Consider the following 60,948-nt stretch of genomic DNA (forward strand, 5'->3'; position numbering starts at 1 on the left):
GGCCTGGCCTGGCCTGGCCTGGCCTGGCCTGGCCTGGCCTGGCCTGGCCTGGCCTGGCCTGGCCTAACCTGGCCTGGCCTAACCTGGCCTAACCTGGCCTGGCCTGGCCTAACCTAACCTGGCCTTCCTTAACCTAACCTGGCCTGGCCTAACCTGGCCTAACCTGGCCTGGCCTAGCCTGGCCTGGCCTGGCCTAACCTGGCCTGGCCTGGCCTGGCCTGGCCTGGCCTGGCCTCAACCTGGCCTGGCCACAGCCAACCTGGCCTAACCTAACCTGGCCTGGCCTGACTGGCTGGCCTGGCCTGGCCTGGCCTGAGCCTGGCCTGGCCTGGCCTGGCCTGGCTGGCCTGGCCTGGCCTGAGCCTGGCTGGCCTGAGCCTGGCCTGGCCTGGCCTGGCCTGGCCTGGCCTGGCCTGGCCCCTGGCCTGGCCTGGCCTGGCTGGCCTGGCCTGGCCTGGCCTGGCCTGGCCTGGCCTGGCCTGGCCTGGCCTGGCTGGCCTGGCCTGGCCTGGCCTAACCTAACCTAACCTGAACAAGTTAGGTTAGGTTGGAACCAAACAGAACCAAATTAGAGTAAACCAGGATGAATTAGAATAATTTTTTTTTTTTGGCGGACAAAATTTTTCGCGCCAAGGCTAAAAATTTTCGTTTTTGCCGCCGGCCGAAGGCCATGTTTTATTGACCGTCGGTAATGCAGATTTCTGTTTTACCGACATAGTATCGGTCGGTAAAACAGGTTTTTCAATTTTATACGGGTCGGTAAAACAGATTAAAAAAAAAAAAAAATTTTTTTTTTAATGGACCAAAATTTCTCGCGCCAAAGGCTAAAATTTTCGTTTTGCCGCCGGCCGAAGGCCGGCGCTGAAAATTACCGACCGTCGGTAATGCAGATTTTGTTTTACCGACATGGTATCAGTCGGTAAAACAGGTTTTTCAATTTATACGGGTCGGTAAAACAGATTTTTAAAAAAAAAAAAAAATTTTTTTTTTTGGCGGACCAAAATTTCTCGCGCCAAAGGCTAAAAATTTTCGTTTTGCCGCCGGCCGAAGGCCGGCGCGAAATTTTACCGACCGTCGGTAATGCAGATTCCTGTTTTACCGACATGGTATCGAAAACAGGTTTCAATTTTATACGGGTCGGTAAAACAGATTTAAAAAAAAAAAAATTTTTTTTTTTGGCAAACAAATTTCTCGCGCCAAAGGCTAAAAATTCTCGTTTTGCTGCCGCCGGCCGAAGGCCGCGCGAAAATATTGACCGTCGGTAATGCAGATTTCTGTTTTACCGACATAGTATCGGTCGGTAAAACAGGTTTTTCAATTTTATACGGGTCGGTAAAACAGATTTTAAAAAAAAAAATTTTTTTTTTTGGCGGACAAAATTTCTCGCCAAAAGGCTAAAAATTCTCGTTTTGCCGCCGGCAAGGCCGGCGAAAATTTTACCGACCGTCGGTAATGCAGATTCCTGTTTTACCGACATGGTATCGGTCGGTAAAACAGGTTTTTCAATTTTATACGGGTCGGTAAAACAGATTTAAAAAAAAAAATTTTTTTTTTTTTTTGGCGGACCAAATTTCTCGCGCCAAAAGGCTAAAATTCTCGTTTTTGCCGCCGGCTAAGGCCGGCGCGAAAATTTTACCGACCGTCGGTAATGCAGATTCCTGTTTTACCGACATAGTATCGGTCGGTAAAACAGGTTTTTCAATTTTATACGGGTCGGTAAAACAGATTTAAAAAAAAATTTTTTTTTTTGCGGACAAATTTCTGCGCCAAAGGCTAAAAATTTCGTTTTGCCGCCGGCCGAGGCCGGCGCGAAAATTTTACCGACCGTCGGTAATGCAGATTCCTGTTTTACCGACATGGTATCGGTCGGTAAAACAGGTTTTTCAATTTATACGGGTCGGTAAACAGATTTAAAAAAAAAAAAATTTTTTTTTGGCGGACAAATTTCTCGCGCCAAAGGCTAAAAATTTTCGTTTTGCCGCCGGCCGAAGGCCGGCGCGAAAATACCGACCGTCGGTAATGCAGATTCCTGTTTTACCGACACGGTCGGTAAAACAGATTTTCAATTTTATACGGGTCGGTAAAACAGATTTTAAAAAAAAAAAAAAATTTTTTTTGGCGGACCAAAATTTCTCGCGCCAAAAGGCTAAAAATTTTCGTTTTTGCCGCCGGCCGAAAGCCGGCGCGAAAATTTTTTACCGACCGTCGGTAATGCAGATTTTTGTTTTACCGACATAGTATCGGTCGGTAAAACAGGTTTTTCAATTTTATACGGGTCGGTAAAACAGATTTAAAAAAAAAAAAAAAAATTTTTTTTTGGCGGACAAATTTCTCGCGCCAAAAGGCTAAAATTTTCGTTTTTGCCGCCGGCCGAGGCCGGCGCGAAAATTTTTACCGACCGTCGGTAATGCAGATTTTTGTTTTACCGACATAGTATCGGTCGGTAAAACAGATTTAAAAAAAAAAAAAAAATCTGCGCAGGTAGAAAGATGGGGGGAATCAATAGAAACATTTTTTGTTAATAAAATTTTGTTCTATCTCTTTCCCCCTGCGCGCACGAGGGCAAAAACCAAAAAAAAAAAAAAAATCTGCGCAGGTAGAAAGATGGGGGAATCAGTAGAAACATTTTTGTTAATAAAATTTTGTTCTATCTCTCCCCCTGCGCGCACGAGGGCAAAAACCAAAAAAAAAAAAATCTGCGCAGGTAGAAAGATGGAATCAGTAGAAACATTTTTGTTAATAAAATTTTGTTCTATCTCTCCCCCTGCGCGCACGAGCAAAAACCAAAAAACTGCGCAGGTAGAAAGATGGGGGAATCAGTAGAAACATTTTTGTTAATAAAATTTTGTTCTATCTCTCCCCCTGCGCGCACGAGGGCAAAAACCAAAAAAAAAAAAAAAATCTGCGCAGGTAGAAAGATGGAATCAATAGAAACATTTTTTGTTAATAAAATTTTGTTCTATCTCTCCCCCTGCGCGCACGAGGGCAAAAACCAAAAAAAAAAAATCTGCGCAGGTAGAAAGATGGGGGAATCAGTAGAAACATTTTTGTTAATAAAATTTTGTTCTATCTCTCCCCCTGCGCCACGAGGGCAAAAACCAAAAAAAAAAAAAATCTGCGCAGGTAGAAAGATGGGGGAATCAATAGAAACATTTTTGTTAATAAAATTTTGTTCTATCTCTCCCCCCTGCGCGCACGAGGGCAAAAACCAAAAAAAAAAAAAAATCTGCGCAGGTAGAAAGATGGGGGGAATCAGTAGAAACATTTTTTGTTAATAAAATTTTGTTCTATCTCTCCCCCTTTGCGCGCACGAGGGCAAAAACCAAAAAAAAAAAAAAAATCTGCGCAGGTAGAAAGATGGGGGAATCAGTAGAAACATTTTTGTTAATAAAATTTTGTTCTATCTCTCCCCCTGCGCGCACGAGGGCAAAAACCAAAAAAAAAAAAAATCTGCGCAGGTAGAAAGATGGAATCAATAGAAACATTTTTGTTAATAAAATTTTGTTCTATCTCTCCCCCTGCGCGCACGAGGGCAAAAAAAAAAAAAAAAAAAATCTGCGCAGGTAGAAAGATGGAATCAGTAGAAACATTTTTGTTAATAAAATTTTGTTCTATCTCTCCCCCTGCGCACCGACAAAAACCAAAAAAAAAAAAATCTGCGCAGGTAGAAAGATGGGAATCAATAGAAACATTTTTGTTAATAAAATTTTGTTCTATCTCTCCCTGCGCGCACAGGGCAAAAACCAAAAAAAAAAAAAATCTGCGCAGGTAGAAAGATGGGGAATCAATAGAAACATTTTTTGTTAATAAAATTTTGTTCTATCTCTCCCCCTGCGCGCACGAGGCAAAAACCAAAAAAAAAAAAATCTGCGCAGGTAGAAAGATGGGGAATCAATAGAAACATTTTTGTTAATAAAATTTTGTTCTATCTCTCCCCCTGCGCACGAGGACAAAAACCAAAAAAAAAAATCTGCGCAGGTAGAAAGAATCAGTAGAAACATTTTTGTTAATAAAATTTTGTTCTATCTCTCCCCCCTGCGCGCACGAGGGCAAAAACCAAAAAAAAAAAAAAAAATCTGCGCAGGTAGAAAGATGGGGGAATCAATAGAAACATTTTTGTTAATAAAATTTTGTTCTATCTCTCCCCCTGCGCTTACGAGGGCAAAAACCAAAAAAAAAAAAAAAATCTGCGCAGGTAGAAAGATGGGGGAATCAGTAGAAACATTTTTGTTAATAAAATTTTGTTCTATCTCTCCCCTGCGCGCACGAGGGCAAAAACCAAAAAAAAAAATCTGCGCAGGTAGAAAGATGGGGAATCAATAGAAACATTTTTGTTAATAAAATTTTGTTCTATCTCTCCCCCTGCGCGCAGGGCAAAAACCAAAAAAAAAAAATCTGCGCAGGTAGAAAGATGGGGTCAGTAGAAACATTTTTGTTAATAAAATTTTGTTCTATCTTTCCCCCTGCGCACGAGGCAAAAACCAAAAAAAAAAAAAAAATCTGCGCAGGTAGAAAGATGGGGGAATCAATAGAAACATTTTTTGTTAATAAAATTTTGTTCTATCTCTCCCCCCTGCGCGCACGAGCAAAAACCAAAAAAAAAAAAAATCTGCGCAGGTAGAAAGATGGGGGAATCAATAGAAACATTTTGTTAATAAAATTTTGTTCTATCTCTCCCCCTGCGCGCCGAGGGCAAAAACCAAAAAAAAAAAAAAAATCTGCGCAGGTAGAAAGATGGGGAATCAGTAGAAACATTTTTGTTAATAAAATTTTGTTCTATCTCTCCCCCTGCGCCACGAGAACAAAAACCAAAAAAAAAAACTTTGATCGTTAATATCTCGGTCCACAGGCGTCGTAGAGGTCTGATCGAAAGCTCGTTTTGAAGGGCTTGAAAGCCCGCGTCGAACAAAAAAAGCGCAATAGCCTAGCCCTTCTGGTTCGCGAGATATTTCACATTTTCCGAAAAACTTTGATCGTTAATATCTCGGTCCACAGGCGTCGTAGGGGTCTGATCGAAAGCTCGTTTTGAAGGGCTTGAAAGCCCGCGTCGAACAAAAAAGAGCGCAATAGCCTAGCTCTTCTGGTTCGCGAGATATTTCACATTTTCCGAAAAACTTTGATCGTTAATATCTCGGTCCACAGGCGTCGTAGGGGTCTGATCGAAAGCTCGTTTTGAAGGGCTTGAAAGCCCGCGTCGAACAAAAAAGAGCGCAATAGCCTAGCTCTTCTGGTTCGCGAGATATTTCACATTTTCCGAAAAACTTTGATCGTTAATATCTCGGTCCACAGGCGTCGTAGGGGTCTGATCGAAAGCTCGTTTTGAAGGGCTTGAAAGCCCGCGTCGAACAAAAAAGAGCGCAATAGCCTAGCTCTTCTGGTTCGCGAGATATTTCACATTTTCCGAAAAACTTTGATCGTTAATATCTCGGTCCACAGGCGTCGTAGGGGTCTGATCGAAAGCTCGTTTTGAAGGGCTTGAAAGCCCGCGTCGAACAAAAAAATCGCAATAGCCTAGCCTTTCTGGTTCGCGAGATATTTCACATTTTCGAAAAACTTTGATCGTTAATATCTCGGTCCACAGGCGTCGTAGGGGTTTGATCGAAAGCTCGTTTTGAAGGTCTTGAAAGCCCGCGTCGAACAAAAAAAAGCGCAATAGCCTAGCCCTTCTGGTTCGCGAGATATTTCACATTTTCCGAAAAACTTTGATCGTTAATATCTCGGTCCACAGGCGTCATAGGGGTCTGATCGAAAGCTCGTATTGGAGGGCTTGAAAGCCCGCGTCGAACAAAAAAAAGCGCAATAGCCTAGCTCTTCTGAGTCACGAGATATTTCAAATTTTCTAAAAGGAGGTAACACGGTCAGTTCGTGCCACTTCCTCGATTTTATATGCACCTGATATTTTTAGAATTTGTATCAGGTGCATATAAAATGAAGGTGGCTGATTATTCTTTTAGAAAATTTGAAATATTTCATTGAACTAGGCTTTTACGTCAATTTACAACAATTTAATGCTATTTATTAAGTATATTTACAATATTTTATTAATCGAGTCGTTTCATGAATGTCAGTATTAATGCTGTGTTCCTATTGGTTGAAAATAATCGAGTGACATTTTGCACGTGTTTTTGGCGTTATTTATAAGTTTTTATACTAAATCGTATTTTGCAAGTTAGTTTACAACAATTAATGCTATTTATTAATTATTTTTACAATATTTTATTAATTGAATCGTTTCATGAATGTCAGTACTAATGCTGTGTTCCTATTGGTTGAAATTGATCGAATGACATTTTACACTTTTTTCTTGCGTTATTAATAAATTTTTGTACTAAATTATATTTTGCACGTCAATTTACAACAATTAATGCTATTTATTAATTATTTTTACAATATTTTATTAATCGAATCGTTTTATGAATGTCAGTACTAATGCTGTGTTCCTATTGGTTGAAAATAATCGAGTGACATTTTGCACGTGTTTTTGGCGTTATTTATAAGTTTTTATACTAAATCGTATTTTGCAAGTTAGTTTACAACAATTAATGCTATTTATTAATTATTTTTACAATATTTTATTAATTGAATCGTTTCATGAATGTCAGTACTAATACTGTGTTCCTATTGGTTCAAATTAATCGAATGACATTTTACACTTCTTTTTTGCGTTATTTATAAGTTTCTAAACTGAATCGTATTTTGCACGTTAATTTACAACAATTTAATGATATTTATTAAGTAATTTTACAATAGTTTATTGTTTGAATCGATTCATGAATGTCAGTATTAATGCTGTGTTCCTATTGGTTGAAATTAATCGATTGACATTTTACGTTTGTTTTTTGCGTTATTTATAAGTTTTTATACTTAATCGTATTTTGCTCGTTAATTTACAGCAATTTAATGCTATTTATTAAGTATTTTTACATTATTTTATTAATCGAGTCGTTTCATGAATGCCAGTATTAATGCTGTGTCTCCATTGGTGAATATTTTACACAAAATATTTTATGCTTATTTTATTCGTTTGTGGAAGATCAACTTTTTCCTCGAGTGTCCGGTTGGATTTTTTAACAAATTTAAACCGTCTTTTTTATTCTCACAAAGTGCCAAGACTGTGCATCAACGGAAACTAATTTTTATAAAAGTTTTAAAAGTGACAGGTATGTGATATTGATTAAAGTTTAAAGTCAGAAAAACAAATATTTCTATTTGTTTTACAGGCTTTAAACTTTATAGGCAAAAGATACGTGACGGCAGCTAACCAACGAGATCATCCGAAGTTCCGGGGAAGCCGCAGAAGTCTCTCTGACCATTCCTGGTGCAAGAGAAAAATCCTCGTACCCAGTACTCCAGATAGCACTGACACTTTGCAGAGTGAATTCAGGTATGTCATGCATTAGAATTTAATTAAAATACTCTCCTCCATTGTGAGAGACCGATTTTAGATTGCCCGAGAGCCTCAGTTAATTAAAAAGTGAGAAAATAGTCAAAATATAACTTTAACCTCAAAGTGTCACTTATGAGATTTTTAGTTTTAATTTAAAAATACTTCTGCTTTATTTACAGGTTTGGCGCTTTGAATACGAAAGGTTCGCGACGAAAACTAACCAAAGAAATTGTCCGGAGACCCGGGGAAGCTGCAGAAGTCTCTCTGACCATTCCTGGTACAAGAGAAAATTCCTCGACTTACCCAGTACTCCAGATAGCACTAACACTTTGCAGAGTGAATTCAGGTATGTCATGCGTTAGAATTTAATTAGAGTACCCTCCTCTATCGTGAGGGACCGATTTTAGATTGCTCGAGAGCCTCAGTTAATTAAAAAGTGAGAAAATTGTCAAAATATAACTTTAACCTCAATGTGTCACTTATGAGATTTTTAGTTTTAATTTAAAAATACTTCTGCTTTATTTACAGGTTTGGCGCTTTGGGGACGAAAGGTTCGCGACGGAAACTAACCAAGGAAACCGTCCGGAGACCCGGGAAGCCGCAAAAGTCTCTCTGACCATTCCTGGTGCAAGAGAAAATTCCTCGACTTACCCAGTACTCCAGATAGCACTAACACTTTGCAGAGTGAATTCAGGTATGTCATGCGTTAGAATTTAATTAGAGCACCCTCCTCTATCGTGAGGGACCGATTTTAGATTGCTCGAGAGCCTCAGTTAATTAAAAAGTGAGAGAATTGTCAAAATATAACTTTAACCTCAATGTGTCACTTATGAGATTTTTAGTTTTAATTTAAAAATACTTCTGCTTTATTTACAGGTTTGGCGCTTTGGGGACGAAAGGTTCGCGACGGAAACTAACCAAGGAAACCGTCCGGAGACCCGGGAAGCCGCAAAAGTCTCTCTGACCATTCCTGGTGCAAGAGAAAATTCTCGACTTACCCAGTACTCCAGATAGCACTAACACTTTGCAGAGTGAATTCAGGTATGTCATGCGTTAGAATTTAATTAGAGCACCCTCCTCTATCGTGAGGGACCGATTTTAGATTGCTCGAGAGCCTCAGTTAATTAAAAAGTGAGAGAATTGTCAAAATATAACTTAAACCTCAATGTGTCACTTATGAGATTTTTAGTTTTAATTTAAAAATACTTCTGCTTTATTTACAGGTTTGGCGCTTTGGGGACGAAAGGTTCGCGACGGAAACTAACCAAGGAAACCGTCCGGAGACCCGGGAAGCCGCAAAGTCTCTCTGACCATTCCTGGTGCAAGAGCAAATTCCTCGACTTACCCAGTACTCCAGATAGCACTAACACTTTGCAGAGTGAATTCAGGTATGTCATGCGTTAGAATTTAATTAGAGTACCCTCCTTTATCGTGAGGGACCGATTTTAGATTGCTCGAGAGCCTCAGTTAATTAAAAAGTGAGAAAATTGTCAAAATATAACTTTAACCTCAATGTGTCACTTATGAGATTTTTAGTTTTAATTTAAAAATACTTCTGCTTTATTTACAGGTTTGGCGCTTTGGGGACGAAAGGTTCGCGACGGAAACTAACCAAGGAAACCGTCCGGAGACCCGGGAAGCCGCAAAAGTCTCTCTGACCATTCCTGGTGCAAGAGAAAATTCCTCGACTTACCCAGTACTCCAGATAGCACTAACACTTTGCAGAGTGAATTCAGGTATGTCATGCGTTAGAATTTAATTAGAGCACCCTCCTCTATCGTGAGGGACCGATTTTAGATTGCTCGAGAGCCTCAGTTAATTAAAAAGTGAGAAAATTGTCAAAATATAACTTTAACCTCAATGTGTCACTTATGAGATTTTTAGTTTTAATTTAAAAATACTTCTGCTTTATTTACAGGTTTGGCGCTTTGGGGACGAAAGGTTCGCGACGGAAACTAACCAAGGAAACCGTCCGGAGACCCGGGGAAGCCGCAAAAGTCTCTCTGACCATTCCTGGTGCAAGAGAAAATTCCTCGACTTACCCAGTACTCCAGATAGCACTAACACTTTGCAGAGTGAATTCAGGTATGTCATGCGTTAGAATTTAATTAGAGCACCCTCCTCTATCGTGAGGGACCGATTTTAGATTGTTCGAGAGCCTCACTTAATTAAAAAGTGAGAAAATAGTCATATTATAACTTTAACCTCAATGTGTCACTTATGAGATATTTAGTTTTAATTTAAAAATACTTGTGCTTTATTTACAGGTTTGGCGCTTTGGGGACGAAAGGTTTGCGACGGAAACTAACCAAGGAAACCGTCCGGAGACCCGGGGAAGCCGCAAAAGTCTTTGTGACCATTTTTGGTGCAAGAGAAAATTCCATTTGCAAATTAGTTTACAACAATTAATGCTATTTATTAATTATTTTTACAATATTTTATTAATCGAATCGTTTCATGAATGTCAGTACTAATGCTGTGTTTCTATTGGTTGAAATTGATCGAATGACATTTTACATTTTTTTTTTGCGTTATTTATAAATTTTTGTACTAAATTATATTTTGCACGTCAATTTACAACAATTTAATGATATTTATTTACTATTTTTACAATATTTTATTAATCGAATCGTTTCATGAATGTCAGTACTAATGCTGTGTTCCTATTGGTTGAAAATAATCGAGTGACATTTTGCACGTGTTTTTGGCGTTATTTATAAGTTTTTATACTAAATCGTATTTTGCAAGTTAGTTTACAACAATTAGTGCTATTTATTAATTATTTTTACAATATTTTATTAATCGAATCGTTTCATGAATGTCAGTACTAATGCTGTGTTTCTATTGGTTGAAAATAATCGAGTGACATTTTGCACGTGTTTTTGGCGTTATTTATAAATTTTTGTACTAAATTATATTTTGCACGTCAATTTACAACAATTAATGCTATTTATTAATTATTTTTACAATATTTTATTAATCGAATCGTTTTATGAATGTCAGTACTAATGCTGTGTTTCTATTGGTTGAAATTGATCGAATGACATTTTACATTTTTTTCTTGCGTTATTTATAAATTTTTGTACTAAATTATATTTTGCACGTCAATTTACAACAATTTAATGATATTTATTAATTATTTATACAATATTTTATTAATCAAATCGTTTCATGAATGTCAGTACTAATACTGTGTTCCTGTTGGTTCAAATTAATCGAATGACATTTTACATTTTTTTTCTGCGTTATTTATAAGTTTCTAAACTGAATCGTATTTTGCACGTTAATTTACAACAATTTAATGATATTTATTAGGTAATTTTACAATAGTTTATTGTTTGAATCGATTCATGAATGTCAGTATTAATGCTGTGTTCCTATTGGTTGAAATTAATTGATTGACATTTTACGTTTGTTTTTTGCGTTATTTATAAGTTTTTATACTTAATCGTATTTTGCTCATTAATTTACAACAATTTAATGCTATTTATTAAGTATTTTTACATTATTTTATTAATCGAGTCGTTTCATGAATGCCAGTATTAATGCTGTGTCTCCATTGGTGAATATTTTACGCAAAATATGTTATGCTTATTTTATTCGTTTGTGGAAGATCAACTGTTTTTTCGAGTGTCCGGTTGGATTTTTTAACAAATTTAAACCGTCTTTTTTATTCCCACAAAGTGCCAAGACTGTGCATCAACGGAAACTAATTTTTATAAAAGTTTTAAAAGTGACAGGTATGTGTTATTGATTAAAGTTTAAAGTCAGAAAAACAAATATTTCTATTTGTTTTACAGGCTTTAAACTTTATAGGCAAAAGATACGTGACGGCAGCTAACCAACGAGACCATCCGGAGTTTCGGGGAAGCCGCAGAAGTCTCTCTGACCATATCTGGTGCAAGAGAAAATTCCTCGACTTACCCAGTACTCCAGATAGCACTAACACTTTGCAGAGTGAATTCAGGTATGTCATGCGTTAGAATTTAATTAGAGTACCCTCCTCTATCGTGAGGGACCGATTTTAGATTGTTCGAGAGCCTCACTTAATTAAAAAGTGAGAAAATAGTCAAAATATAACTTTAACCTCAAAGTGTCACTTATGAGATTTTTAGTTTTAATTTAAAAATACTTCTGCTTTATTTACAGGTTTGGCGCTTTGGGGACGAAAGGTTCGCGACGGAAACTAACCAAGGAAACCGTCCGGAGATTCGGGGAAGCCGCAAAAGTCTCTCTGACCATTCCTGGTGCAAGAGAAAATTCCTCGACTTACCCAGTACCACAGATAGCACTAACACTTTGCAGAGTGAATTCAGGTATGTCATGCGTTAGAATTTAATTAGAGTACCCTCCTCTATCGTGAGGGACCGATTTTAGATTGCTCGAGAGCCTCAGTTAATTAAAAAGTGAGAAAATAGTCAAAATATAACTTTAACCTCAATGTGTCACTTATGAGATTTTCAGTTTTAATTTAAAAATACTTCTGCTTTATTTACAGGTTTGGCGCTTTGGGGACGAAAGGTTCGCGACGGAAATTAACTAAAGAAACCGTCCGGAGACTAGGGGAAGCCGCAGAAGTTTCTCTGACCATTCCTGGTGCAAGAGAAAAATCCTCGACTTACCCAGTACTCCAGATAGCACTAACACTTTGCAGAGTGAATTCAGGTATGTCATGCGTTAGAATTTAATTAGAGTACCCTCCTCTATCGTGAGGGACCGATTTTAGATTGCTCGAGAGCCTCAGTTAATTAAAAAGTGAGAAAATTGTCGAAAAAAACTTTAACATCAAAGTGTCACTTTTAAGATTTTTAGTTTTAATTTAAAAATACTTCTGCTTTATTTACAGGTTTGGCGCTTTGGGGACGAAAGGTTCGCGACGGAAACTAACCAAAGAAACCGTCCGGAGACTAGGGGAAGCCGCAGAAGTCTCTCTGACCATTCCTGGTGCAAGAGAAAAATTCTCGACTTACTCAGTACTTTAGATAGCACTAACACTTTGCAGAGTGAATTCAGGTATGTCATGCGTTAGAATTTAATTAGAGTACCCTCCTCTATCGTGAGGGACCGATTTTAGATTGCTTGAGAGCCTCAGTTAATTAAAAAGTGAGAAAATAGTCAAAATATAACTTTAACCTCAATGTGTCACTTATGAGATTTTCAGTTTTAATTTAAAAATACTTCTGCTTTATTTACAGGTTTGGCGCTTTGGGGACGAAAGGTTCGCGACGGAAATTAACCAAAGAAACCGTCCGGAGACTAGGGGAAGCCGCAGAAGTCTCTCTGACCATTCCTGGTGCAAGAGAAAAATTCTCGACTTACTCAGTACTTTAGATAGCACTAACACTTTGCAGAGTGAATTCAGGTATGTCATGCGTTAGAATTTAATTAGAGTACCCTCCTCTATCGTGAGGGACCGATTTTAGATTGCTTGAGAGCCTCAGTTAATTAAAAAGTGAGAAAATAGTCAAAATATAACTTTAACCTCAATGTGTCACTTATGAGATTTTCAGTTTTAATTTAAAAATACTTCTGCTTTATTTACAGGTTTGGCGCTTTGGGGACGAAAGGTTCGCGACGGAAATTAACCAAAGAAACCGTCCGGAGACTAGGGGAAGCCGCAAAAGTCTCTCTGACCATTCCTGGTGCAAGAGAAAATTCCTCGACTTACCCAGTACTCCAGATAGCACTAACACTTTGCAGAGTGAATTCAGGTATGTCATGCGTTAGAATTTAATTAGAGTACCCTCCTCTATCGTGAGGGACCGATTTTAGATTGCTCGAGAGCTTCAATTAATTAAAAAGTGAGAAAATAGTCAAAATATAACTTTAACCTCAATGTGTCACTTATGAGATTTTTAGTTTTAATTTAAAAATACTTCTGCTTTATTTACAGGTTTGGCGTTTTGGGGACGAAAGGTTCGCGACGGAAACTAACCAAGGAAACCGTCCGAAGACCCGGGGAAGCCGCAGAAGTCTCTCTGATCATTCCTGGTACAAGAGAAAATTCCTCGACTTACTCAGTACTCCAGATAGCACTAACACTTTGCAGAGTGAATTCAGGTATGTCATGCGTTAGAATTTAATTAGAGTACCCTCCTCTATCGTGAGGGACCGATTTTAGATTGCTCGAGAGCCTCAATTAATTAAAAAGTGAGAAAATAGTCAAAATATAACTTTAACCTCAATGTGTCACTTATGAGATTTTTAGTTTTAATTTAAAAATACTTCTGCTTTATTTACAGGTTTGGCGTTTTGGGGACGAAAGGTTCGCGACGGAAACTAACCAAGGAAACCGTCCGAAGACCCGGGGAAGCCGCAGAAGTCTCTCTGATCATTCCTGGTACAAGAGAAAATTCCTCGACTTACTCAGTACTCCAGATAGCACTAACACTTTGCAGAGTGAATTCAGGTATGTCATGCGTTAGAATTTAATTAGAGTACCCTCCTCTATCGTGAGGGACCGATTTTAGATTGCTCGAGAGCCTTAGTTAATTAAAAAGTGAGAAAATAGTCAATATATAACTTTAACCTCAATGTGTCACTTATGAGATTTTTAGTTTTAATTTAAAAATACTTCTGCTTTATTTACAGGTTTGGCGCTTTAGGGACGAAAAGTTCGCGACGGAAACTAACCAAGGAAACCGTCCGGAGACTCGGGGAAGCCGCAGAAGTCCCTTTGACCATTCCTGGTGCAAGAGAAAAATCCTCGACTTACTTAGTACTCCAGATAGCACTAACACTTTGCAGAGTGAGTTCAGGCTTCTAAGTTAAATTTCAGACTAAAATTCGGTTTATTTAAGTGTAGTAGAGTGTTCTAAATACAATTGAATTATTCTGTTAACTGTAAATAAATTTTTATTTTAGTTAGCTGGTGATTTTGAGTGCTGCGAGGGTCGCAGAAGTTTCACTGTGTTTCTACAGCTTGACAAAAAAGTTCTGCTGATTTCTGGACGGTCCCGTTGGATTTTTTATATAATTTGAAGCCTCTTCTTGCTCCACAAACAGTGCCAAGCTTGTACAGCACTGGGAACTATTTTTTGTATGACTTATAAAAAGTGACAGGTATGTGTTGTAGGTTAAAAATTCAAATATTGTTAAATATATTATTTTCAGGTTTTTATGATATATTTCTGACTTAAATTTGGTTTATTTATGTGTAGTAGAGTGCTCACATTACATTTCAATAAGTTTTTTAACTCTAAAATATATATTTCAGTTATCTTGTGATTGGAGTATCTGGAAGGCCGCAGAATTTTTACTGTGATCTGTACTTGGTGAGGGGGATTTCTGCTGCTTTCTCAAGAGTCCTGTTGGCATTCCATTATAGTTTTTTCATTCTACTTTCGTTCCACAAAGTTTGAAGCTTGTAAGTCTACGGAAAATATTAATAATTAACTTATAAAAAGTGACATGTATGTTTTATAAATTAAAATAAAAATCTTATAAAGTTTATGATTTTGAATGTTCTAAGTTAATTTTTTTATTCTAATTTGATTTTATTAAAGCTAGTAGAGTGCCCACGTTTTATTTAAATAATTATTTAAATTTTAAAATACATCGATAGAGGTTAGAAAGATCGATGTATTTCGGCGACAGTAGCGCCGGGAGCATTTGGTAGACGGAGAATTTTGGAACTACCAAAATCGATATTGATATATATATGTCACCATCGATTTTGGTAGTTTTGAAAAATTCCGCCTACCAAACGCTCCCGGCGCTACCGTCGCGAATGCATCGATCTTTCTAACCTTTTTCGATGTATTTGCGGCGACGGTAGCGCTGGGAGCATTCGGTAGACGGATAATTTCGGAACTACTAAAATCGATGATGACATATATATATCACTATCGATTTTGGTAGTTTCAAAATTGTCCGTTTACCGAATGCTTTTGGCGCTACCATCGCAGCAAATTCATCGATCTTTCTAATTTTTCTCTATGTATTTTAAATTTATAAAACTTATTGAAATAAAATGTAGACACTATACTAGATTTTATAATAATTTTTATTTTAAATTTTTAAATACATTAGACATTTCAAAGAATTAAATATTTTTTTAATTGTGTATTATAAATGAACGGAAATAACAGTACCTTCTATTTTAATTATTTATTTTTAATTAATATGTATTGTTTAATTTTTCTCTTATATCATATTTTATAGTAGTAAAATACGTATATATTTCTGCATTTCTTTAAAAATTTCCTATCATTCCACTTATCGAGAACAGTTCGTTAGATGCATTTTTGAGGTTTGTATGGCCATATGGAACTCTCCCTGTACTTGGGTGCCAATATTTTAACAATTTTTTTGAAGTTATACGAGATATACATTTATTTTACAACTTTGTAATAAAAAATATTTTAAAATTGTTCAAAACTATTTAAACTATTGTAATTATAATTTTAATGAAATCCAATTATTTATTTAAAAATATACACATATTAGGTACAGAGTCAAATTTTGCAGCAGTATATATTATATTCGATCTAAAGCTTCTAACATGATGACGCTGTTACCACGAATTACCTAAAAATATACAATTTATCTTAATAAATATCAGTAATAATATTACAAAACTAATTTCATAATATGCTTGTGTAAACATAACTATACAGCCATAATAGAACTTACCACCATTCCAATATTGTTTTTAGTACCATCCTTGCATTCTTCTATGCTTTCATCTATGACCATGTTCATGAATGGATCAAAGCCTCTTAATATCCCAACAACTCTGCGACCACCATTCAATTTTACTATAAAATAAATGGAGTAGAAATAAAATAAAAAATAAGATAGTTACAGTTATATTACCTTCTACAAAAATGTCTTTTATATACTATAATATAATAAAACTTTTAATTACATTTGATTATAATTAATATTTGTGGATAAACTTTATTCTGTAGATAAAAACTAAGTTTATTTTATATATAAAAAAAAAAACAAAAAAAGTACGTTCAGAAAATACTATTTTATCACGAAAGATTGTTTTTCTTTATAAAAGAAATTTGAGTGATTCTGATCTGTGAATGAAACATCAAGCTTAACCTCTCTTTCAGCTAAACTTAAACAAAGATAATTTTTTTTTAAAGCTGTCGTTTTGATTTTATCAATGCATCATTGCATTTTTACTTACGAGATAATCTTTTATCCATATACCTGAAAATTAAAATAAAAGATTAGTAATTATAACACAATAAACAATGTGATAAATAACGCTAGTAGTGATACCGTCTCGGCGTCTGAGAAATATACTCACTTCTTAAGCTCTGGTGGATGTGCTTTACTCATGATTGGTTTTTATAGCGTCTGAATTATCTAAATATACCGATATGCACTAAATAAATGCACAATTACGAATTTTACGTAGCACCGGTCAGTGATAAACCACCGGAATAAAAACGACGAATACAAAGATGCAGGCAATACAACTCACACTCTCGCAAGCTACATCAGCTACATGGAACTATGGAGGGGACGCACATACGCACGCAAAAAGTATGTCGCAGTTGTAATCCCGAGGTTTCAATACTTAAAATTGAAGCGTATCAAAAGAACTTTGGTTTCAATCAATTTTTATTTTATTGTATTTTTGCGAAATCGATCATTATAACCTTTCTCGATTTTAATTCAATTTATTAATATAAAGGGTGTACTACAAAAGTGCACAAGGTGAAAGAGCAAGCCTATTTCACCCGTAAGTCACTAACGTGGTGATACAAGATTGTGCAGAATTAGGTTAGATTATATTATAGATACAGAAATTAAATTTGAGAATAGAATTTACATCTTGTTGTAACAAATAAATTATATTTAAAGCATCATGCGTTGCTACATATGTTGCATATGTTATGTCGTATTATTTATTACACAATTTTATAAATTTAAGGCATTTTTCTGGATGGAATTGCAAATATCGTCGATATTGATATAATATTAACAATTTACTCGGTTTTCCTTTCCCCATTTACGCATTACGCGTATTATCTGATCTACTTGAGAGTTGGATGTATTCTTCAAAATCTGTATCACTTCTGACAGCAATTCTCTATTAATGACAAGAAAAATTAATTAATCAATTTTTAATTATATGATAAACACTTATGAGTATATATCTATAATACGCAAAACATACTTTGGTAACTTTTCCGCGACGATGTATTGGAAAGTACCACAGCATGCGCCTCGCTTTCCTTCCCAATGTTCAGGGCTTGGATCCATACGTTCTAGCATATCGAAGGCTTTAGCAGCATACCAGAATTCGCCTACCTTGTAACATGCATTGGCAATTAGTTGAAGCAAATTGAAAGATTCTGCCGATGTGTCCATCTTCAAATATAATTCCCAGGCCAGCTCTGCCTTCTTGTTCATTATGTCTGAATGAGAAATAATTATTAATGTTAATCTTGTTACAAAAAAGTTAAAACATAATGCACAAACACTTACAGCAATACGACAAAAGGCTGATGTAAACGTAATCGTTTTTATATTTTTCATTACGAATCATTAAAAAAGCTTCCTCCGCTTCTTTAAAGTAGCCCGCTCCAGCTTGCGCTTGAGCGTAGTTAAAGTTAAAATTATCTTGATTAGAAAAATAAGTTTTTATCGAATTCAGATATAATCTGACTCGTTCGAATTGTCGGTAAAGAAAGAAGAAGGATGCCATACATTGTCTACCGGGTATAGTATCACATTCCGACGCCGAGGACCCCACTAATTGAAAGTACTGTTGTGCAGTTTTTATACCGTCACGCTAAAAAAAAAAAAAATTCTTTGTGATAAAATTTTACAATGCAAATATTCCAAAATAATTCAACAAGAACTTGATAACGTACAGAATTTGTTTCCTGGCCTATAACGGCGTTAACTATGCCTTTTAAAATATATTCTTGTGGAACTGCTGGCTCCAAATCTTTTATCAGGTCGTAGGCTGCCTTGACATCGTCTTGTTTCAAATAATATATTACTAAATTAAGTCTGGCCTCTGGTATTACGTCCACTAAATTAGGTAAAATTTGCAAGGCATTTTCCCCAGCTCGAAAGACCTGTGTGAAAAACGAACAAGCGATATAAGAAGTAAAACGCGTTGAAAGAAATCAAACGTACAACTGTATTATGTCGTATAAGATCGTGGCCGGAACTAAAAGAACTTGATATTTTCTCAATGAGCTGCTTCATCTCGACTTGTGCAGCATTTCCATCGTATAGACGGAAATGATTACACGCTTTTAAATTAATCGCGATTGCGCTGTCTGGATATTTCTGCAGGTAAACTTGAAGCACTTCTTGTGCAACGTCATAATAATCTAGCTTGTAATAGCACAAGGCTACGTATACATTTAAAGCCAGATAATCTCTGAAAAAATTTATAAAATCTACTTAAGTTTAATAAAAATAAACTACTCGTTGCATTAAACGAATAAACATTTTGATTTTCGATAATAAATCAAAGATAGTAGAAATGACTTTAAAAAAGGAAGTAAAAGGTACTTGTAATTTTCCTGCAGTAGAGTAAGGAAATACAATTCGGAATCTATTCTGGAATAGTGCCGCTTGGTGCTTTTCTGTACACTTTCAAACATGTGAAAAATGTATAAAGTGAGGATGTGCCAGTAAAAAATTAACTATTAAAACATTCTTCTATATCTTTTGCTAATGAAATATATTTCAACCTGTTATCCAATAAAATCCTTTTGTAAACGTCGATAGCTTCTTGATAGTGAGCTTGGAGGTAATGAATAGACGCTAGACTAAGCTGATCCTCGATAACATCCTGCAGCATCTGATGATACTCCATCAGCTTAGATTCATTACCCATTTTGTGTGCCAAGTGAAATAGCAGCCTAGTTCGCAGCTTGTCGTCTACTGTCTCTTCCAGGATCTTCTGCGACTCTGGATACATACCCAGGTAAAAATAGCAGCAGGCTAGATTTGTTGAGATATCCTGTGGTGTGTAATCTTTTTTTCTCAAGTTTTCATAGATTGTAGCTGCACGCTTGTAATCGCCCAAATGAAAAGCGCAGTATCCCATCCACAAATCCGTTTCCAAGCTATCGCCTATGTTGCTGTTAAATTCCAGTAGAGTAAGAGCGCCAGTGTAGTCTCGTTTCTCCAAAAATTCCTCCAGCTTTGGTATTTGTTTTCGCGACGCCGACGTCCGGGCGCCTTCCGACGAGGCAGGTTTAGACCTCGACAAGATCTATTGCAAAAGAGTACAAATTTTTTTTTTTATTTTAACACTTATTTACACTATTTAATAAAATTGTAGAAGCAAAAGCAGTTTATTACCATTTTTTGCTGCTCAATGTTATACGCGCACGTCTGTATTGATTATTTTAAGCGCGTTGGCAAGCAGTAATCAAACTATAACAAATAGCAAGTGTTTCGACAGAGGGCTAGGGTTAAGACAGACAGTGGCTTCACACGGACGAGCCTCTGTATCTGTACGCGTGGAAGCCGCGATTCTGAGTTGGGCTCTCTGCGCTACGGTCGCTCGTAACCATGGTAACGTAAATAACAGTCTGATATTGTTTCCTTGCGCACGATAGCGACGATTACGCAGATTGCAATCTTTGATATTTGCGTTATTGTTTTTACTATATAATATGTGGATTTTGATACAAGAACAACTTCACCGTTTATTTATTAAAGCCACAATTTACACCGTCATGTTAATACGGTACGTGTAACGAAATATGTGATCATTATTAAATAGCAGGGTTAATAACTTTAGAATTGTCTTGCAAGATTGTTATTTACAGTTAAACTTATCGCAAATCAATCCGACAATCGGTCGAATAAGCTGCAACGAGCTCTGCCCGAACAAGAAATTAGATCACGCATCGATTATTTCGTCATCGCCTCTGTTTACGGAAAAACCGGTCACTCGTGAAAGTTGACTTGTAGCAGATTATTCAGTTGAATTCGTGCAAGGATGTTGTAAAATAATCGAAGTATATTTTTAGATTATCCATTGTATGTAAATTCTTTTGGGGTTTTTTTTTTTTTTTAACTGTTTAGGCGACACGTCCATTCTTTTCTATACTGTGAAGCTTTCAGCCAAACTTATTTTCTAGCCTTTTGTGTCGCTGAATCGCGTGTGCACGTACGCGACTTTCTTTCCTGTACGTACATACATTTCGGACCACTGATATTCGGTAACGGATGAAGACAACGCGCAGACAAGAAAATGAAAACACTTTCATCGACTTCGTAAACCGGATCGGAAAACCACTTTCGTTACTTAACTAACTACCTTACGTGTAGATTGAAAAGGTAAAATTATTTTCTTCTTGTTAACAAGATTTATTTATACTTAATACAGCAAAATTACTATATTTTTTTTATTTTTTTTTTATATATTTTTTTTTAAATTTAATTTCAGTAATGTGAGCACTGTTTTTTAGAAAACCATATTTTGCATGAGGGTATTTTTCTTGTGTAAAAGATTCCTTTAAAGGCTTCATGAATAGAGCAAGGTATGTAGTGTGATACAATGTGAGCGGTATATAAATATAAAAACATTATATACTATAAATATTATATACACATCTACACAGATTAATCTGCGAGTGTACCAGAGGGAATACGAACTGCCGAGGAGCTCGCGCAAATCGCGAGAGATCTATACATATCTTGGAAACGTTTACCAGGCATAGCTAGTGCCGAAACCGGTGAAGGAAGCGTGCACAATGGGTGCACCCGTCTCGTACGAGTAAGGAGCGGCATAGGTCTTGGCGATTACCGGTGCAGCAGGAGCAGCGTATGCAAGGGATGGCGCAGCGGCGATCGCGGTCTTGGCCAAAATCGGAGCGGAAGCGATTGGCGCGGCGTAAGTCTTGGCCAAGAGCGGGCTACTGTAACTAGCGTAAGCCGGTGCAGCGTAAGCCGGTGCAGCGTAAGCCGATGCAGCGTAAGCCGGTGCAGCGTAAGCTGGGGCGGCGTACGCGGCCTTGGCGATCAAGGGAGTTGCCGACGCGGCGTAGGTAGTGTACGCGGCGGTTTTAGCGATAAGAGGAGCTGGGGCAGCATAAGTCTTTGCCAGAAGAGGGCTGCTGTAACTTAGCGCAGCCGGTGCGGCGTATCCGTAAGCGGGTGCGGCGGCGTACGCGGCTTTCGCGATCAACGGGGCAGGTTGAGCGGCGTAAGTTGCCAGTGCTGGCGCGGCGGCGGCGGCGTAAGCGGTTTTCGCGATCAAGGGTTGAGCAGCGATCAGGGGCTTGGCCAAGGCCGGTGCGGCATAGCTGTAGCCATAGGAAGGCTGGTCCAACAGGATGTCGTTGCTCGCGTGGCTGTTGCTCACGCGTACCGACGAATGGGCCGAGTCCTCGGCGCGACTGTACGTGGACAACACGTTCTGACCGGCGTAGCCTTTCTGCGTGGATTCCTGGCTGTAGCCGATGCTGTTGTGATCAGCGGACACTGTACCGATGTCATAGGCCGCTGGTCCACCGGCTTTTGCTATCGCAACGAAGGCTGCGAGCACTATAAACTATAGAAGAGCGGATTGATCTCATGTGCATATTACAATTAATTTACGATACGCATAGAAATGAACAAAATTTAATAAATTACACCGTTTTATAGATTTAATTTTCAAAAAGATTAATCTATTTTGTTAGATTTATAAATATTTAATAGAAATGAAGGGTGTACGAGATAAATGGCTTAATTAACAAAAAGTTTCTGCACGCACTTTTTCTTTTATTGTTGCAAGTATTTTTGTAGATTTTTTTTTCGATCTTCTCTATTATACATGAAACGAGGATCAATTTTAATACTTTGAAACTTGCATTATGTTACTTAATGTAAAATATCGAAACAATTCCTTGGCAGAACATGACGTGCTTACCTTGAATGCCATTTTGCTCGTTTGAGGTGGAACAACTACTCGGTTTCTGCCGAAATGGTAGCTGTCGACCACTATTTATACGCGGGTGCGGTTGTGGGGTTCAATCGAATTTTGGGCACATACTTTGTTCGAGGCGATTGGGTATGGTCGATTGGAGAGGGAGATGTATATGGGGCTTCTTTGTGGAAATTATTAAGAAAGCAGTATATGAGAGGAGAGGTAGGATAGTTGCTCGAGGGGGAACACGAGCGAAATACACGGGTGTGGCCCCTTACGAGATTCAGATCTTGCGGATTTAGCACTGTATGGTTTATTAGAAAATGTCGACGATGTAATAATTACTTCATGTTCTCGGTACTCCGATGATACGAGACATCCGACGAATATGCACAATTTTTTTTTACAAATAAGGTAAATCGCGTATCGATAATACCGTCATTGCACAATTGCACTTTCGATTTCATCGATTAAAGCGTTGCACTCTCTTTTATCCAGCTGTTTTTTCTCCAAGGAAATATTTGATAACCATAGCACACGTTAAAAACTAATTTTTTAAATATATCCTGCGCATAAAAAGGTGTTCAGATATTTAAATACAAAATGTAGAAATTATTTATAAAATTATTTATAAAATTTGTGAACTAATTCTGTATTTGTTTTAATGCAACGTGATAGAGTTATTTGCTTCTTACACAATTTATTAATTGATTTTAAAAATTAACTAATAAGAAGAGAAAGAATAAAAATGAGAGTTAAATTGAGATAAAAATTAATCTTTCTAGTTAGAAATGACTATTATTCTTACAGTTTAATTATACATATATAACGGCATAGTGATAGTGTACTTGTATATACGTGAAATTAATTTAGTTTACTTGGGAAGAAGGAAACAGTGATACAATTTTCGCGTATCGCGCTTTGTAAGACTCCTTACGTAATATGATACATTTATATAAACTCACCATGATATTGTAGGACTTGCCAAGGACGCACTTTCTCCAAATTCCCGTATCGGCACAAGCGATGTCATATGTGTAACACCCGAGATACGTAATATCTTAGGTGCTCTCGTTATTAGATACAAAATAGGCGTGATCTTTTGTAAGACAGTTTCGCACTTAAGTTTTCACCTTGAGAATTAAATTCAACTTTCAATTTTTATTCAAATTGCATTATGCAATAAGTTTGGAAAAAAAACAGCTGAAAATAAATGATAGATTTTAAATAAAGTATAGAGAACTTAATCTCTTTAGTCTGTAAATACACAGCAGTATCAGCATGATTATATCAAGGAACAGATTACAGCCAATAAATGATAAATGACGTGATAAGAAATACGAGAGAAAATGAATGATCACGATACCGATTCTCTTCGACGTCCCACTTATAAATTACGTTTAATGAGTTTTTAATATGATACCAGCATCATACATAAGTTCTGTTCACGTTTGGCATAATACTTTATTACCTTTATAATCATCGTTATTCTTTATTAATGTTTGCGTAACTTAGACATTAAATTGCGATATTTTAATTAGAGTTTCAGATCTCATTTATAAAAAATATAAATTCACGCTATGTCTGGTCTGGTAAAAATACTGTTTTTAAATTTCTTTTCAACAAAATTGTCTTGATGAAAATTTTCATGAAATCTTTGGAGATTATTAATGTAAAAAAAACCGTGCAAAATTTGTGAGATGCGCCGTATCAATAATCGACCCTTTATCGTATAAAGTTGATCACCACTGTACTTTAGGTGCTAGGTCACGGACGGGCGTGATATGCCCCTTCACATAAGTTGTCGAATTTTTTCCTTTGTAAAAGTACATCGCATGCGGAGGTTGCGTTCGTTCGTCTTTCCGTCCGTGACCCAATATTACCCCAAGTTCTTTATTATTCAGAAACGTCGACCATTCTTCAAACTTTTACCCAAAATTTAAGAATATCATGTGCAAAACGATTAAATACTTTGTTACATATAAAGTTTAAAACTATTTACTTTGCGATGAAAAATATGAAGTTTATACAATGTTTATTTGGCAAACAATATCATCTTGAAGTGATTTATAAATGGATTATCGTTGACGAAATTTTTTTTTGTAATTTAAATTTAAAAAATGATTATGAATGACATAACTAGATGTAAGTTAATTTTAAATCAAAATTGTAAATCGCCTAGTTATATTGTTTTAACATTAAACTTTTCTTTTTAACGGGTTTAAAAAGAAAAAAAAAAATACGACGAGGATGGGATTCGAACCCACGCGTGCAGAGCACATTGGATTAGCAGTCCAACGCCTTAACCACTCGGCCACCTCGTCACGCACACTGAGGGGTTCGAAATGTTCATAGTAAATCGTAGTGTTCCAACTTCTTATTATATCATTACTTTGCAACTTTCATAATGTACATAAAACCTAAGTAAAAAGAGAACTTGCTGTCCGATGTAAAACATATACTAGCATTAGTCTGCAAGCGTATGGCGTGGCGTGTGCATTTAAAACTGCAGTTTCGAATAATCAGTAATTAGCAAACCGACGTGGCATATAAAAAAGACAAAAAGATAATAACGAAAAGGTCACTTGATTTTTATTGAGTTAAACTTTACGTGATTTTGCGATGCAATCCCAATGATACGCACACGTTGTGCAATATCGACGGACGTTTTGTACGAAAATATCATTGTGTAAATTATAACTTAAGTGTGTTATTATAATTTTGCAACAAAATTTAGTAAGATGCAATGACGTTAATTCTTGTGTCACAATTCTACGATAAATCTCTATCATTTATTTATTGAGCGTACACATTTATCGCCGTTGTTAATAAAAAAAAAAAAATCTTTTATGCCAGGCTATTTATGAGATATTATAATATGCTGAGAGAATCGCAGTTGTCGCTCCGTTCATCAATGACCATCTCATCCTGCCTGGACACTTTTAATTCACATTAATTACATCGTTACGAAGCAACCGCGCGAGTAATAATTGGGATTGTGGCCATCGGTTCCTTCCGTTTGATTACGCTGTTAATTGTTAGACAGCTAATATGCATACATATGTATAGCGGCGACTACAGTTAAAACTCGGTTAAGCAATCATTCGTTTATCTCCAATCTTTGAACGTTGACAGCGGAGCTCTGGTGATAAGTTTGTGCCACGAAATCTCAAGAGTCAATCGAGATGATGGAAACCAAGGTGGACTTTACCTCAGTTTATGACGCTGCCACTGTGGAATCGCTCGAGAGGGAATTCGCGAGGCTGAAAGGTAAGAGAGAAATGAGAGGAGACCCCGGCAATTCCGTTCCCGGCAATACTTGTTTTTATCAATACTTGACTACTTATTTTATTTTAGTTTGGATATCGACGTATTTCCATTAATGATTTCTTGAGTTCTTTATAATTACAATAGCAGTTACTCGCGGAACACACGACATATTCACGTCCACGACGGTGGCGTGACAAGGACACATGTGATGATGACATCGTTATAATGGCTATTTATGTAATGGGACTTTATTATCGTACAGGGCGCGTCAAAGCAGCGAGACGTTCTTTTTGTCAGCTTCTGGTTTAGCGAAAACATCGAGAAAAATAATTTATTTAAAATACCTTCAATTATCCTGTTGCGTAAGAAAGCCGTATTTTCTTTAACGTAGAGGAAGTAAGCGTAAATGACACGTTCGAATCTTACACTTTGCAATGACTAGAGTTATTAAAAATAATTCCGGAGTTTTGCGGCGCTGCGACTATCGAAAACGCTTGAGAAGTATTAGCTGTTTAGGAAGAGTAAGTTGGTGGCACGGAGCGCTGTTCCCGCCAACGCCGTGGCCACTCCTTTTTCGTAATGGGTGCCGTAACCAAGCCTTTTTTGTAATGGTTGCCGTTCCCGTCAACGCTGTGACCACACCTTTTTTGTAATGGCTGTCACTCAACTCGTCCCGCGTCTCCACCATGCGCACGACGTATGCGCGAACGCAACTCGATTCGTGCCGCTAACTTACTTTTCCTAACCTCATGACACTTGTCGAACATTTTCAGAGACTCGGCATCGCAAAATTTCAGAATTGACGGATTAGTCATCTCATTTACTTATTTAATTTCTCAGTTACCTATATGGGCGCATAATTAAATTACCATTTTTGTTTAATTATAATTTATAATAATAAGTAATGCATGTATATAAAATGCATTATTTAATTTTATGTATTTTTTTCTTCAGACGAGTGTTACTTGGATCACGCCGGTGCTACTTTGTATTCGGATACGCAAATAAAAAATGTCAGTGCCGATCTGCACAAGTCTCTCTACGCTAATCCACATTCAATCGGTATCGCGAGTTCATCGACACAGGACATTATCGAGCGTACGAGATACCGGTAAAAGATCTCAACTGTACAGATTAGTGGACGTGTGTTTGATAGCGAATTTATTATTAATTTCAATAATTGTTTTCAGGATTTTGAGTCACTTCAATACGAATCCCGATGAATACAGCGTTATTTTCACTGCGGGAGCTACGGCGAGCCTAAAAATAATCGCGGAGGGATTCCGCTTTAGGCCGCACGAGATAGCGACGTCTTCGCATTCGGGAAGTTTCATTTACATGCAGGATAATCACACGTCTGTTCTCGGGATGCGAGACGTAGTCGCTGCCAGAGGAGCCGAAGTCATTTGCCTCGGCCACGATCAAACGTTTCAGATTTTCAATGAACGTTTAAGCCTTTGCGATTCTGATGAGAAACAGAGTAGCAATTCTCTTTTTGTATATTCTGCGCAATGTAATTTTTCTGGATTTAAGTATCCCCTTAAATGGATAAGAGACGTGCATGCTGGATCGCTTTCTACTTTTGTTAAGAGACCATCGACAAGATGGTACGTTCTGCTCGACGCGGCCGGCTTTGTATCAACGAATAATTTAGATTTATCTGTTTTCAAACCAGACTTCGTATGTCTGTCTTTCTATAAAATGTTCGGCTATCCTACCGGGGTTGGTGCCTTACTCGTTAAGAACGCCAGCTCGGACGTTCTAGAGAAGATTTATTACGGTGGCGGTACCGTGGATGTTGCTCTCAGTTCGAAAATGTTTCACAAGAAACGTCAAGTATTGTGCCAAAGGTAAGTAAAAGTAGATGTTTGAATCTCGAAACAATTGATTATCGTATGAGTTATGTGAAATATTCTCTTTTGCAGATTCGAAGATGGAACTATGCCGTTTCTATCTATCGCCTCGTTACAGTATGGCTTTGAAATACTTTCGAAGCTAACTATGGACCAAATATCAAAACATGTTTTCTCTCTCGCCAAGACTCTACATCATTCTCTCCTAACATTACATCATTGTAATGGTAAACCAGTTGTAAAATTTTATTCTGATTCTGATTACGAGGATCGCAATTTACAAGGAGGCATCGTTACATTTAATCTTATTCGATCCAGTGGCGAATACGTAGGATATATGGAAGTTGTAAATATGGCGGCATTGTTTAAAATACATCTTAGAACAGGATGCTTTTGTAATCCCGGTGCATGTCAGAGACATTTATCTCTTTCGACGAATGAGATTTTTCAAAACTACGAGGAGGGATATACGTGCGGAGGCACTACTGATTTAATAAACGGGAAACCTACTGGAGCAGTAAGAATCTCTTTCGGATATATGTCTGCGATTAAAGATGTTCGGACCGTCTTACTTATGATTACTAAATGTTTCATTGACAAACCGTGTATCAGAAAATTTCCGCAATGGTGGGAGAATCGCAAGATGGAAATTGATAAAAATTACAGGCATTTCTACAATTCTAACATCTTAGATTATTCTACTTCGCGTATTATAAATAACGAAAAAAATACAAGTGACAACTTGCAGAACGATTTCAGTAATAAAAATGGACATCTCGATCACATAAATTTAAAAGACATTAATAAAATAGAAACACAAATGAGTAAATGTACATTGCAACGGTTATTTATATATCCTATAAAATCGTGTGGAGCATATGAAATTAAAGATTCGTGGAATTTAACTTCAAAAGGTCTAGAATATGACAGAGAATGGATGATAATAGCGTCTTCTGGAATTTGCTTGACGCAAAAACATTATACGAATTTATGTTTGCTTAAACCTATTATTTTTAGAGAACAAAACATTATGAAATTAACATATCCAGGTGATGATTAAATTTTAGGATTTTAATTTCTTACAATTTAATGTAGCATTATTTTAACATAAATAATTAATTGTTATAGGAATGCCAGCAATAGAAATTCCTTTAGAATATACTTATACAAATTCAGCGGAACAGCCTATATGTCAAAGCAGAGTATGTGAGAATAGAGTGCAAGGTATTGATTCCGGATCCGAAGTTGCAGAGTGGCTGAGTTTGGCACTGGGCAAACCAAACCTTAGATTAATTCGGCAAAGCCATAAGAGGCAAAAGAAAGGTACGACATAAATATGAAAATAATTTAATCCCAAAGCTGCAATTATTTATATTACTGGAAAATTAATTAATTTTTTTCTTGCAGGATTAGATAAAACCGAATTATCATTTTCTAGTCAAGCACAGTATTTAGTAATAAACGAAGCAAGTGTGTCTTGGCTTGTTGATAAGGTATCTGACGATTTAAATTTCGAAAAAGATACAGTTGTGCATAGATTCAGAGGAAATATTATTACGAAAGGCTGCGAGGCTTTCGATGAAATGCAGTGGAAATACGTTCGCATAGGAAATAACAATTTTAAAGTATGAATTATTTATTTTAATTAAACTATTAATTCAAAGCACACTACAATAAAATATTTAATGGCAGGTAAATGGTCCTTGCACAAGATGTCAAATGATATGCATTGATCAAATAAGCGGGGAAAAAACTATTGAGCCATTAAGAACACTGGCAGAAGAGTTCCATGGAAAATTAAAATTTGGAATTTATTTAACTAGATTAGAGAGTACGCCAGGTATGCTCAAAATCGGTGACTGTGTCTATTATTCTTAACGATTTCTAGATTAAGTATTATTTAAATTTTATGGATAAAGATTTTATTATATGTGAACAAACAGTTCATACTAAAGAACGTTCAACATACCGTAGAGCCTTTACTTTTACTATTAAGTATGTAAAAAGTTACATATTTATTATTTTTTTATTTCTGTATTAAATATGAACAGAATTTAAGTTTTATTTTGTACCTGATTGAGAGTCGAATGTTTTTACAAAAGTATACAGTCCACAGCTTGCTGTTGGTCAATTTTTTTTACTGGTTTACCTGTGGACACATCTTTAATCATATCTGCAACCGCAACAAAATCGGGAAACGCAAGGGTTTGAAGTTTCGAATATACCAATTCATCATTCACTTGTACTTCAAAGGAAGCTAAAAATTAACATACATATTTTTTACATATTTTTTTTTTAATTATTTTTTAATATTTTTATGATATATTTGCAACTTGCCTTGTCTTCCTGCTGTGCCAGCCACAGTTGCATTAGGGACATTCTTTTTTATTTCTTCTGCTAACTGAAAAAATTGTTTCTGATGGCCACATGAGCCACTGTAATAAAATTAATTAATTTGTTAGTTATAAGATATATTTGCAAAATCTTTAAAAAAATATATTTTATTTTATTTTTTTTTTTAACTTAATACTGGATACTTTATACGTACCAGTATTCAACGTCAACTTTTACGTCCATTTCTTCTGTTATTTAATCATATTTTAATTAAATCACAGGTGATCGTTGTAGCGTATCTGCCTTCCGATTATTGACCATCCAGCCACTAAAAGTAACTCTCAGTTACTGCTCGATCCACCCTAGGTTAATCTAATTCTGAATATATTTACGAAGAGTGGAGGGGTAATAAAAATAATACTGTTACGCCGACCAACGTCAATGAGCGTCTTTTTCGTTCTTTTTACGTATTATCGTCATCACATATCGCAGCATCGTAAATAGAATCCGGTATCGCGATCAGAGACACGGTAAGCACTTCGACTTAACATACATATACGCACACGCACATACATCACTCATATTTTATTAAAAAAGAAAAAAAGATGAATTAAACAAGACGTGCATGGACATTCGACGATCATCTGATCTCTTGTCAAACGTAACAATGGTCTCTTTCTGTCGATCGCTCGTGCGGCGTGCCTTCGTTGAGAGTCGAGACGACTGTGGTGGCAGCACTAGCTGGCAGCGCGACCGCCATTTCTCGCCGTCTGTCATCTGCCTTCACGGTATCTCGACGGTCGCGATCGCGGGGTGCCTTGATTTGACACGCGTTAGGTGAGACGCGTGGAAAACGCGAACGATCAATTCGACCTGACGATCGGCCGGTTTACGGAGCAGTTCGGTGGCGTATCGCGTGAACAGTGGCGCAGATCTTTCGAAAGTGGCACACGTAGGCAACAGGTGTCCACGTTGATTGTCGCGTGTGTCTGGCAGTACAATACTCGGTGACGAGAAAATCACTTTACTTCGACTGGATCGGCTGCTCGTTTCCATTGACAATTCCTCGGGAATCAACGTTCTCGAGACACTCGGCTACAGAATGAATTACGACTACTTGATCAAGTTCCTGGCTCTTGGGAACTCCGGTGTCGGCAAAACGAGCTTCCTTTATCAGTATACCGATGGTACCTTCAACTCCAGGTTCATATCTACAGTTGGAATTGATTTCAAGGAGAAACGAGTGGTGAGAAAATAAGTAATAGGTGGTAAGGTTGATTGTTTCAAATCTGCTGTATTTTTGTAAAGATGCCACATGCCTCTGGCATACTTTGAAGGTCTTTTGCATATTATCACAAAGTGATGGAAGGCTTGGAATAATTAATGACACAGAAGTTTTGCATCTTGTACATTGTAAAGTAATAATAATTTGTTATTGTAGATATATCAAACTGCAAATGGCAGAAGTCAACGAGTGCATTTGCAGCTGTGGGACACAGCTGGTCAAGAAAGGTAAATATGAGAAAAGTTTTTGACAAGAATATTAAGCAATAGTTAATGCACATGTTATATTTTTTGATAAATTTGCATCAAGTCTCAGCAGTGACAATACTTGCATATATTGCACTTGTATTCATGATAGAGATAATAGATACTTTGCATTGTAATATTTTAATTTAACTAATGCTGCTATGAAAGCTTGCATCTGCAAAATTGCACAGTACAAATTATTGCAAAGATCAGATAAACTGAATCATAAATGTATATGACAGATGTATGAGGTGTAGGTGTTTTAATCAATATGTATGGAGATATCCTGCATGCTCAAATAGACTAAAAATTTCCAATCTAACATTCCACAAGTAGATTAAAACCATTAATATTTAGGTTCAGAAGTCTAACCACAGCCTTTTACCGGGATTCTATGGGTTTCCTACTAATTTTTGACTTGACCAATGAATCGTCGTTTCTCGAAGTTAGAAACTGGCTGGAGCAGCTTAGGGTATTCGTCATTTAATAGCATTATTATAATTGTAACATATTGGAAAGATCATGCATGAGTTTTAATCGAACGATTTTTTGAGTTATTAAAATTCTTTTATTTTTTAAACTATTGTCAGGTGCATTATTGTATTTGTGCGTTGATACCGAAATATGTGGCTATACTAATCTTATAACTGCTATTAACAAAATATTATAACTACTGTTATAAGAATGTTATTTGATGCATGAAAATGGACATTTAGTATGTAGATAGAATGACTTATTGCAGACTGCAGAATAATAAATTTATTTAAATAAATATAACATTAATTTTTATATTATATTTTTATATAAAAAAAAATTTTTTAATAACTTTTTATGTTTTTTTAATATATATTATTTTATGCATTAAATTTTTAGTTTAAGTAATATAACATTTTATGCAAATTAAACGCACGGAAATTCTTCCGTGACACTTTAATTAAGTATCGATCGATACTATTGCTTGCTGATTATAACAGTATGTATGTACATACATATATTTAGAATATACGCATATAAACGTATGAATTTTACGACTCAAGCTATCGTTCGATTTAATTAATGTTTTAATAATAAGTAAGGAGAAATTAATTCTTAAATAAAAACTATTAATTTAAATCATTTAAAGCAATATTTTTTTTATATAAAATGTGTTTAAGTGTGATTGCAAAATTCAGCTAATATCTTGCATAAAATTTCTTATTAATTATGATTTTCTCGAGTTATTTTGTATTCTTGTAAATTAACATATTGTATTTTTGTACATGTATACACATATAGACACATGCATATTGTGATGACCCAGACATAATTCTCTGCGGCAATAAATGCGATCTTGAAGATAAACGCGTCGTCAGCGAACACAAAGCACGAGATCTTGCGGAAAGACACGGGTAAGTTAAATTAGAAATACAAAACGTGTCATTCAGAAGTGTTAGATTTGATTTTAATTTATGTTATCTAATTTCTATTGCATTGTACTTTTTTTTTATAGCTTGGTTTATCTAGAGACAAGCGCTGCGACTGGACAAAATGTCGAGCGTGCCGTGGAAATTTTACTGGATCGCGTAATGCGTAGAATGGAGGCTACGGTTGATAAGTCGCCACTACCACATCAAAAGTCTTTAAGGTGTCACGAACGCGATACTCCACCACCCAAAAGTTCTTGCTATTGCTGACAATGCCAGTATATGTAGTTATTCAAACTACATTCTACTATATGTTGAAATCAAAAGAAAGAGCGCATTACAAAACTGACGCCTTCGATTCGTGAAACAAATGTCAATCTTATCGTAAACTTTTTTAATTAACATGTTCGTTGCAAGATTAGAAGATTGGAAAACAATTCTGTTAATTATTTTATATTATCTGTTTTACGTATGTAACAGAAAAATGAAATGAAATAACTAAAAGAAAAATCGATATTTCAGTATTATATGAATCTCATAAATAATATTTATAAGAAGAGTTCTAAACTTATTATTTTTGCTTTTTATTGTATATTCTATTAAACTTGTTATGCATATTTAAAAAATATCTTGGTTATTTATCTTAATCGTATTATATTTTACAATTTTTATATTTTTAAGAGCTTTGATCTATATTTTAATAAGCAACGCAACGAACATGTTAAAGAGCATAATATATATTTCTATAAAATGTCTATTTCGCGAGTTTTACGGGAAAATATATATTGATAACGATTTCTTGTTATTCTGCACATATTAAATGTCTTCCACCGTCGCTTATTATTAAAAACATCACTTCAGTCTGCCAATAAACTCAATAAACTATATTTATATGATAACGTAAAATGAACGTTAAATCTTGCCTTCTACGGACAAGTTTCTATTGTTCTTTTTTTTTAATGAACTGTCTTATAAATTTCTAAAATTCTATTTTCATCACTATTGTCTTCCAATGCTGATTGTTTATGAGTGACGATGTTTATCGAATTTAAACGTCACTTAAAAGTGTCTTTTATCCTACGGTAAAATTGCTGACCTTTTCTACCACTATTGTTATATGCACAAGGTGTTCAATAAGTCAATCTTTTCTTACTTGCGAATAGTGTGATATGCGATTTTCATCGCAACAAAAGTTTTAAAAGTTAAAGCAAATTACTTTTGACTGTATGTAACATATTTTTGATGATGTTATTATATATAATCAATCAGAATTGAGATATATTTAATCATAATCTTAATAATTAATATATTGAGAATAATATTGGATATACCGTGAAACTAATCTCTTGTGATATTTATATGAATAGAATTAAAAGTTATTATGTTGTGATTTATCATTAATACCTCAATATTGTGACACAAATGCTGCTAATGTTAAAAAAGAATTATAAGAAAATATATACTTAATGATTGTAAGTATTATAAGAGTTATATATAAATGTATACTGTGCATTAACTATATATAATGATATAAAACGAGAGATATAATTATAAAAATATAAATAATAGTTTAAACAAATGTTTGTCTTTTGAAATTTAATTAAAAATGGAAAAATAATATTTGACATAAGTCTCAACGATGCAATATGTAATAAAATGTTCGAACGTGATTTTAATCAAGCTTTTACTTAAGAGTGTTAATTAAGAATCTAGCTATAAACTTTTAAGTCTTGAAAATAAAAAGACAGATGATTATTTTTCACAAAATTCTTTCACAATTTTCGTTTAAAATATATTGAAATTAAATCTTGTATAAAACTTGTAAAAGTGTTGGTTGTGTTAATAGAAACTCTTTATACTATTTAACAAACATTATCATTAAAGTTTTGTATTTTCATTATGTCGCTAATTGTGACTTAGCGCTTTGAACTGCTTTACTTCACGAGATGAGCTGCTGAGAGCGTAAATAAGCAGGTAAGCTTATAGAATTATGCGTGTTATGAAGAGGGTGCAATCAATCTTAACCGTGCAGTTTATACAAAGTTTCTACTCATCTCGCTACCTTGGGATATATTAATATTAAATTGAGCACAAACTAATTGAAAATTATGCACATTATGCAAATAAAATTTATTTATTAATTAAAGATAACATTGCGTTGCACCCACGTAATTTATAGCTTGATTTTTGTACGTTTCAGCATTAATATATAAAAAATTTTGGAATTAATATTTTAGTTGCAACAAGAAAATTATGTAGCACGTGCTGAATTACTTTAATAACTAAGTTTAATTCTCTAAAGTATCTCCAGAGTCAATGTTAATAAAAGTAATAAAAAGTAGAAATTGCGAAGGTGATCCTTGAAATAATTTCTAGCAGAGAAAATGAACTATCTTTTTCCAAGAAAATTAAGAAATTTCTAAAATAATTTAATTAACGTAATTGAATTACTTTTCAAGTTTAAACTTATCGAATGCCCTGAGTGTTTCATATGTAAAATTATTGTGGACTCTCTCAAGCAGCTGTATTAATCGTCAACTATTTATTGAACCGCGGCCACTTAGTTGCTCGGGCTATAATCTCCTTTTCTTACCTTGTTCACCTTCACAATGCTCTTTTCTTCTTTGCTTCTCAAGGTGAGAGTAAGTTTCCACCAAGTCCCAGCGACGGGTGTAACTTCTGACCGGAAGTTTCACCGTGCTATCTACCCGAGTTCTCCTCGCTGGCTTATTTGCTAGAGATGCGTCGGCTATGGGTGCTCGCTCTGCATGAATTTTCGTCGCACGTACCAAGCAGTCGGTTTCAAAGATGACATGGAGCTGCTTGGTTTCGCAATTTCACGAGGTTTGTTTTACGCTAGTCGAGTCGGGACCTCTGACGTACATATGCATACGAGTTACGTGCCTCACGTGCTTTCGGTTCCTTTTCGCTCGAACTGTATTTATAAATATACATATCGTTTCCCGCGGACCTTTTTCGCAAGAACAATTTTATCGTTTTACAAATATAACACAAGATAAAACAGTTTAGTTATAACTTTAGATTTTAAAATAAAGCAGAGTTCAAAATTAATTTATTTGCACTATCGTAAAATTTAATCCATGTAAAAGTGTTGTTTAAATCGAAAGCACGCCGTTGATACTTTTTACTTTTAAGTAATAGAGATGATCGACGTTCGTTAAATCGACAAAATTAATTAATTGACGTTAACCATAATTACTTTCACTCACGTTAAAGATTGAAAAAGGAGACGCGAGAGCGAGAACGTCGCTCGTCATTTATCGGAAACTGGATATTAGTGGTGTAACGATGATCGACTTTCTGTAACAGCGGTAAGAGAGTAACTTTTAACACGCTGCGGGGCTGCAAAACTATCTACATCGGCCGTTCGTGTTAGGTGCGAATGTTAGAACTTTTAACATGTTCGATACCAAGCTGCAAGAGCACCATCAGCTTGAAACTGAAGTTCTAAATGTACCAGTTGTGATTTTTTAACAACAGTTTTTATGTTTCTTTGTTATATAATATTATGCACGATTATAAGAGATATAACTTTTTACCCAACATTTATTTTAAATATTTTACGTAACAAAAAAGAATTGTTATTTACTTGTTTTACTTCATTTTTTATTACTCGCGAGTATTTTTAATTATATAGGTAAAGATATTTAAGATCGCGATACACGTAAGGGATAAAAAAAAGCACTTATTTATTAATTCCAGATTATTAATGTCACTTTTAAATTAATGTTGGTTTATGTCGGAAAGTTGGGAATTTTAAAAACAACAATTTTCGATACATTTGCAGGAGTGAGAAAATATTTAAGAAAACGAAGCGATGTTATTAGAGCTTTTAATATTTCGTTGGAAAATTTTTAATTAGACTGGCGTTCTATGAGCAAGACTTGTTACTTTAATAAATCAATAATGTCAGTGGTTTCTTTTTCAAACCAGTAAAATAAATAGAAACTGAGGGACATCATTTCAAAGGTAACCGCGCAATTTCTTTTTGCGTTCTTTGTCTCCCGTTACCGCGATTTTCAGCAAAGAGGATCACGCAGACTACCACTCAAAGATCTTAATGGCACAGCAGTATTGTTATTTTCTTTTTTTTATTGTATGCATTTATCCTCGAGATTTCCGCTTGCCATCGGATTCACTTTAGCAGTGCTTTCATTGTGAATCAAGATAACTGTCGCCCCGAAGACATTTTAAGAATTCTGCATCTCGCAGAGCATTTTGTCGCATTTAAATCGGCTTGTAAATGAATTACCTCTGATTACACTTGAATGCAAGACGTTCACACCGCATTTCCTTCATTCACGGAGAATTGCTTTTTGCGGCGTTGGTCTCTCGGTAGAATCGGGCCGCCTCGTTCATCAACGCTTCGTTTATTCTTCGCTTCAGCGTTTATATTTCTGAATACGCGATAAACAGTTCTCGAAACTGCTTTCTATAGTTTTTCTTAATAATCAATATACTATGTTGTTCATTTACAATAGGATAAAAATTAGATAAAATAGCGCGCCGACTAAAAATCAAAATCGCAGCTGGCAAGTATCATCGTACACATTCGTATGATAGTTTTCCTACTTTTTATTCTTCCTCGTTCTTTTTCACGTCAGCTTCGTCTTGTCAAAGGTACCTGCATATCTAGACCCGCATCTCGTTCTTCTTGTTCGTCTGAACAAAGCAGCGAAGCGAATAAGAAGGCGGGTGAAATAGTCGGGGCGGAACGTGTCGGTTGTTTCACCCCCGTGTTATTCGCTCGTACGTACGAGAGAAAGCAACCCCTGCGATTATTGTTGTGACCGTGTGCGTATGTGTGTGTGTGTGTGTGTGCACCGATAGGCGAAAGGAAGAATTTCGGTTAGATAGGCGACTGCTAGATAAAATGAAATTACGTCGCGACCTCGAGGAACGGAATGGGCAACAGAATCCCTTTACCGCTTCTGTTTCTGGGTCGCCGCCGCTGCCGCCGAGTGATTTATAACTTCCGCCTGCGCGGATATTTCACGTTCAGTGGCACGGCTAGCAAGACCGTTTGACCGTCTCTGGCCGGGATTCCACCGATTCCCTCATGAGAGCTAAGAACGGCACCATCTTGAAATAACGAGTGCGAGACGCTGCCTCCGAAACTGTTAGACGCTGTCTACGATGATTACTAGCCGAACTTTTGGTTTACATCTTTTCTTGATTAACGTGGAAACGTTGTATCTATCTTGTGTCTCGTTTTTTTTTTTTTTTTTTTTTTTTTTATTGATTTCAGATCGATTAGGATCAGTCACCGCCGTTGGTTTAAGAGATGCTGAAGCGCGTTCGGGACGCGGTTTCAGAGATGCAGAAAAGAATAGGGTTGCACTCGGTTGGTTCCATTCAAACGTAGCGGGAAGGTAAAGCGTTCTGTCCGCTTTGAACGCGAGCGCTCTATCCTCCCTTTCGGTGGATTTGCAGGGCCTCGTACGTTTCTATCTGGTGCTCACTTGCCTTTTCTCTCTCCAGGGAGGGCGCAAATGCACTCAATTGTTTCACTCGAGATTGTGAAACACGAGCAACTGGCTTAGAGGAAGCTTTACGCTGTTCGGGGCTGGCTGAGGGGGTGGTGGGTTTCTGTATGAGAGTTGGACACAAGAATGTACGCGTCCAAAGAAGTGCGTTTTTTCCTTCTCCCTCTGTCTTTCCGCTGTTCGCCACACGCTACCTCTTTCAGTCTCATTTTCCATCGGTGAAATATTTTTGAGCGGAAACGACGCACGTATCTTCTTTTCCCACCGGTGAAATTGAGGCTCCTGCAGCGCGGGATGGATCTTTTTTTATTTCTTCATGGAAAATTGATAGCCGGGAGAGAGTCTCGTTTCGGATAATACATGTACTAATGGATATAACGCATAAACGCAACTTGTGTATGTAATTTTCAGGATATCGATTTTAACTTTGCCTTCAACTGTTATTACGTAAAAGTTTAAACACTCGGTTACGACACTTGCCAAGTATGTGTGGTAAATTATGCCACGCTCGTACAGAGAGGTTGATCATATATATTTAAAGAGATCACGTCCGGGATAAAAGGATTCCGGCTCACGCGGGGTGCTCGATTATCTTAAAATTAGGTCGGCAAACGCGATCTTCTGTTAACCCATTTATCATAATCAACTCGAGAGACGAGAAGCAGTCGCGAAAAGGTGTCGTCATTTCATCTGGCGTCTCAAAAGTAGGAAATTATTCTTAACCGGGCGAAACGGATTAAAGATTCGTCTTTTCTTCTGGAAACGCTGATAGTTCGATATTGTGCGCTGGCACGATCGATCGACCACGCTTTTCCAATTAACGTCACGTTTTCGCTGGGGATCGTTATCTCTTATCAGCAATCTTTTCGTACCTTTCTCATCTTCTCCGCCTTGAGGTGGTTCGGGAAAAAGTCTTACGAATCGTATTCCGTCGCTCTAAAACTTTAACTTTCCGTGGGAGAAGGGAACCACTTCCACGTCCTTACTCTACTTCCGGTTTTAGCGCAATCGGAGAAAATCATAAGTCGGTGGGACTCGAAGTCGCTTCCGCGTGTAGTTTGCCGGATGCGTTTTTTTACCTTTACACTGAATCCGCGCCGACGAGATACCCGAGACAACAAGGGAACCCTGATACGGTGGGGTGCGACGCAGGGAAAAGTTCGCGGTGGCTCTTTATACCGGCAGATACTGTGAATCACTTCGCCCGTGCGCTAACAAATGCGGAAAGTTCGAAAGGAGGAGAGTAACAACCACGTTGCTGCGTAGAGTTTGGCGCCGCTCGTTTGCGGGGGAAATTTCATTACATCCGTCTCGAAACGCGTTTTATTCTGTCTCAAAGCGGTTGCTGCTTTTCTGCACTTAATGCCTTCTCTGTATGAGCATCGACGCAGCAAAATGCACGGCGGCGAGATATAAAGCTTTATTTATGTGACTAATAACAAGGGTGGAAACGTAAAGCTGTTAAAAATCACAATTCTACAAATAGAATGCAAAGCGCGAATACAACTTGAGCTTCGCGAAAAATTGTTACAATTTACAGCTTATAGCTTAGAGTTTTGTACCGTTTTATTTTTTTCTCGTTTACATAAAAATTTTTTTTAACTCAGGACGAAGCACGACGGTAGGAAATTTTTGCGTGGAACGATAATTCTCTATATAAATTAGATAAAAATGCTTCTACTTAAACGTATATACATATCTACTGCACTCTTTTGCACGAAAATAACTTCTCATTGTCGGGTAAAAAAGGCGATGGAGTACGCGATTCTAGATCGGATTATCATAGACCGGAGAACCGCGGGCCAACCATCGCTGGGAGATTTCCATATCCCATGCCCGTCTTTTCGCTCTGGAATATCTTTCTAACCCGGCTCTTACCAAGCGACTTCAGACGCTTCTGAAGAACCGGGCGGTTCGGGGACGTTTTATTTCGACATTATAAGCTATTTCACTTTGAAATGGGACAAATGGAATTGTAGCCTTCCTATCCGGCATCGTCCGCATTTCCCACCGCGGCTTCTCTTTCTCGCGTTCGCTTGCCAACCACGCTAAGACTTGTTCAAATTCTACGTCGGTCGTGAATATGATTCTGGCTAAAATTAAAATGTTCGGTTCATCGATCCCGCTGCTTGCTCGAGAGAAGGTATTGAATCCGAAAGTATCTAGAACGGCGGCGGCACACGTTTCTCGTTCGTCACGGAGACATACGCTTACGACCGCGCTGTCGGCTTCAAGTTCTTTGATGAAAGTAATCGTCTTTAATATCTCATCAAAATTACATCCCGCAATTTTCTATGCCTGCGCGATAACGGCGGTATTATCTCCGATCCATAATAACCGATATATATTACGCGTTAAGATAACTCGAGCAGCATCACCCTCCAGATTAAATTTTAAAGATTATTAGAATCAAAGAGTTTTTATTTTCTATGTTCAATTTGACAGCTTAATTTCGAGTGCCAGATGGTCTATTAATCAAATTGTTATTTGTCGTAGATTATGTTTTCCATTACCTCGTCCGTAATAAATTTAAAAGTATTTCAAGCGACGGTAGTGAACGGTGAATATCTGATTTTGCGGTAAGGATTACGCCTCGATGATTACTCAGAGTTAGTGCACCATTCCTCTCTAAATTACCGCAATTTAAATTGTACCCACGGACACAAAATGCAAGCTCAACTCCGTCCGTTATACGCGCATGAGAACATTGCCAAGTGGTTAGACCGATAAAAAGCTGCGGCTGTCGCTTTCAGGAAGAAGGCGCAATTTCGAATCACCGGTTTAAAATATCAGGTATGCTTAAAAAATTGACGTTGTTGTAACGAGATTTTCTAAATGCCTTCTAGAATAATTATATGAATTTTAATTGGAATATTCATAACGAACAGTAAGCGACCAAGCTAGATCCTCGAAACTAACAAACGATTTCATATTATCATACGAAAAATTAAATAATCGATTACCGCAATAAGAGGATTCATTTAAAATGTTGTAAATAATGTAGTGTTATTTCTTGTACTCGTAAATATCGAATAAATTTCCATTTGCGCGGTACAATTATCGTAAACTTCTGCAGCTATTTCTTAGCGATATTGAAATCAGAAAAGGAAGGAAAGAATTTTAAGGTATATTCACGGATAAAAGACTGTTATCTTTCGTAAACTTCATTTCCTCTCTCGAATTCAAGTCTAAAATTACCGGTTAATTAAGCTGATTACCCTGTTGTTTTACATTATATACTGCGATTAGATAAGTATAATTAATGAATTTTTATTTCTACGAGGTTGTTAAAATTTTACTAGATGCTTACATCCTTTTTTCACTTTTCAAATATCTAGACGAAATGAATTTGGTGAGAGGTATCTGTCGTAATTATGTAATTTTAGAAAATATACTTTGCGCTTGGGTTGGGAAAGATCAGAGGGCTTTCATTAGGTTAAGTTACGTTTATACATGATCATATTAATACGGGGAATGTATACGCGCGAATAGGAGTAAAAAGTTCTCTCGGCTATTTAATAGTTACCTCATTTTCCCTTCTTGCGTTCAAGCGATCTTTTCTTGTCCTATTTTTTTTTTTTTTTTTTTTTTTTTTACGAGCATAGAGATACGTTGCACCCTCGTGAATATTAAAACAGAAAATTTGCAAAACTGACGTTTTTACAATGAGGTGTATCACGTTTTTTCTAATAACAAAGAAACTGTTATTTCAACAAACTATTTATTAAGTTAATGATTTTTTTTTCCCGAAATATTTCCGTTTTACGTCTAAAATAACGACACGTAAACCATTAGGTAATGAAACTACCGACGAAAGTGACGACGCGGGGAATTCTAACCAAGTATAAAATCAACAAAGCGTAACCGAGCGCTATGGAGCGCCCTCGCGTACGAAATTTCGTGGTACACGCGAATAAGTGCGCTGACATTTCTCGTTTGCGAATCTGCGAAAATGGAAGTGGAACCTGCTGAACACGTACACGTACGTACACATATACGCGCGCGTACTCTCACTTATACCCTCCCCCGTGCAGGATATACAATTTTCGTAACGCTTTATTGGGATGAGCACGTCGTCGTTGCAACGTTCACTCGCTTCGTGACGTAGGATAGAAATATTTTACGAAATGGAACTTGAAGTCGACAATATGCGGACTTATCGCGTCGCTCTCGCGAAACACACACCTCAGCGTGCACGCCTCAAGCCCCGACTTTCCCACGGACAGACATATTCTTCAAGGGATTTAACGGCGAACCGTAAATTCGTTTGTTCACCCCCTTAAACGCCTTTAGTCACCGGTAATATTTCATCGGAGGCTTCGTATCCCCTCTGTTTTCCATTTCCACGAGACGAATCTGCGGATGAACGTATCTTCTACGAGAGAGCTGCTATTACGTCTTTGTTCAATCAAGTGGACTCATCACGAGGTAATCACTTCCGCCCGTGCGCGACAAAAAAATACTCGTCGATGTTCTACCACGTAGCTCTAGTATGTTTTAAAATAGCACGACCCAGAAAGATAGAGTAAAGGGATTGACAGCCCGCGAGATGTTTGAGTATTCTCAGCAAAAAAAGCAATTAATCACGTTTTAAAAAATATTAATTAGTTAAGACGTTAATTAATCGAAACACTTGGGCATTAATTTGTCGTATCGTAATTTAGAGCAGCAGGTAAAAGTGTCTAGTGTCAACTTTTCCGGATATTTTTAGTTTCTCTGAGAACGTTTTAAAGAATTGAAGCTCTCTGAATTTAATTACTGACGTAATATTTTACTGATTATATTATTTGCATTTACCCATAAATACGTATGTATTTTTAAGATAATTAATTTAAAATGAAAACTTAATTTACTCTGCTTTAAAAAAGGAAAACTAAAATAACCTCATTTAAATATAATCAAGAGACACAAACTAATTACAGCCCGAGTTCGATACTAGTATAGCACTGATTGTGAGTCTGTTCCACGGTAAGAGAAACAAATTTAATCGATTTAATCGATCAAATACAGCGACGTATGCATTAGTTATAGACTCACGATATATTGAATTTACCAATTAATTAATATTTTCTATGACATTCGACGTATGTCTGTTTTACGAGTGTCATTAAAAGAATCTGGCGAAGGTTTCGTTATGCGAATTTTATAAATGTGAATACCGTCCACGGTCGCGCAATAGATTTTAATTAATAATTCGTTTTCATAACTTTCACTTACTTGGATAAAGTTTTTACGAGTTTGTCATGTCCAACAATGACAGGGCCTGGCATCCATGACATCTTGTGAGGAGAGAAAAATCCAGGAGAAGCATCGGTCATCGTCGGAGTACTTCAGAACAAGCAACACTTTTCTTCTGTATCCACGTTGATTTCCAAATGACGCAAGCCGCGAAACAATGTTTCGTATATGCAAATTGTGGGCTATCCTCAAAAGGATAAGTCCCAAATAGAGAGGTATTTATTTACAGTGATCCTTAAAAGGACCGGTTTTATACTAAGAGAGATCTTGACTATCCAGGCTGGTTTCCAAATAATGCGATCCGCAAAGTGCTGCTCCTTATATACGATTCAGGCTGTTCTTAAAAGTACAAATCTTCTAGTGAACTTCTAGTGAGAGATGTTTCCTCTGTCGTAGCCGGATTCCAAATGACGCAACGCCGCGAAATGCATTTCCTTATATATGAATCCATGACGGCAACAGCGGACCAATCACAACTCGAGTTCGATGACGGTGTAGCATTGAGTCTGTTCCTGCGATAGAATCGATTCGATCAACCGAATATCACAATGTTAGCATTAGTTTTATAATTAGTTTTATCTAATTAATATTCCATATAAGATTTGGCGTAATTTTTTTAAACGAATAACTCGCTGGCAACGTTCGAACACGGGCAGGTGCAAGAAGCGCAGTGCAAACGGAAGAGCGCTATTGCGCAACGCGACGGCCCGCCGCAGTACCTGCACAAGCTGCAGATCCAACGCCATTTCAGTCCCCCGCTGGCTGGTAACCGAGTAACTTCGTTGTAAGACGAGTCGTATTCAAGATGGTCGCAGTCGATCGACGCGCCATACGCGATGGCGCAATGCAACGGCGCATGTGCGACGACTCGCCGCATTACGCAGGCTGCAGATCCAACTCCATTTCAGTACCTCGCTGACTGTTAACCGAGTAACTCTGTAGTAAGACGTGTCGTATTCAAGATGATCGCGGTCGTCGACAATATCAGAGTGCTTGCAGTCGCTCGACGCGCCATACGCGACGGCCCACCGCACTACGTGTCGTGTACAGGCTGCAGATCCAGCTTCGTTTCAGTACCCCGCTGACTGTTAACTGAGTAATTTCGTAGTAAGACTTGTCGTATTCAAAGTGATCGCGGTCGTCGACGATATCAGAGTGCTTGGAGTCAATCGACGCGTCATGCACGGCGCACGGTCGTCTCACTTCAGTGATCAGTCCGTCGCCGGATTCTAACCTAGGAATATCAGAGCAAGAGAAATGGCATTCAAGTAACAGGTTATATCGAAATTGAACGAACGACGATGCAACTGTCGGGGCAAACCACATTCTCATATCCACGATCTGCTTGCGGAGAGCACCTGTGATCAACGTTCTTCCTTATAAAGTAAGTCATATCTCCATTTATACGTCAACTTTCTTGCTTCTCTGTACCGTTCGCGTAACCGCGGAGCGATTTCTTTAGCGATAGCTTTAGATCTGTGTCAATCAAGCTTCAAGCAAGCTGATTGATGATTAACTTGTATGTTTCCAACGGTGTTTGTCCCGATCGAGAAATGTAACGTGTTAGTATTGCGTAGCGGGCAAGCGTTGCGTTGAGGTCAGCGGGACGGGTGGGGAATCGGCGCGCGGCCCCAAGCACTGTGTACGTGACTCACACACGCGATGCCAAGCCTCGTATATAATTTACGTTGTTCTGACCTACGCAATCTCTGTGGCGTACAACACTCGCGCGCGCTGTTCAGCTCATTGCGTCGCACACTATGTAGCCGGCGTCGGAGCGGATCTCTACACGCGTCGTGATATAATTAAGTACATTTTTATTCATACTTGTTAATACATACTAAAATTTTTTTTTTCTTCTGTTTCAGAAGAGCAGTTGGAGTATTCTCGTCGCCGTAAATTATTGAACGAACTGCACAGTTCGTCGGTCGTTTTTTCGGAAGTGCGTTAGTATTCGGGCGAGATTTGTTTCGATAATTTTAAAAACGCGAGTGCCGCTTAATGTTACGCGACATAATTTCAGTGAGTGTTTTTAATAATATTTCGCGAAGTAAATTCACCCGGTCGCGGTTTCGCGAGTGTTTTGTGCGCTCAAGTGTTACGTTCCATTCTGAGAGGAGGAGGAGGCTCAGGATGGGCATCATACTTCGTCGGAGCAACCTTTCGGTAAGGATAATTTTTTATTGCATAACTAAATTTAAATGTAGAAAAATTTAAAGATTTTGTTCAGAAAGTAAATAATTGTTTTATCAAATATCTAATTAAGAAACAAGTTACGAATCTAATTTTTATATTTTATGTTACAGTGTCATTTTCTATTCGGACAGGAGGAGAAGGAAGGACAGGAAGGAGGAGGAAGAGGACAAGGAGAAGGAGGAAGGACAGGAAGGAGGAGGAGGAGGAGGAAGAGGACGAGGAGGACAACATTTCGGTGAGTAATTTTTTATTTGCTTATAATAAATTAAGTTTTTAGTTATTTACGTGATGTTTTTTTTTATTTTAATGTTGTGGAAAATTATACAATTTGTGGAATATAACAAAAATTATTATTTTAATTTTATAAATTGCTGTTCATGAATCTTGTCGTTTTAAAGACTTTCAAAATAACAAATATAAGAAAAACATCAAACTAATTACTTATATAAAACTTTAAATCAAAATTTTCTTGCGTAGAAGCGGTAGTAACTGGAAATTGGTTGACTTAACGTTACAAATTTAATACTGTGCTTTAAATCTAATTTTCAACAATGAAAATTATCTCACCTTTAATATTATCTTACAGATAGATGCACTTAATAGCATCTACTATACATTTTATAGATAATAAATCCAGTTACTTCCAGCTTTTTATTTGTCCGTCAATATAAACTAAGTTACAGCATTAGGTAGGAAATGTAGACTGAAAGAAGGTAGAGAAGAGTACTGGCACGCGTTGATTACTTATCGATTGTTTGCGCGCAAGAGCCATTGCGATTCGTTCAATTTAAAATCGTGGTTTCTCGCTCGATGTTTTCGCAGATGGAACGTAATTTTCTCGCTTGTCTAGTCCGAGATTTCTTTTCTTCGGTGTAGCACAGTTAGGTAAAACTAGATTAGCTTCAGGTGTGTATTATTCCATTATCATTCTATTAGAAAGAAACGTTCTGTCGTTTCTTTTTTTCATTTAAAGGTTGAGATATAATAATTCTCTTTTGATTTGCGCAAGGGGGGTATCGTAATTGCAGTGCTATTTTTTTTTTTTTACAAAAAATTGAAATAATTTTAATAAATAGAAGCCAAAACAAATAATTTTAACACAATTGGCTCTCGATAATCTTATTTTGCGAATACAACGTTTGAATTACGAGACGTAATTACCGTTTTTAGAGTTTCCGCGGATTTGATATTGGATTAAACAGATGCAGCAAATTGACCGCTCACACGCTCACAACGCAATTATTACTATGCGGAAATTACAGGATAAAATGTAGGACGATAATAACGTCGTGTTGCAGAGATTTTCATTAAAAGTGCTTCATGTGTCAGGCTCGTTTCTCAACTTTTTAATATTCAAATTTCTATACTTTTAACTACCTCTAAAGTTCACTTTAGCAACTAAATGTAGATCAAGCTTTTATCTATTCTAGCTTTTCTAAAGTTCGCTCATGAAAGTTGCTAGTTTTTCGTTGTTCGTAATTTAAATTGTCATGTTGTATATTGGCTTAATGCACAGCAATATCGCTTTTGCGATTAATCTATTGCTACAATTACGTCTTAATTAAAATGGGCGGGGCGAGAAAGGGGAGACAAAGGAATGTGCGTGCGATCATCCGTGCTTCGTTATCAGTCCTTATACCTCTCTCCTTTGTTCTTGAATCAAAGCGTAACGAGAATTTGAGGAAGTGCTTCGCCAGTACCGCGGGATGAGTCGTTCGCACACCTCTGAAATCTGAACGGTTCGAAACACTTTGTGGCGATTCTCCTCCGCGGCGCAAGTTCGCCCGGGACGCCGTAAGTTTGTCACCGAGTTTCTCGAACTCAAATCGTTAAACATCGATTAAACGGATAGGTGATTCCTGGCGTGGACGCGAACGGGTACCCCTGGGTGGCATGGGGCAGCTACGCTGATTGTACTTACGGGGTTGAACAAGTTACAAGTCTCGTTACAAGCAGACCCGGAAGTTTCAAGCAGATCCGGTTAGAGCGGCCTTTGATGATGATTAAGTCGCGTTGACGCGGAATCACGAGACGACCTTTGATTTCACTTTGAATCCCTGCGCGAAGCGCGACGTGCAAACATTGACGTGCGCAACAAACGCTGCTATTTACAAGAGAATTGTTTCGGAACATCGTGAAAAGTTGTTAGCGATATTTTTTGTAGTAGCCGGGACTACAGCCGAGCACGGTGAGATTTTTCGAAACTCTAGAACACACTGACAAGTGGAATATGATGTCGAGCATTTGTCATAACAATAATATTCAATGGCAGTTAGCTAGAAGTTTCAGTTTTTGATTCTGGGTTAATGTAATGTTATTTATTTGTCGATGGAAAATGTATCCATTTAATTTCTTAACGTTAAAGAAAAATTATTACAAGTAACATGTGCACAAAAATTTAAGAAAATTGCTTCAAATTACTACGAGTATCAACGATAATTTAGCATATTTTTACACGTTACTAAAAAAAAAAAAAAAGAAAAAGAAATTTTAAAATTCCATTTAAAATATATGAGCGTGACGTTACCTTATGCAGCAGTTTTTTCTTTTTTTATTTTTGCTTTCTCAGGACATTTTTTGCGAGCCACATGTAACCAAAGTAAAGCTGCGTATAAATTTAACGGATTTATAATCAGAATATAATTTTAAACTTACTCAGCAGATTTATTTTTTGACATCTCTTATGGTCACTCGTAAAATCTCGGCGTATCTCTGTCGTTCCGCGTCTTTTACTCGATCGCGAATAGAAACGTCAGAATTTTGGCGATCTCCGGTGTATATAAAGTGTACGAATAAAAACGCTTCCGTCGGGACCATATTTCACAAATACTACTTACAGGCGTGCACCCATCGTTCTTCCTGTAGACGCGTTTCTGGTCCCGAGCTCGCCTCACGGAAATTATATGCGGGATTCGAGCCAGAGCACTGCTACGTGCGCTCCGCGAGATCGAACGTCTAGAATCCGAGCTGCCGAACGTTAAGCGTCGAATTAATGCCAGATGTCGCGTACGTTGGACCTTTCCTAAAGACGCGTGATTAATATCTGCGACGGATTCAGATCGCCGGAAACATTCGGGACCGATAGATCAGCTTTAATAATTTATATAGAAAAGTAGACCGATCACACTCTACACCTGCATTCAGATAGGTCCTTCTTATTCGGAACCGAACTAATTCTACAAATTTATATCCCTCGTACATTTGATTCCGCGATACGTTCAGCGAAACGCTTTCAGGCGCATTATCGATGTTATCAGTTTATAATTATTTAAATATGCAAACTAATTGAGTAGTAAAACAATGTAAAAAAAAAAAAAAGACTTTTAGGAATATTTCTGCTCATTAATAATGTTAGTAAACTTGGATGTAATTATGCTGTAGACACATCACGTTCGCGAGAGATGAATATTTCAGCAAGTAATATTGGACATTTATATGAATCATATTGAAAGTCATGCGTTAATTATGATCACGTGCGAATTTGCATAGACGAATTATTCAGCTGAAATAAATATGAAATACTTGATAAAATACATCGCGTTAAATATTTAATATTCGGGCGAGGCTCAGAAATACATAATAAATAATTAGCTCGCTTACGTAATGATAATCAAATGTTTTTACATCTTTATCAAATTTACGCGTTACTGGATTATTTTTGGATTTCGGCGAGAGAGCTTGAAATTTTAGTCGTCAGTGTGTCAAGTACGAATCGTATACTTGAAGGGTGGATAGGGCAGGGTGAGCGGAGGGAGGAAGGTGGAATATAACTTCCATTTTGAGTATTTGCACTTCTGAAGCATCATTCAGCGAGTTCGAAGCTGGAAATACGTTGTATTAACTGCGCGGTAACGAAAATTGGGCCAACTAAAACCGACTTGGTCCCACGTTGAAGAGTCGCGCGATGTCTACTACCCTCGAGCATTCAAGGGTATGCGTCTCGAGTGTAGTATAAAGTTAGTCAAATAGGTGGAACGTATTCGAGAGCACGGTATACCGAGCGGGTACATTGCTCGCTACGGGTAGAACCGTTTCCATAGAAGGTATGTTACGAGCAAGCACGAGAGAACTATTAAAGATTGCGCCAATGAAGATACCGAGGCTGCGTGCGTTTAGCAGCCTTGTGATATTTTATTTGCGCGTTTTTTTAATTGCTACTAATTATTACGTTAGTTTCACGATTTTAAACACCCTTCCTTCGTTGTGCGAGCACCATGATCGGCTATATTTATACTTTTCATCTCTTAGGCGCGATCCACTTTATCTTACTGTACGTCGTTTCGTTTCTGCTTTACCTAATTAAAAGCAAACGTTGTTCGTTTTCTTTCACGAGACGCAATTTCCGTATATTTCACGCAGCTCCCGCATATTTCATATATCTATCGCCCCTATCGTCTCGAGTTTCTTTATGATGAAACGCTGCTCTTTTTCAAAGGCGGCCCACGAAAGGTCCATTGCCGCGGACCATTCTTTCGCAGTCGGCGACCACCCTAATTCAGACCGCTGTCAATAAAACCCGTGGTTTCATAGAACATAGAGAAGTTATGCGGTCATTTGAACGATAAATGACTCGAGATATTAAGTGGGCCGGAGGATTTTTGGGGCATCGGATCGTGAACGATCAAGGGTTCACATAAATTTAATATCAAACTCGTGCCAACACGTTTTCAATAAAAAGAAAATATACGAATAAATATGTTGGAATTTATTTAGATTGAATTGTTATAATTAACATGAATTAGATACGAATAGACATTAATTTTAATCATTGAGCACATAATTAAATTACTTTAGCTTGACAATTTTTTTTTTTATTTTGTTACATGCGTAGACTTTGCTTTAATCTGCAATATTAGTTCTCTTTAGAAAATGTAGTGCGCAAAAAATGTGAAAGCGATAATGTAATAATGGCGATTGAAAATTTACAGAAGGGTATTTAAATAATCTTTTTATACTTGCAAGTAAACATGGCAAGCAAGTTAGCTGTAATATTATTTTTTTTATTCCGTTCTCGTATATATTTTTCTCGATATTTTTGCTGAAAATATTTTTCGTCTGTGTTTTTAAGGGATTCGTGATTTGACACGTTTAAGCTTGTTTATTTGGCAAACGTATTCCGACGTTTCTAATTTTTCTGTGTGGCGCGTCGAAAAATCGTTGTCGCAAATATTCGTGCTTACTTTGAAAGAGACGCGATCGGGTTTACAGGTTTATTTCAGAACTAACATTTATTCGTATATTGTTGTGAACTACTTCTACATAGACGTCGAATTCTTATACAGATTCTTTTTAACTTTAATTTTTTTTTTTTTTTTTTTTAAAGAGAATATTTTTACTCAAAAATCTTTTGCGCGAAAAAGAATTTGTCGCGTCAGACATTGAATCGATGATTGTTCTCAAGTGCAACTCGATGGCGTTTTCGTCTTGTGGGAGTAAATGGGTTATTGGAGCGTCGCGAAATTCCAAGCCAAAGACCTTTCTTCGTGTCGGATTCAGGACTCGAGCGCGAGCTTTTCTTGTAAGTCTCATGCGGGCGGCTGCGGCGTCGCGGGGACGTGTTTACACGATGGAATAGAGGCTCGGCGTCGCAACCGAGTTGTAAGGTGAACCGCAAGAACAGGAACCCAACCATCGCGAGGCTATCTTATCTCATCTAGCCTCTGTTAAATTATCCGACACCGGCGGCTTCCCCGTCCCGCCTAATCCCCTTTCCCATTTCCTGCCTCATCGCGGGATGTTCCGAACGAACGCGAAATAGAGGGGCGAGAGGAGAGGGCGAGAAAGGGTGGATTGCAAACAAGGAGGGCAAACAGAGGCACGGATAAGAGAACGGAGTAGGAACAAAGTGAGTTGGGAAAGAGGAAGGAAGATGGGACAAAATTGCAGCACTCCAGGTGCTTTCGGAATCTCGATAATGTCAAAGACTTTCGCGAGACGCGAAGAGAGGACTCTCGAGGCTCGCCGGGACTCTCATCGGGGGTGGAAACTCCTCCGTGAAATATCGTTCGGGGACCACGCGCTCAACTTGGAATATATCATTCGCGACTACTTACCGTGGTTGGTTGATACACCGTTGGTTGGTTTCGCGAATTCTTTCCTTTAACTCTTCGGTCAGCGTTAGCCGGCAGATATCCAAGATAGTAATCAGTTCAGGAGGGTTGGTTTTTCATTTACGTGCGCGCCTGAGAGCGTTTTCTCTCGCTCGCGGAAGATTCTTTTTTTTCGAAACGAAAAGAGGCTCGCTTTCGGGATTTCGTGGCTCACAGTAACATAATTGACGAAGATATTTGCTTCTATCGACAACTGACGTGGATTAAGCGTGCAGTCGAACGTCGTACATCTTCTTAGCGTTTGCACGGGTTAGTTTTAGGACGTGGAAGAAGAAATAGAATTCGACGATATGTACTGGTCAGCGCGTATTATGTAACAAATGGAACAAGCGTCGAACGGGAAAGACCGGCGCCAGTCCTCGCGTACTTCTACTTGCGCGTGTAAATCGGATTTGAGATTGTCCCCGACTCGCGTGTGATTGAATTATGGTGTTTTGAAAAATTTTAATCACTTAGAATTTTTCTCTTCCTCGAGAGTCGCTTTGAAGAGCTTTTTAATCTTCCCGTGGGATATTAATAAATTATTTTACTCTCCTCCTAAATCGTAAAGCCGCCCGATGTCACAGGTTAAAAGAATCCTTCGAATGTAGATTTGTTCGTGCATATATCCACTGTGCTCGTTTCCTACTGCTTTAAAATCAAACGAAGTAAATTATTACCGACATAATTAGTCTGCTTATAAATATGTTGGCGCAGGATTAATGTCTAAGTAGAACATCGTGCAATTTTGCAATCTAAACTTTTTTTTATTATTTATATTAAATCAATGAATACACGAGCTCACTCTTCTTTTAAATCTAGCTTTAGGTATTAATGATTAATACGATACAATAGAGAAAAGGTTGTTAAAGTAAGCCTTATTTTGAATATACTTTATGCGAAAGAAGTGGAATGCAGCTTACGCGAGATAAAAAAGAAAAGCAGTATTTCAATGGTTCAATTTATATCAGATTGAATCAGATTGGTAGAAAGAAAACTGGAAAGCACAGAAATAACTGTTCTGTGAGATCAGTTTGCGTTAGTTCCAACTGACAGAGTCCACATTTGCGGATGTCGCAATAGAGTTAATGTTTGTTCGGAAAGATAAACTGTCCGAAATGTAAATTCGATGTTGAGTTATAAAAAAAAAAAAAGAAAAAAAAGAAAATAGAACTATAGAAAACAAAATTAATTTTATTATGCGTTGCATGACATACGTAATACAAAGAGATAAAAATTGTTTAACAATAAATAGGTATAATTAGCTATTTGACAGCGTAGAAACATAAAAAGTATTGTTTGGCTAATCGAAGAGAGTGATCTGACTTTAAATTTGCAAAACGTGAACTACCTCGGGCCGACAGTAACGCAGTAGAAGTGAAGTTGAGCCAATCAGCTTGACGTTATACAGTTTTGGAATGATACGTACGGAACGATTTCACGCGCTACACACTTTGCCGGCGGGTTTTTGACCATCATTTTGCTTTATCGCAAAATTGATGCTAAAGCTTATTATAATTAACTCGGGCTGCTTCGCGGGGTGAGCACGGTTCGTGATCCGACGCGCGATATTATCTTACCGTTATTGTCTCAGTGATTTCGAAAGTTTTCAAGACTGTCCGTAACTTTAACAGTTTCTTAATAATAGCCCGTAGTGCGCAGCTATCTGCAATCCGGTTTAGAGAGGACGGATTAAATTTAAATACATTACGCAAACCCAATTCGCTGCGAATAAATGAACAATATTACATATCTGGGCTTGAATTAGCTGAAATCAGCTTCGCGTTTTACTCTGCAAAATGTTTGTTTAGAAATACAGTAGAATACGTAAAAAGCAACACGTGTAAAAACTTATATAAATTTCTATAAATATATCTTTTAATTTTTCGATAATTGAAAAATGCGCTTAGTATCCTAATGTGACATTTCCGTATCTGATAACCCGGTTCAGTTTTCTTTGTATACGATTGCAGCAATGGCTCGGATTCCTCCCTTTCTTTTCGTCTTACAATTCGCTATTGTGCACACGACTTTGATAGCACAGTAGGGAACGTGATAGGAGAACCTGAAAACGGGGATATCCCTGGGAACGAATTCATTTGTTACGATTCGCCGACGTATATACGCGTATCACCGGAAAACCGGGACGGTGTATCAGTGTAACAAAGCAGAAACGAGACGAGGAGGCCGTAACCTCCACGGTAGTATACATACGCAAACCATACAAGTCGGGGAAAGTATAAGTGAAGATACACTTCGCCCTCATGTCGAAGATGTCGGTCGCGAGACAATGCAGGGTATCTAGAACAATGTATTTTATTCTCCGATGCGTCTATTATCTTTCAAGAGAAGAGTTGGTGAGAAGTAGATGAGGTTGAAACAGTCTTGCTCGATTCTTACAGTTTGATGTAGACTTTAACGTAGATGGACCGTAAACATGGTATTATATACGAGGCATAAAAAAAAAAAAATCTTCTGAATAAAATATGTGTTTCACACGGTTATGAACCAGTGCTGACTACAGTTAATGCTCGTATGAAAGTGTCACTATTTAGTTTTTTTAAAGAAAAATATTTAAAATTAATATAGAATACATTGAAAGAGCGCGAATATCTAAATAAATCGCTTTTGTAGAATAAAATAAAATAGGATTTATAAAATGTTAAACGTAAAAATATTTCTAGCAATCATGTGTTTGCGCTTGGAAAATGTCGAGATTATTCATAGAAATTTTTCGAGTTGCTATTCCAACCGTCTGTCCACCCTTCTCTCTGGTAATGTAACATATGTCCGCGTCAGGTAATTATGTTTTTAACTAAAGTTTTTATAACTTTGTAGTTGAGTATCCGCTATGCCGACGTTGTTACAGAGTGGCCGAAAAAACACGACACATCGGCTTGTTTACGGTAATTTTTAATAAAAGTATTTACGTTTGAGAGACTGTATTTTAGTAATGTTGGTATTAACAGTCATCATCATTATTTTAAATTGAATTTATAATTGAATATTATACACGCGGTAAAATTTTATTTAAACTACATTAACATACTAATAGTTTTATTCTAAAAATTTAATTTCAAGCTGATTGTATATTACTATGACTTGAATATCTTTTTCAATGGATAAGTTTTCATGTTCTTTTCGCGAAATCACAAAGATTCTCGGACTACAGAATTCTTATGGTAATGTGATACTGGACTTGGGTTGCCGAGTTCTCGTACTTGTTTGGCATTCGCCATTGCTTATAGTGGAAGGAGTTATGCTCATTCTTGTGAGCAGCGTTATCCACTTTCACGAAATCGATCATCGAAATTACCAACTCTATACGCTTCCACGAGTTTATATACGTTCGTCCGCGTTCTTTTGCGACATGAACCTCGGTGCTTGTCGAAGTTGGAAAATTGCAGACTGTTCTTCCTTCTGAAATACAATCTTGGATTGTAATCAAAATCTCTCACGTAACACGGATTGCCATGGAAAATCAAATATCTTGAAACAAAACTTGAAAAAGAACTTGAACTTTTAAAGAAAAGAGAAGTTTTCACATTAAAAATTTTAATATATTTTATTCTGAATATTGGCGATGCCTGAAAGCAATTTTCTGACGACGTTATGATATATTTTTCTTAAATTTATAATTAGTTGCACGTAGATGATATACGAACCACGAATTGGCTGGCTAATTATATTAGATAACACGGGGAATAAATTTCCACTTGGGTGATTTTTAAATAGTTATTTAAATAATAAATTGTCTTTTTATATAATTTTTAAGTATAATTCGTAGTTTTAATATACAAGGATTATTTTGTTTGTTTTAAAAGTTGGTTGTGCAAAACTTCAATATTACATAAGCTTTTTCTACGCGATAACAAAAATACTGTTTACGTATATCAAACATGCTTTTTATAAACTACCGACACCGTATGTCTTGTTCGTGCAACGTCTGCATTTATTCGTGTATTATCTTTTTCAACTAAACTGCGGATATGCCTGTATAAGCCTCGTGCTACAAACCCTGATTTAGGTATGAATTTAAATTGAAAAATTTGTTGACTACTCGTTATTACACTTTTTATTTCGTTATCCCGTTGTGCAGCTTCGTTATCGTGCTGCGTAGTGTAATCTGGTAATCTATTCTTGTGAAAACAGAAAAGGGAGCGAGAAAGAGAGACCGAGATGAGTCCGACACATAACTAATATTTTATCATATTTCACTTGCAGATTACGTTGCGGAAAAATGACAAACGCATGCATATCGATTTTCGCACTGTCTGATAATCCTGACCTACATAATGCCGTTGCATCGTTTGTCTTTTATCTGCTACAAATCCTCATCAAGATTTATTAGTGACGGTGGAATATATCCCCAAATAACAGACGGGAATGAATAATGGTTCGCTACACGCGTGTATTAAGCAGGCTAATGTGTTCTTTTTCGCGGTACGTGTCGTGGGATTTATTTGGGCCAACATTAAAACGACTTATATCATTATCCTCTTGAGACCTTCTCGCGTATCATGCATGATGCAGCGGTATTTTTTTTTTTTCACGTCTTTAATCTGGAGGTAATCGCGCAAAATAGATAAGTTTAATATTCGTAATTTTTTTTGTCTCGAGTAGTCTTCTTTCTGTGGTTTGATAATTTTATTCAATTTGTATTCACGCTCAAATCGAAACGCGACGCAAGAACCTTTATTACGGCTACACAAGTTCATCGTGCGCGAGGGAGAGTTAATCCGAAACCCACCCCATGCTTACTCATGTACGCCATAAATTTCATTCGGTGCACCGTGTCGTGGTAAGAACGACGACCGAAATAGTTATCGGAAACGATCTTATTATCGGCTCACTATTCAATACAGCCGCCATAAATTCTACAGTACAATACTATAATCGTGTGCCCGAGCAATGCGATCTGTCTCCCTTTTTTTTCCTCCCTTTTGTCTTTTATCGTGTCAGGTGGCGTTGAACGAAATCAATTTCTTTGTCGGTTGAGATGTCATTTTCATTAATCGACTGGCAATTGAACCGCGCTTACGACACGATCGCAGTAATTATATATATAACTCGATCGCACGCGAAAGGACGTAAATGGCTAGGAGAGAATCGTTCAATGATACGTCTCGTAAAGTCGGTTCCACGCGGGATCACAAGGTGTCTTAGCGAAAATGCCGTCATAGGCAAGAGAACATTCTATCTAAATGGAAGTTTTCACACGAATGCAATCGAATTGCTTGTAGGGAACATTTGAGTGACATTCAATTATGTTAAGGCAATCTAATAGGCTTTTGTTGCAAAACTGTTCAGTTTTTTTTTTTTTGTAGAAATCGATGGATTACGTTAAGATTTCCTATCGACGTTTTAAAATAAACTAGATTATATTATTTAGACACAATTTCGCATTTAACTATTGCACGGTAAATTTGCAAAGAAAACAAAATATATTCTCTGCTATTTAAATAAAAAAATAATTTTTTTAATTTTATTATGTGAACAGACGCGTAAATTGCTAACTTTATTTAATTATATGATAATGTTATATTTGACTTTGTTCTCTATAGAAGGAAAAAATTATCAGCATGTTTAACAGAGAGCTGAGTAGATAAAGTATTAATAACCCAGTTATTTATTTTAAAATATGTCTTTTAGATTAGATAATTTTATAAATAATATCCGATTGTTCAAAAGGACTGCAAAATCATTGAAAATATTGGTTCGTGTGAAACTGGCTTAAACTAGCTCGGGGATGCGGTGCTCCACAGCGACGACGCTCATAATTGCATCCGTCGGGTATAATTCTGGGCGTCGATGGGTAATCAAGGGGACAGCTCCGTATGCGACTATTGTCGATCGCGTCCACGTCGATTTTCGCCGACGTGGCTCGCGGGATGGTAACGCGAACGCGGGGGTGGTGGTGGTGGTTCCCACTCATGCGGAATAGCGGTGAGCGGGTGAAATTATTATTTTAATGATAGCTTAATTTGGCGGGCGTGTAAAGCGAGAATATGCGAACGATGCCTGAAAATCGGGTGGGTAATCAGTTATGTAGCGTCGATATCAGCGAGCCCAAATATATATGATCCTATCCTTCTCTCAGCACTATCCGCGTTGCGAGCGCGCCTGTCTGTCGAAACGGTCCATTGTGTGGACGTTCGCCCTGTCCGTTACTACCGAATCGTACACCCACCAAACTTCAACTCCACTGTCGTCGTTTGCGAGAATAAGGGGGTGTACGATATACCCTTGTCATCCAGAATTTACTTGTGCGGGAGACGACATCGGCCGGCGAGACGGTTAGGGGCGATTCTGTACAATAGAAAAGAACGTTTTCGATAAAGCGGATAATGAATTGAGAAGTAGCATCTTTTTTCTCTCGTCTTCTCGCATAATCCTTGGGCGCTATAGGAAATGTTTCTCGCGCGAGGGAGGAAACTATCAACAATGAAGTTTGTTTTGTTCGTAGTTCTCACGTTCTGGAAGTTGCTTAACGCGCTCGGTGTGCTATTTACGCTACCCGCGAATTAATTATCGCGAAGAAATAGAGATATTCTGCCTTCGTATCCCTTTCTGGCATTGTAATTGTTGTCGGGAGTCATAAGCATTATGTTTTGTATGCTAATTGGTTTCTGGCCAAAGAGTTAATAAAATATTTTAAATAAATGCAGAGAAATTAAATAAGTTATTATTGCATTGATGCAAAAAACGGATAGCTTCAATATTACAATGTATTTCTTTTCACTTTTCATCTAATCTCGTTAAATATATTGGGGAAAAAAAAAGAACATATTATATTTTGCAACATACTTTGTCAGTTTATTTAATAAAGATTTTTTGCTATGGCACTAAATATAAGTGGTATTTAAAATAAGTATGAACGAAATTTTTATATTTGAAGTAAAATTAACCCGATTATAATAATATGATGATTATCGTGAAACATTTCGTGTATTATACTTCAAAATGAACGGTATATTATTCTCATATACGAAGATATGTACGGTGCAATTAAATCCCTATTTAATCAGAAAAATTCTCGTTGGAGAGATATTTTTTCCCGGCTTTTTGATGAGAGGAGAATGCGCGCTTTGGAGATAAGTAAGCTCGTTGTGATAAATGTTTATGCATCAGCGCGAGAAGACACGATCGTTGAAATTGAAATTTGTTTGTTATAAAAGTTGCTACGCCAACGTTAACCATGCTCACTGCTGTGCTGTTTTATAATTCTACCATAAAACCGAGATAACAAATGAATAGCATACTTTGAAAATAGAGTTTATTTCAATTAAAAAAAAAAAAAATCGTATTTATATAAAAATGTAATTATTATTTCTGATATTAACTAATTTTTAATATTACACATAATTTGACAAATATTTGTGACAGGCCTAGTAATATTATTATAGCTCCTCTTTAAATTAAGATAAAAATATATAATTTTTTGAAATTTAAAGTAACTTTTATCATTGAATAATTTTAGATCTCAGTTATCTAATTAAAATTTTTTTTTTTTTAATAAGAATTTATAGAATAACAGTGATATTAAAAGTATTTTTTTTTAAAGAATAAATTTGAATAACTTGGTTTAATTAGTGATTAATTATTAATTATACAACAAGCACATATATAGAATTAATTATATAACTTTATATATTAAAAACGGTGTATCTAAAAATTGTCAGTATTTATTTATCTCTTCTATATATTTAATTTTAAACAATTTAAGTATAAAATTTATTGCACGGAAAGTCCTGTCGTGTTATAAAATAATACGAACAAGAGATATTTCACAATTTATATTTTGCAATTGAAGTGTTTTTACAAATCGCGTCTATAGTGAATTTTATGTTCATAAAAATAGTATATTGCTTCCGTTTCGCGTAACATTTATTAAATATTGATTATTCTCGACGGATTTGTTAAATAATAAACTAAGAAATTTATTCTACAATTCGGTGTTGGCAAATAGTCGTGTAAAATTTTATTGCTACGTTGCTACATAACTTTTTTTTAATAATGAGTGTCCAACAAATTATTCAAGTCACGTGGAATTGATTGAAAGGTCTGGCAACTTCGTAAATTAAGTTCCTACATCTTTAAGCCTTTGCCAGAACGAGAACGAATTCTAAAAGATTTCGGGGAAGGGGGAGAGGGAGAAGCGGTCTGCCGTATAACAAGTCAACCCTCTGGTGCGCTTTTACAAATCCTGCCGATAAATTTGCTCCTAAAAGTCGATCGTGCGAAGGCTATCTTTTCAGGCGGAAAGAGTTGCGGCAGCGATTATTCTGAAATGGGTCCACGTGGCGTATTTGTGCGTACGTGCGCGGATGAAGTAACTCTCGAGACGATAATATATTCGTGCGGGTTGCCCTTTGTACGCGTTATTACCGTTTTCTCCTGTAGCCGCTTATATACGTCTATCGTAATCTCATGTATGTGTCGCGTTTTCATAGGGAAGATGTTTCTTCCGGCGGTAGACGCGAGGGTAGATGCGAGGAGATCCCGCTTTTGGGTTTAATATATGAGAGCGCGTGTACCAACACAGTTGGGTGTCTCGAGAAATTCTGGCAGAGTATTCGGAGCGAGCGCGCTAAGACGAGGAGATATCTTGGGAGGTAGAGTAATCTAGAGGAGCCGTCGCGACAAGGCGAGGGGGAGGAGCCGCATCCCGAAACACGACTTCGTGCTAATTTTAATAACGGAGATTTTCAGGCAGTCATTAACGAATTCGCTGAGTACGTCTTGTTAGAGATGATAATGGAGAGCGAGAAAGACGAAGAAAATAAGGAGAGATATAGAGCGCGGCGAAGGATGTATGGAGAGGTCGCGGATAGGTATAACTCATCCGACTTCATCGTCCGACGAAGTAAATGTGGCGCAACCGGGGTCGGACGAGGTAGAATATTCCATTGTGTTAATCGATTTAGATGTTTTGTATCGTCAGCTTCTTATATTCAAGGGTTTGCAATATGTATATGTATAAGGATTTGTTAGCGCGGTATAATAGTGTCGTGCTAGCATGAATAATCGACTACAAATCGAACGTAAAAGAGCGTCGCTGCGATTCCTGTAACATCGATCGTTTCGAATTTCTCCTCTCGCCTGTTGAATAAATAAATATCCCTCCGGTACGGTAATATAGAATAGCTAATCTCGCATAATATAAATGTATATCCTATATTTTATTTATGAACATACATGTGCGAGCTTTTACTATTAATATTGTAGACATTCTTATTTTTTGTGATCGAGATGGTCACATAATCGAGTAAAAAGATAGAGATAAC

The 60,948-nt window shown here is 37.0% G+C and overlaps 7 protein-coding genes, 3 long non-coding RNA genes and 1 other non-coding gene across 13 annotated transcripts; 5 read left to right on the top strand and 6 right to left on the bottom strand.

Moving 5' to 3' along the window:
- The first annotated feature begins 6,432 nt into the window (after positions 1–6,432).
- On the top strand, positions 6,433–7,966 carry LOC139113094 (uncharacterized). Of its 2 annotated transcripts, none has more exons than XM_070673977.1 (3): positions 6,433–7,160; positions 7,237–7,384; positions 7,567–7,966. In XM_070673977.1, exons 1-3 carry the CDS (start codon positions 6,950–6,952, stop codon positions 7,754–7,756), a joined length of 549 nt encoding a protein of 182 aa, XP_070530078.1. In that variant the 5' UTR covers positions 6,433–6,949; the 3' UTR covers positions 7,757–7,966. The 2 variants fall into 2 exon arrangements, 1 of the variants encoding a protein (XP_070530078.1); XR_011547608.1 differs by having other exon boundaries at positions 6,579–7,160; positions 7,221–7,384.
- A 3,703-nt stretch (positions 7,967–11,669) lies between these two features.
- LOC139113090 (uncharacterized) lies at positions 11,670–14,837 on the top strand. The gene is made up of 8 exons (XR_011547606.1): positions 11,670–12,400; positions 12,583–12,749; positions 12,932–13,098; positions 13,281–13,447; positions 13,630–13,796; positions 13,979–14,135; positions 14,252–14,449; positions 14,604–14,837. It is a non-coding gene; the product is annotated as an uncharacterized lncRNA (long non-coding RNA).
- An 855-nt stretch (positions 14,838–15,692) lies between these two features.
- On the bottom strand, positions 15,693–16,823 carry Snrpg (small nuclear ribonucleoprotein G). The gene is made up of 4 exons (XM_070674775.1): positions 16,653–16,823; positions 16,530–16,552; positions 16,022–16,146; positions 15,693–15,916 (listed from the first exon to the last, which is right to left on the bottom strand). The coding sequence occupies exons 1-4, from the start codon at positions 16,682–16,684 to the stop codon at positions 15,866–15,868; spliced, it is 231 nt and encodes a 76-aa protein (XP_070530876.1). The 5' UTR covers positions 16,685–16,823; the 3' UTR covers positions 15,693–15,865.
- Positions 16,824–16,936: 113 nt separating this feature from the next.
- On the bottom strand, positions 16,937–20,089 carry Ttc26 (tetratricopeptide repeat domain 26). Of its 2 annotated transcripts, XM_070674769.1 has the most exons (8): positions 19,682–20,089; positions 19,066–19,592; positions 18,884–18,964; positions 18,500–18,749; positions 18,229–18,438; positions 17,840–18,146; positions 17,529–17,769; positions 16,937–17,441 (listed from the first exon to the last, which is right to left on the bottom strand). In XM_070674769.1, the coding sequence occupies exons 1-8, from the start codon at positions 19,682–19,684 to the stop codon at positions 17,330–17,332; spliced, it is 1,731 nt and encodes a 576-aa protein (XP_070530870.1). In that variant the 5' UTR covers positions 19,685–20,089; the 3' UTR covers positions 16,937–17,329. The 2 variants fall into 2 exon arrangements, with proteins under 2 accessions (XP_070530870.1, XP_070530871.1); XM_070674770.1 differs by lacking the exon at positions 18,884–18,964 and having other exon boundaries at positions 19,682–20,088.
- A 585-nt stretch (positions 20,090–20,674) lies between these two features.
- On the bottom strand, positions 20,675–22,293 carry LOC139113543 (cuticle protein 21.3). The gene is made up of 2 exons (XM_070674771.1): positions 22,245–22,293; positions 20,675–21,884 (listed from the first exon to the last, which is right to left on the bottom strand). The coding sequence occupies exons 1-2, from the start codon at positions 22,254–22,256 to the stop codon at positions 21,039–21,041; spliced, it is 858 nt and encodes a 285-aa protein (XP_070530872.1). The 5' UTR covers positions 22,257–22,293; the 3' UTR covers positions 20,675–21,038.
- A 2,190-nt stretch (positions 22,294–24,483) lies between these two features.
- Trnas-gcu (transfer RNA serine (anticodon GCU)) lies at positions 24,484–24,565 on the bottom strand. The gene has a single exon. It is a non-coding gene; the product is annotated as a tRNA-Ser (tRNA).
- A 243-nt stretch (positions 24,566–24,808) lies between these two features.
- Positions 24,809–26,508, bottom strand: LOC139113547 (uncharacterized). Its single transcript, XR_011547709.1, has 2 exons — positions 25,856–26,508; positions 24,809–25,504 (listed from the first exon to the last, which is right to left on the bottom strand). It is a non-coding gene; the product is annotated as an uncharacterized lncRNA (long non-coding RNA).
- Positions 25,372–29,333, top strand: Mal (molybdenum cofactor sulfurase). The gene is made up of 7 exons (XM_070674768.1): positions 25,372–25,511; positions 26,466–26,622; positions 26,702–27,361; positions 27,437–28,413; positions 28,493–28,687; positions 28,772–28,989; positions 29,057–29,333. The coding sequence occupies exons 1-7, from the start codon at positions 25,427–25,429 to the stop codon at positions 29,240–29,242; spliced, it is 2,478 nt and encodes an 825-aa protein (XP_070530869.1). The 5' UTR covers positions 25,372–25,426; the 3' UTR covers positions 29,243–29,333.
- LOC139113545 (migration and invasion enhancer 1-like) lies at positions 29,150–30,055 on the bottom strand. Its single transcript, XM_070674773.1, has 3 exons — positions 29,913–30,055; positions 29,702–29,799; positions 29,150–29,621 (listed from the first exon to the last, which is right to left on the bottom strand). The coding sequence occupies exons 1-3, from the start codon at positions 29,939–29,941 to the stop codon at positions 29,458–29,460; spliced, it is 291 nt and encodes a 96-aa protein (XP_070530874.1). The 5' UTR covers positions 29,942–30,055; the 3' UTR covers positions 29,150–29,457.
- A 436-nt stretch (positions 30,056–30,491) lies between these two features.
- Rab27 (RAS oncogene family member Rab27) lies at positions 30,492–34,628 on the top strand. The gene is made up of 5 exons (XM_070674772.1): positions 30,492–30,944; positions 31,140–31,210; positions 31,586–31,700; positions 32,504–32,616; positions 32,718–34,628. The coding sequence occupies exons 1-5, from the start codon at positions 30,801–30,803 to the stop codon at positions 32,899–32,901; spliced, it is 627 nt and encodes a 208-aa protein (XP_070530873.1). The 5' UTR covers positions 30,492–30,800; the 3' UTR covers positions 32,902–34,628.
- Positions 34,629–44,466: 9,838 nt separating this feature from the next.
- On the top strand, positions 44,467–45,754 carry LOC139113232 (uncharacterized). Its single transcript, XR_011547658.1, has 3 exons — positions 44,467–44,760; positions 45,245–45,542; positions 45,683–45,754. It is a non-coding gene; the product is annotated as an uncharacterized lncRNA (long non-coding RNA).
- Positions 45,755–60,948: the final 15,194 nt, after the last annotated feature.

The sequence above is a fragment of the Cardiocondyla obscurior genome, linkage group LG02 (genome assembly GCF_019399895.1).
Source record: "Cardiocondyla obscurior isolate alpha-2009 linkage group LG02, Cobs3.1, whole genome shotgun sequence".
NCBI classification, from domain to species: Eukaryota; Metazoa; Arthropoda; class Insecta; order Hymenoptera; family Formicidae; genus Cardiocondyla; species Cardiocondyla obscurior.

Coding starts and splice junctions, on each gene's coding strand:
- LOC139113094 (XM_070673977.1), top strand. CDS start 6,950: ATGAATGCCAGTATTAATGCTGTGTCTCCATTGGTGAATATTTTACAC. Junction 7,161..7,236: donor AAAAGTTTTAAAAGTGACAG/GTATGTGATATT, acceptor TAAACTTTATAG/GCAAAAGATACGTGACGGCA. Junction 7,385..7,566: donor ACTTTGCAGAGTGAATTCAG/GTATGTCATGCA, acceptor CTTTATTTACAG/GTTTGGCGCTTTGAATACGA.
- Snrpg (XM_070674775.1), bottom strand. CDS start 16,684: ATGAGTAAAGCACATCCACCAGAGCTTAAGAA. Junction 16,147..16,529: donor TATGGATAAAAGATTATCTC/GTAAGTAAAAAT, acceptor TTTATTTTATAG/TAAAATTGAATGGTGGTCGC. Junction 15,917..16,021: donor AAAACAATATTGGAATGGTG/GTAAGTTCTATT, acceptor GTATATTTTTAG/GTAATTCGTGGTAACAGCGT.
- Ttc26 (XM_070674769.1), bottom strand. Junction 18,965..19,065: donor AGGATTTTATTGGATAACAG/GTTGAAATATAT, acceptor CATGTTTGAAAG/TGTACAGAAAAGCACCAAGC. Junction 18,750..18,883: donor CTACTGCAGGAAAATTACAA/GTACCTTTTACT, acceptor AAATTTTTTCAG/AGATTATCTGGCTTTAAATG.
- Mal (XM_070674768.1), top strand. CDS start 25,427: ATGATGGAAACCAAGGTGGACTTTACCTCAGTTTATGACGCTGCCACT. Junction 25,512..26,465: donor GGAATTCGCGAGGCTGAAAG/GTAAGAGAGAAA, acceptor TTTTTTCTTCAG/ACGAGTGTTACTTGGATCAC. Junction 27,362..27,436: donor CGTCAAGTATTGTGCCAAAG/GTAAGTAAAAGT, acceptor TCTCTTTTGCAG/ATTCGAAGATGGAACTATGC.
- LOC139113545 (XM_070674773.1), bottom strand. CDS start 29,941: ATGGACGTAAAAGTTGACGTTGAATACTG. Junction 29,800..29,912: donor AAAGTTGACGTTGAATACTG/GTACGTATAAAG, acceptor ATTTTATTACAG/TGGCTCATGTGGCCATCAGA. Junction 29,622..29,701: donor TGGCACAGCAGGAAGACAAG/GCAAGTTGCAAA, acceptor GTTAATTTTTAG/CTTCCTTTGAAGTACAAGTG.
- Rab27 (XM_070674772.1), top strand. CDS start 30,801: ATGAATTACGACTACTTGATCAAGTTCCTGGCTCTTGGGAACTCCGGT. Junction 30,945..31,139: donor ATTTCAAGGAGAAACGAGTG/GTGAGAAAATAA, acceptor TTGTTATTGTAG/ATATATCAAACTGCAAATGG. Junction 31,701..32,503: donor ACTGGCTGGAGCAGCTTAGG/GTATTCGTCATT, acceptor ATACACATATAG/ACACATGCATATTGTGATGA.